This window comes from Mauremys reevesii, linkage group 2 (assembly GCF_016161935.1).
Source record: "Mauremys reevesii isolate NIE-2019 linkage group 2, ASM1616193v1, whole genome shotgun sequence".
NCBI lineage: Eukaryota > Metazoa > Chordata > Testudines > Geoemydidae > Mauremys > Mauremys reevesii.
In genome coordinates, this window is record NC_052624.1 from 250,583,549 (window position 1) to 250,644,496 (window position 60,948).

General features: G+C 51.9%; 33 non-coding genes across 33 annotated transcripts; all 33 read left to right on the top strand.

Annotated features, from left to right (window-relative positions):
* Positions 1-12,957: 12,957 nt before the first annotated feature.
* On the top strand, positions 12,958-13,030 carry TRNAA-AGC. The gene has a single exon. It is a non-coding gene; the product is annotated as a tRNA-Ala (tRNA).
* A 745-nt stretch (positions 13,031-13,775) lies between these two features.
* On the top strand, positions 13,776-13,869 carry TRNAY-GUA. The gene is made up of 2 exons: positions 13,776-13,812; positions 13,834-13,869. It is a non-coding gene; the product is annotated as a tRNA-Tyr (tRNA).
* Positions 13,870-14,996: 1,127 nt separating this feature from the next.
* Positions 14,997-15,069, top strand: TRNAA-AGC. Its single transcript has one exon. It is a non-coding gene; the product is annotated as a tRNA-Ala (tRNA).
* A 748-nt stretch (positions 15,070-15,817) lies between these two features.
* TRNAY-GUA lies at positions 15,818-15,911 on the top strand. Its single transcript has 2 exons — positions 15,818-15,854; positions 15,876-15,911. It is a non-coding gene; the product is annotated as a tRNA-Tyr (tRNA).
* A 1,935-nt stretch (positions 15,912-17,846) lies between these two features.
* TRNAY-GUA lies at positions 17,847-17,940 on the top strand. The gene is made up of 2 exons: positions 17,847-17,883; positions 17,905-17,940. It is a non-coding gene; the product is annotated as a tRNA-Tyr (tRNA).
* A 1,947-nt stretch (positions 17,941-19,887) lies between these two features.
* TRNAY-GUA lies at positions 19,888-19,981 on the top strand. The gene is made up of 2 exons: positions 19,888-19,924; positions 19,946-19,981. It is a non-coding gene; the product is annotated as a tRNA-Tyr (tRNA).
* Positions 19,982-21,107: 1,126 nt separating this feature from the next.
* On the top strand, positions 21,108-21,180 carry TRNAA-AGC. The gene has a single exon. It is a non-coding gene; the product is annotated as a tRNA-Ala (tRNA).
* Positions 21,181-21,928: 748 nt separating this feature from the next.
* TRNAY-GUA lies at positions 21,929-22,022 on the top strand. Its single transcript has 2 exons — positions 21,929-21,965; positions 21,987-22,022. It is a non-coding gene; the product is annotated as a tRNA-Tyr (tRNA).
* A 1,126-nt stretch (positions 22,023-23,148) lies between these two features.
* TRNAA-AGC lies at positions 23,149-23,221 on the top strand. Its single transcript has one exon. It is a non-coding gene; the product is annotated as a tRNA-Ala (tRNA).
* A 745-nt stretch (positions 23,222-23,966) lies between these two features.
* TRNAY-GUA lies at positions 23,967-24,060 on the top strand. Its single transcript has 2 exons — positions 23,967-24,003; positions 24,025-24,060. It is a non-coding gene; the product is annotated as a tRNA-Tyr (tRNA).
* A 1,127-nt stretch (positions 24,061-25,187) lies between these two features.
* On the top strand, positions 25,188-25,260 carry TRNAA-AGC. The gene has a single exon. It is a non-coding gene; the product is annotated as a tRNA-Ala (tRNA).
* A 744-nt stretch (positions 25,261-26,004) lies between these two features.
* Positions 26,005-26,098, top strand: TRNAY-GUA. The gene is made up of 2 exons: positions 26,005-26,041; positions 26,063-26,098. It is a non-coding gene; the product is annotated as a tRNA-Tyr (tRNA).
* A 1,125-nt stretch (positions 26,099-27,223) lies between these two features.
* TRNAA-AGC lies at positions 27,224-27,296 on the top strand. Its single transcript has one exon. It is a non-coding gene; the product is annotated as a tRNA-Ala (tRNA).
* Positions 27,297-28,050: 754 nt separating this feature from the next.
* On the top strand, positions 28,051-28,144 carry TRNAY-GUA. The gene is made up of 2 exons: positions 28,051-28,087; positions 28,109-28,144. It is a non-coding gene; the product is annotated as a tRNA-Tyr (tRNA).
* A 1,123-nt stretch (positions 28,145-29,267) lies between these two features.
* TRNAA-AGC lies at positions 29,268-29,340 on the top strand. Its single transcript has one exon. It is a non-coding gene; the product is annotated as a tRNA-Ala (tRNA).
* Positions 29,341-30,084: 744 nt separating this feature from the next.
* On the top strand, positions 30,085-30,178 carry TRNAY-GUA. Its single transcript has 2 exons — positions 30,085-30,121; positions 30,143-30,178. It is a non-coding gene; the product is annotated as a tRNA-Tyr (tRNA).
* Positions 30,179-32,107: 1,929 nt separating this feature from the next.
* TRNAY-GUA lies at positions 32,108-32,201 on the top strand. Its single transcript has 2 exons — positions 32,108-32,144; positions 32,166-32,201. It is a non-coding gene; the product is annotated as a tRNA-Tyr (tRNA).
* A 1,124-nt stretch (positions 32,202-33,325) lies between these two features.
* On the top strand, positions 33,326-33,398 carry TRNAA-AGC. Its single transcript has one exon. It is a non-coding gene; the product is annotated as a tRNA-Ala (tRNA).
* A 753-nt stretch (positions 33,399-34,151) lies between these two features.
* TRNAY-GUA lies at positions 34,152-34,245 on the top strand. Its single transcript has 2 exons — positions 34,152-34,188; positions 34,210-34,245. It is a non-coding gene; the product is annotated as a tRNA-Tyr (tRNA).
* Positions 34,246-35,373: 1,128 nt separating this feature from the next.
* On the top strand, positions 35,374-35,446 carry TRNAA-AGC. The gene has a single exon. It is a non-coding gene; the product is annotated as a tRNA-Ala (tRNA).
* A 752-nt stretch (positions 35,447-36,198) lies between these two features.
* On the top strand, positions 36,199-36,292 carry TRNAY-GUA. Its single transcript has 2 exons — positions 36,199-36,235; positions 36,257-36,292. It is a non-coding gene; the product is annotated as a tRNA-Tyr (tRNA).
* Positions 36,293-37,418: 1,126 nt separating this feature from the next.
* TRNAA-AGC lies at positions 37,419-37,491 on the top strand. The gene has a single exon. It is a non-coding gene; the product is annotated as a tRNA-Ala (tRNA).
* Positions 37,492-38,241: 750 nt separating this feature from the next.
* Positions 38,242-38,335, top strand: TRNAY-GUA. The gene is made up of 2 exons: positions 38,242-38,278; positions 38,300-38,335. It is a non-coding gene; the product is annotated as a tRNA-Tyr (tRNA).
* Positions 38,336-39,460: 1,125 nt separating this feature from the next.
* Positions 39,461-39,533, top strand: TRNAA-AGC. The gene has a single exon. It is a non-coding gene; the product is annotated as a tRNA-Ala (tRNA).
* A 753-nt stretch (positions 39,534-40,286) lies between these two features.
* TRNAY-GUA lies at positions 40,287-40,380 on the top strand. The gene is made up of 2 exons: positions 40,287-40,323; positions 40,345-40,380. It is a non-coding gene; the product is annotated as a tRNA-Tyr (tRNA).
* Positions 40,381-41,508: 1,128 nt separating this feature from the next.
* TRNAA-AGC lies at positions 41,509-41,581 on the top strand. The gene has a single exon. It is a non-coding gene; the product is annotated as a tRNA-Ala (tRNA).
* Positions 41,582-44,631: 3,050 nt separating this feature from the next.
* TRNAA-AGC lies at positions 44,632-44,704 on the top strand. Its single transcript has one exon. It is a non-coding gene; the product is annotated as a tRNA-Ala (tRNA).
* A 767-nt stretch (positions 44,705-45,471) lies between these two features.
* Positions 45,472-45,565, top strand: TRNAY-GUA. Its single transcript has 2 exons — positions 45,472-45,508; positions 45,530-45,565. It is a non-coding gene; the product is annotated as a tRNA-Tyr (tRNA).
* A 1,124-nt stretch (positions 45,566-46,689) lies between these two features.
* Positions 46,690-46,762, top strand: TRNAA-AGC. Its single transcript has one exon. It is a non-coding gene; the product is annotated as a tRNA-Ala (tRNA).
* A 771-nt stretch (positions 46,763-47,533) lies between these two features.
* TRNAY-GUA lies at positions 47,534-47,627 on the top strand. Its single transcript has 2 exons — positions 47,534-47,570; positions 47,592-47,627. It is a non-coding gene; the product is annotated as a tRNA-Tyr (tRNA).
* Positions 47,628-48,756: 1,129 nt separating this feature from the next.
* On the top strand, positions 48,757-48,829 carry TRNAA-AGC. The gene has a single exon. It is a non-coding gene; the product is annotated as a tRNA-Ala (tRNA).
* Positions 48,830-49,588: 759 nt separating this feature from the next.
* On the top strand, positions 49,589-49,682 carry TRNAY-GUA. The gene is made up of 2 exons: positions 49,589-49,625; positions 49,647-49,682. It is a non-coding gene; the product is annotated as a tRNA-Tyr (tRNA).
* Positions 49,683-56,984: 7,302 nt separating this feature from the next.
* Positions 56,985-57,078, top strand: TRNAY-GUA. The gene is made up of 2 exons: positions 56,985-57,021; positions 57,043-57,078. It is a non-coding gene; the product is annotated as a tRNA-Tyr (tRNA).
* The last annotated feature ends 3,870 nt before the right edge of the window (positions 57,079-60,948 follow it).

A 60,948-nucleotide genomic window follows, 5' to 3' on the forward strand; every position in this document is an offset into this window, starting at 1 on the left:
AGAATAGTTGAGCTGGGCAAAGTAATGTTAAGGGTATAAGACATTAGTCTCTGGTGTTTTATAGGGCTGTCGATTAATCAGTTAACTCACATGAGTCTTGCCTACATGCTCAGGGTTTAACTGATCGCCAGGGCAGATTGGCAGAGGCCATGGAGGTTTTTCGCCTTCCTCTGCAGCGTGGGACATGGGTCACTTGCTGGGGGATTCTCTGCAGCTTGAGGTCTTCAAACCAGAATCTGAGGACTTTAATAACTCAGACATAGGTTAGGGGTTTGTTACAGGAGTGGGTGGGTGAGATTCTGTGGCCTGCATTGTGCAGGAGGTCAGACTAGATGATCACAATGGTCCCTTCTGACCTTAAAGTCTATGAGTCTATGATTAACTCAAAAAAATTAATTGCAATTAATCGCAGTTTTAATCAGACTGTTAAACAATAGAAAACCAATTGAAATGTATTAAATATTTTGGATGTTTTTCTACATTTTCAAATATATTGATTTCAATTACAACACAGAATACAAACTGTGCAATGCTCACTTTATTATTTTTTTTACAAATATTTGCACTGTAAAAATGATAAAATAGTATTTTTCAATTCAGCTCATACAAGTACCATAATGCAACCTCTTTATCATGAAAGTGCAACTTACAAACATCGATTTTTTTGTTACATAACTGCACTCAAAACCAAAACAATGTAAAACTTGAGAGCCTACAAGTCCACTCAGTCCTATTTCTTGTACAGCCAATTGCTAAGAGAAACAAGTTTGTTTACATTTATGTGAGATAATGTTGTCCCTTCTTATTTACAGTGTCACCTGAAATAGACCAGACATTTGTATGGCACTTTTGTAGCTGGCATTGCAAGGTATTTATGTGCCAGATATGCTAAACATTCATATGCCCCTTCATAGTTGGCCACCATTGGTTACACAAGTCAAACTGTTGTGTTTATTTATTGATTTATAAAATAAAAATGTATCTGTCACAGTTATGGGGCTGCTTGCACCTCAGTTCCCTTCCTGGTGTCTCTGAGTGCCCCCCGCCCTTGGGTGTCAGGCCTTGTGCCTTTACCTGTTTGGTGAAATTTTGCAGTTCTCTCACTCTTAGACTGGGATGTGAGTACATCACCCCACCTATGTCAATAGCTTATTACCACACCAGTCCAACTGAACACTTCCCTTTGGGAGCCTGTGACCAATGCTGTAGTGAAACGCAGCCCACCTAAAACAAATATGTTTATTAGCAAATAGAACAAAGTATAAGGTGTTTTTTTTAAAACAACAGCCAGCCTATGTGCATGTTTAGACTCATCTAATTGGAAGCCTCGCTACAAGGTATGTTAGGTGGGCTTCCCTCGAGTTACAGGAATGGAACAGATTCAACTTATGTTCTTTTTGGAAGCCAAGGAGCTCTTGGGACCCAGTCTGGTCTCTATTTACCTTCTTTAGAGATATGTTCCCAGACTGCTCTCTCCTTTCAGGGAAACACCCTGTTCTCAAAATCCCCCCCTCCCTGGTTGTGCCTGAGCCCATTTACCCTATTGACCAACTATTTTTGTTTGAGGGGCTCTCTCTGAAGTCTCTCTTTTGCCTCAGCTGGATTTTTCCCAGTTGGTCAGCCAGGTCACCTAAGATGATAGTTCCATTGTTTGGCGGTTAGGACCCATTCAGCCTCTGGTCTTGTGATGGTGAGAGAAGTGCGCTGAAACTTTGCTGCCCCTGACATTCCACCCCTCCATCTCAGGAGACCTATATCCTAAAGCACAGTTTGCGCTCCAGATCAACATTCATTTCCATTCACTATGGCACCTCTCCTAAGTGCTCAACACCTTTACCAGGTATTTGAAATCAAGTTCTTATAAACAGTGGCCCTGGCTTTTCACTGTCCAGAGAATGTGTCCATTCTGTGTCCCTTGGGTGGCATAAAATAGATGGGTTCTGACTGTAGCTGGCCAGGGGAAACGTACCCTGATGAAAGGCAGCTCTCTGTTGATAAAGGGCCAGCAGAGGCAGCAGAACAGCTCCTGTGCAGTCACCCCTCTGATGTGCAAGGAGGGATCAGACATGGCAGGATTGTTTTAGGTGTGTGTGTGAAGGAGTGGAGTTCTGCTGTACCAATCCTTCGCTGGTTAAGTTAAGTTAGCTGGAGACCTACTCTAACATGCTCTATGACTGCAACACAGGTCCCTGCTTTGACGCTATACCCCAGGGGTAGGCAACCTATGGCACGTGTGCCAAAGGCAGCACACGAGTGGATTTTCAGCGGCACTCACACTGCCCGGGTCCTGGCCACCGGTCCGGGGGTCTCTGCATTTTAATTTAATTTTAAATGAAGCTTCTTAAACATTTAAAAAACCTTGTTTATTTTACATACAATAGTTCTGTTATATATTATAGACTTATAGAGAGACCTTCTAAAAACGTTAAAATGTATTACTGGCATGTGAAACCTTAAATTAGAATGAATAAATGAAGACTTGGCATGCCACTTCTGAAAGGTTGCTGACCCCTACTGTACCCCATAATGCTTTATGGGAATATGACATAACTGGAATATGTTTTGTGCTGCCTGTGCCATGTAACATATCTCTGTAAAGGTTGTCGTCTACTATATCTATTCATCCTATTTGTACACATATATCATTTTTGTACTTGACGTTAAAAATATTGGCTGTATACTTGCTTGATTTCTAAGTAAGCTTTGTAAGGCATTTGGTCAGCTTCTTTAGAAAGGAATTTGCAAGGTTAAGTACCCAATCAGGAAGCATTTGGGGAACAATACATCTTGGAATGCTCTAATCCACATACGAAGTCTTCCTGGAGACATACAAGATACCATGTGGACAATGGCTTCTGCCTGTAAAGACTGTGAGTTGTGCATGGACATGTGACTTGACCAGGTGACTCCAAAACTCCATCTTGGAGCTGGACTTTGCATAGGAGAGAGGAGGGGGTCTTCACCCACAAGGGAAAGTCTATTTAAACTTGTGGGAGACCCCTCCAAGGGTCTTCAGCTGGCTAAAGAGAGGGCCTCTCCACCCCCAAAGATACCTGAAAGAAACTGGAACAAAGGACAGTAACTGCAAGGGGTGTGAGTGATTGCAGGAGCCAGACTAAAAGGAGATTAGTCTGTTAAAGGAAGCATTCTGGAACTGGTGGGGATCTTATCTGTATTCAGTTTCTTACTGTATTAGACATAGATTTGCATGTTCTATTTTATTTTACTTGGTAGTCCACTTTGTTCTGTCTGTTACTACTTGGAACCACTTCTGTACTTAATACTTTCTGTATTTAATAAAATCACTTTTTACTTATTAATTAACCCAGAGTATGTATTAGTAACTGTGGAGGGGGGGGGGGGGGAAACAGCTGTGCATATCTCTCTATCAGTGTTATAGAGGGCGAACAATTTATGAGTTTACTTTGTATAAGCTTTATACAGGGTAAAATGGATTTATTTGAGTTTAGACCCCACCGAGAGTTGGGCAGCTGAGTGTTAAAGATAAGAACACTTCTGTAAGTTGCTTTCAGTTAAACCTGCAGCTGTATGGGGCAAGTAATTCAGACCCTGGGTCTGTGTTGGAGCAGATAGGAGGGTCTGGCTCAGCAAGACAGTCTGCTGGGGTCCTGAGCTGGCAGGGAAAGCAGGGGCAGAAGTAGTCTTGGCACATCAGTTGGCAGCTCCCAAGGGGGGTTCTTTGATCCAACCCATCACACCTGCTGTACCACTTTAACTTTCCTGCAGAGCTTGAATGTGATGGAGAATAGAGCCCCTGGTGAGTCATTTACACCAGTGCAAGTGAGTTGCACTTTGGGTGTAAAACTCCACCCATCTGATTTAGTAGCATTTGACACCCACTTTGCACAAGGCATAGAACATCTAGCCTCACTCACATTACTAGAAATAACCAACTGAAAGCTATGCCATCCTCCTTCAAAGATCCACCCTCACCACACACCTCCTTCCCCCAAAGATGAGGGAAATTGATTGGCTCTGCAATATTTATGCCTAATTTCAACATAAACAATGGCCAAAACACATTATACCAGTGTGGTGCATCTGCTAAACAGAGGACTACTATTCCCATCAACACTCCTCTCCCCACTACACACCTCTCTTTCTCCTGGCCAGGCAAGGGGAAAGGTCCTGACCCAGGAAAGGGTTAGTTCCTGTGATAGGGCCTTCAGTGGCCAAGTGGCCAGATGGTTGGTCAGAGATGGTAGTAGGGGGACCTGGGCCCTCCCTCTCCACCAGGTCCCAGCCCAGGGTCCTGTGTAGTTCAATCCCTAAGCAGGGGAGATGGGTCTTCCTGCTGGCAGGGGGGAGGAGTCAAGACCAGTTTCTCTGGGCTCCTTCCTACTTAAGTCTCTTTAGTTTGGGGTATGGCCCTGCAAGTCCAGTTGCCCCACAGTTAGGACTTATCTACAGACTCCCCTTGGCAGGGGAAGGCTTACTTGCCTGCATTGGCTGGCAGGTCACTGCCCCGTCCCTTCAGGTAGGCTAACAGAGAGCTCCTGCTTCCTCACCAGTCAGTCCCCAACTGAGCCAAGCTCCCTTCTTTTCTCCCCCCTCCAGGCCCGGCCTTGGCTGCAGGTATAGCGGGACAGGGCTAGCTGAACCCAAAGGTTTTCTTTAACTCCTGCTGTGCCAGGCAGCAGTTTCCTTGCTCCTTCACAGGCCCTTTTGGGAAGTAGCATCTGCGTGGTGAGCTAGGAGCGGCAGAGAAGCCAGATGCAGAGAGGAATTCCTGGAACTTTATGTAGAGCTGCTTGTAGAACGGTCTGTGAGTGCCAGACATCACAGCTAGGTGCAGATCAGTGTGGGACTTATAGGGGAGCAGCAGCAGCTGGGCAGGGAGCCAGTGCAGAGGGGCCCCAATAAGAGACCCTAACTGAGTCTGGCATGGAAACCCACAAGTTCCTATTTGCTCGAATAGAGAGACTGGACTGGAGCGACACCCCAAGCACTAGGCCTGAAGAGCCATGACTCTGGATTAGACTTCCCTAGGGGCCCAAACAAGAGCAACTATTGCCCACTTTGAATTGCAACCGTTGAAGCCTCTTTACCTCAGGTCTTTGCAACCTTTTCCTTTCCTGACAGCCCTAGTAAAATACCCTTTCCCTTAAGCCATATGTCTGAGTGGCTATTGGGACCCACCAGGGCTAACGTCTACAAGGCCTTGCAACCGAAACACCTACAGTGCTTGCCTCCGAATCATGGAACATGAGATATACTTCTGGCACTCTGCACATTTCAGGTACTCCAGCAGGAAGCAGCCCAGTAATTACATCAGGTTAAAGGAGGAAGAAATCATGCTGTAGCCCAGGAAGAAATCTAAGGCAAAGTCAACTACAAACCATGGTTTGGCCTCTCCATACTGTCTGGTCAAATCTTGTCATAGCTCCATTGAGCAACAGCCATATTTAAATTCTCCAGCAGAGGGATTAAACATGATTTGTTGTGTTACGACAACAGATCCCTTATTGGTATAAATTCTGTTCTTTAAATCAGCTGGAGCTGCAATTGGAACAGGGCCTTGGTCACCACCAAGCTTCTCCCAGCAAGATGAATTTTGTTGGGCCCCAGGCTTTCAGCTCATAAATTCTCCTTCCATTCCCCTGAAGGCAGGTACCTGAGGTGAAACTCCTGATATCTGCTGTGCACCAGCAAGGACCTGAGACAAACTGTACCCTCTGCAGAGCCTTTGACAGGCTGTGAAAGTCACCAGCCCCACAATTCCAGTGACTTTTGTATGCCCCACCACTTTTTGTTTTTTAAATTAAGCCATTTACCAAGTTAGTGACTTTTAAATATGGTCATTAATTGTTGATAAAAAAACAGTCATTTGATCTTCACTTGCGAGTCATTCACTACATAGCCACGGGGCTTTCCTGCAGTATATCATTTGTTATGTTCATTTAATATGCAGTGCCCCGAGCCTCTGAAGAAATTAGTGAATGATTTATGGAATAGTTTAAGTGATTGCAGGTTTTTCCCACTGACATGGCTGCAAACTTGGTCTGCCCAACTCACTTGTGCTGTGAGTGGGTAAGTGACAGAAACCTGGGCCATTATCAAATCATCACACTGTAAACTGTGGAAATCAAATTGGTGGGCCAAATTCTGCTCTGGGTTACATCATTGTAAATCAGGATTTACTCCACTGATTTCTACAGAATCACTCCAGATTTACATTGGTGTGATCCAGAGCTGAATTTGGCTCACTGTATATAAAGTGAGCTAAACTGCTCCAGTTTCCTCCCTCCTCCTCTCCCCTCCCCTCCAGTCCTAGTGAATGGTCTCCCTCTCCAGCTCTTAGGATGCTCATGCACAGACCTGGCAAGATTTTGATTGCTTACCTTACCAGTTACTAGTGCACAAAGGGATTTCTTGAAACATTGTGTATTAGACATTGAAGGGAGGTGTATGTCTTTTAGAGAAAAAATGCTAGTAGGGAGAAAGCATTTCTATGCTATTCACCTTTGAGGAATGTTGTATGAAAATAGCAAAGCAAAAGAACACTGAACTGTTCACTATCACACAGGCATCTACTCACACTGCCCTTCAGAGCCGATGGATTGTGGGGAAAATGAAAACCCTCCCTGGGGCTTCCATGTTCTTGCTTTCAAAGCCCTTTTCAGCTCTGCCCTAACCCTCATCTCAGATCTGATCTGTTGTGAATCCCCCCTCAATGCCTCCACTCTGCCTTTGATGCCAGTCTCATTGCCCCATGTGAGTGCGGGGAGTGACCCCATACACTGCTGGGGGAATAGCTGCTTATATACACTGTGTGCCAAGAAAAAAAATGCTTTTAATAAATTGGGCCAAACTCAGATTTGTTGGCAGCAGGTGCCACTTCAACACTGGGTCTGCATTGGGCCCTGTGTGTTTTCCTTTAGAAACAGAAAGGTTCCAATTTCGGATGCAGATAAAAAGCTAGGAAGTAACCATACCCGAAGCCCTTTGGTGCTGTTGTGTAGCATTATCTTTCATTTCTTCTGTCCACACCTTCACAATCACCAATAATTGGCAGCCCTGTCAGAAAGGCCAAGAAGTGAATGGGCATGAAGACTGAATTGCCGTCTCATCCACAGATGTGGCTAGTCCTTTCAAATCAGAATTTAGGTATATTGGCAGGGCAGAGGTGAACACATTACTCTGCATGTACTGTAGCTAAACAGAGGACTTCATTTTCTGGGGCTATCAATACAGCTGCTTGTATCAACATTACATTTATTTCTTATGGCTGGAATTTCCAAAGAAGCCTAAGAGAACTAAGTGCCTGACTCCTATTGACTTTTAATGAGGGAGGGTGCCTAACACCCAGAGATCCCTTCTTGAATCCCAGTGAAAAGCATTTGTGATTTTTTTATATTAAGCCTTTAACATTTAAGATGTGGCAGGGGAGTCCCACTCTCTGTAGCATGTGAGGATGAACATTTTCAGAGCAGTGCATGGAATTTTAGTTCCATGACTCCCAGTGACTTCTTTTAATGGGGAGTCATGTGGCTCAAATTCTGTCCACAGCTTGGGAAATTCAGGGGGGGGGGGGGGGGAGTTGTTACAGATTGCAGAGTCACATGTCAATGTACAGAAATGGAAATACTAATAGTTTAGCATCAGTAGGTGGCAAACCTGAATCACAGTGTTAGATTCCTTTCCAACCGCAATAATTTAGCAGTGATTTCTGAGAAGGAAATAACAAAAAGTACTTGCAAAACTGAAAAGCTTTTGTGGAGAATGAAAATGTTTATAATAATTTAGAAGGATTGTTATATAGATGAGGCTTAGAAAACTCATAGTATCAAAATTACATGCAGCAAGCTGAAATAGGCATAAAGATTGCAGAATAAAAGAAACAGAAGCAGTTCACTTGACAAATGTGAAATCTTTCTTGGTATTATAGAAAGGCTAAATGATCTTAATCATATCAACTACTGGCTTGCAGCCAGAATCTTTGTGAAAGGTATGAACAATGTACTAAATTATCCACAACTTTAAAAACCTCCATAAGACTAAATAGGGTTCAAGTATTCTTTTTATTTTTTAAGAGATGAAAGTTATCACCAGCATATTGTTGCCATGTTCAATTTAGTTTCAAATATGAAACACTCATTAGGTTGAAAATGCATCCAGGTTTGTAAAAATTACAAGTAGGTAATTGATTTATGGTTAATAATGATTTCAAATACATGGTATACTTCTTTTGCCTAGTCTTATCCATCCAAAGAAAAGTATTTCAGTTCTTCATATACGGTTAGTTTATGGGATCTATGACAAATCATGCCTATGAGGGGAAAAATGGTTGAGTGGGAGAAGGAGACACACAGGTATGGTGGGGGCCAAGGTTTTCAGAAGTGGCTATTGGTTGGGTGTGTGGCCGGAGACATATTGGGCTTGCATGTCTGAATTGCTGAGCACCTACCACTCTAGCTCAGGTCAATGGAAGCTGTGAGTGCTCAGCACTTCTGAAAATCTGGCCCATGCTGTTACCAACTGAGCTCCCAGAATTACAATCTGCTTTTTAAAATGTTACCCTAGGGTAGTAGGCAGTTCATACCAATATACAGCAAGACTTATTGGTGTATGTTAATATTGGTTGAAGATGAAGGTAGTGATATTATGTTGCTAGAGGGTGGGGCTGTTTAGTTTTTGGCTTGTAAAAAAATGTGTATTTTTTTCAAATAAAGGTACCAGGCCAGAAACTTATTTTTAAAACCAGATAAGTGTCAGATTACACTAGTGGGTTTGTATATATGAAAAACAAACACCCAACCCTATAAGGGATCAAATAAATTTAACAAAAAATTTCAGGCAGGAGTTTCCAGTTCTAAGCAGTAACAGTAATCACAAGCATATGTCACTTAATGTCTTCTTGTGTGTCCCTTGTTACAGACTCTGACCAGACTCTCTGCAGAGCTACAAGTCTGCATTGGCCGCTATAATGGCTAGTACTAGAAACTGGACCAGGACCTTCTGAACTAAAAGCATGAATTGCTACAGCTTGAGCTAATGAGGTAGGCAGTCAATCCGAGAGCTGGACCAGCCCCATATCCTGTGTGGATCAGGCACAGAGCTGGGGCTGGAGAGGAGCTGGGAGCATAGGGAAGGATCCTCCCGAAGCTGGGTCATGGGGTCAGGACCCTGTATGCAGTGATGAGCTGCTAAAAATCTTAACAACCGGTTCTCTATAAAAAGTTCTGATTTAAGAGATGTGCCAGAGCATGTATTTTTTGTACCAATAGGGTTACCATATGTCTGTCTTTTCCTGGGAGGAATTTTTAAATTTTAAAAATTCCGCCCAGACAGCAATTTAAGAACCAAAAAGCTGGACATGTCCAGGAAAATACAACTGTATGTTAACCCTACGTAAAGTTCTTTTTTAAAAAGATGGGCCTGAACTAGAAATGAGCTCCTTTTCACATGTGTGGGTCCCCGCCACTCCCTTGGGGTGTGCTAGGGTGACCAGATGTCCCTATTTTACAGGGACAGTCTCAATTTTTGGGTCTTTTTCTTATATAGGCTCCTATTACCCTCACCCTCTGTCCCGATTTTTCACACTTGCTGTTTGGTCACCCTAGGATGTGCACATGTGTGGGTCCCAGCTGCTCCCTGCCCCCCCTCATTGAAGCAGGCGTGCAGGGTTAGTGCCCTGAGAATTGCAGGGCACCAGTGGACATGGGGCTGGCTGCAGACAGGGGCGTGGGGCAGGGTTAGCTGGAGGCAGGGAGTGTGACACGGGCTGGCTGTAACAGGGGCTGGCTGTGGGTAGGTGATGCAGACAGGGGCTAGCAGGGGGCAGCTGCGGGCAGAGGGTGGCTGTGGGCAGAGAGTGGCTGCGGGTGGCTGTGGAAGGGGCGGCTGCGGGCGGCTGTGGCAGGGGCTAGCTGCAGGTGGCTGCGGCTGGGGGTGGCTGCGGCTGGGGGTGGCTGCGGGCAGCAGGGGCAGGAGCTGTGGCAGGGGCTGTGGCAGGGGGTGGCTGCAGCTGGCTGTGGGCAGAGAGTGGCTGCGGAAGGGGCTGTGGCAGGGGCTGGCTGTGGGTAGGTGATGCAGACAGGGGCTAGCAGGGGGCAGCTGCGGGCAGAGGGTGGCTGTGGGCAGAGGGTGGCTGCGGGTGGCTGTGGAAGGGGCTGTGGCAAGGGGTGGCTGCGGGCGGCTGTGGCAGGGGCTGTGGCAGGGGGCAGGGGCTAGCTGCAGGTGGCTGTGCCAGGGGATGGCTGCGGCTGGGGGTGGCTGCGGGTGGCTATGCCAGGGGGTGGCTGTGGGCAGCAGGGGCAGGAGCTGTGGCAGGGGCTGTGGCAGAGGGTGGCTGCGGAAGGGGCTGTGGCAGGGGCTGTGGCAGAGGGTGGCTGCGGAAGGGGCTGTGGCAGAGGGTGGCTGCGGAAGGGGCTGTGGGGGCAGGAGCTGCGGCTGTGGGCGGCGGGGGCAGGAGATGCAGGTACTCACATGCGGGGAGCGGCTGGGAGCAGCCCAAGCAGCCGGACGCAGCCGGGGACCCACCAGGCAGCAGCAGGAGCCCCAGGGCCAGAGGTCCGAGGAGCAGCAGCAACTGGGCCAGGAGGCAGCCCACATGGCTCCCGCAGCAAAGCGCAGCGCCCCCCTGTGGCCGGGAGGAGGAGTTACACCCTTCCAGCCAGAGCCTGTCAAAGCTTCCCTCGCAGGGAAGCCAGTTATCAAGCGGTTCTAAAACCACTTCTAAATTTAACAACCGGTTCGTGCGAACTGGCTCCAGCTCACCCCTGCCTGTATGACAGTAGTTCTCAAACATTAGTACTGGTGACCCCTTTCACATAGCAAGCCTCTGAGTGCAACCCCCCCACTTATAAATTGAAGGCACTTTTTTATATTTTGTGGCAGAGCTCTGATCTTGTCCCTGTGGGTCCCCACACTTCTAGGCAGTTTATGCTAGCCTCAGAGGCTCACTGTGACCCTCCACTTAGCCCTTCTCTCTCTAGGGCCAGGGTACAGTCTACTGAGCCCTTTTCATCATAAGCCAGCAAGGAGGTTGGTGAGAGAATTCCCACAGTCTCTGTTGTCCCTACAGGCTTATTCAAGAACAGTTGAACCTCCTGTCCTGATAGGGGCCTGTATTCCCTTCCCAGGAGATGTTTCTGTAGCAGCAGGTTGGGGGCAACCTAGGTCCACCAGGTTCCAGCCCAGGGACCCTAATGGCAGAAACTGTTGGCAGACAACCTTTCACTGCCAGAGTTGCTAAATTTCCCTGGGCCACTTCCCCACAGCTCCCCAACTTGTCTCTCTCAATGGCTTCTTCACCGTTACCTCAGGGCTCCCTTTCAAGTGGTTTCAGGATGTCTTCATTACCCAACCCTTCAGCCACTCTTCTTCTCCTCTGGCTCTTTTTGGCCTCAGTGGAGTGAGCCCTTTTATAGTATCAGAGGGGCCTTAATTAGAGTCAGGTGCTTAACAGCCTCACCTGACTCCTTGCAGGTTAATTGAAGTCAGGTGTTCTCAATAGCCTGGAGCAACCCCTGCTCTGGTCAGTCAGGGAACAGAACACTGCTTATCCAGTGGCCAGTATATCTGCCTTCAACTACTCTGCTGTTCCCAACTGGCCTGGGTCTATCACACTATGCTTATTTTCCAGCAAAATAATATGCTTGTACATTAAAAGTTTAGCATAATTAGTTAAATTAAAGTATAGCTTTGATTTAACTGCAAAAAAAAATTACTCTGCTGTTCCCAACTAGTCTGGGTCTATCATAATTTAACACCACTATAAATGTTAGAGGCAAAGCAGAGTTTGGGGTGGAGGCTGACAGCTCATAACCTCCCATATAATAACCTCATGAGCAACTGAAGGAACCCAACCCCGAGTTTGAGAACTACTGCTGTAAGACTTACTGGACTCTTTGCCCAGCAGTTTTAGCTCCCAGTACTTCCCCTTACCAATCTGAAAGAGATCACCAACTTCCAGTTCCCATTGGCAGCTTCCATGGGGTGCCATGGCTTTCATTCAGCCACCCATTGAAAGAGGAATGAGAGGGCTGGCAGAATCTGCTTGGAGGAGGAGAGAAAGACCCCCCGGATTGCAGTCACAGAATGCAGAGGCAGGACTTGGAGCCAGGCTGGAACACAAGGTGAGGGGGTGGGAAGGGGGCTTCTACTCAGGAGCAGAGAAGTAGGTGCTCCTGTCATGTCAGGTTGAACCCCGCAGGCAGAGAGGGGAAGCCGAAGACCCTGAACTCTGACCACGGTGCTCCTTGATAAAGAACCATGGATGGGTGCACAGATTGCCCTCTCCAAACACCAGACCTACAGGCTCAACCGCTTGTGTGCGCTGCTGACGGCGGGCTGTTATGCTCATCGTTGTAGCAATGTGTGCGTGTCAACGGTTTGCTCTCTCTTTGTCCATCTTTCCTCCGCGTCATAGAGCTCAGTTTATGGAGTAGTGTGAGGGCGCGGCTCCATTTCTTTCCTTTCCATCACATTTGTAGAGCTGGGATTTCTTCTTGGGCAACCGCGATCGCACAGAGTGTGTAAGAGGCTTCTGGCGGAGAATTGCTACAAACCCGATCTCGCGGGATTTCTGTCAAGTTGCTGCCGGGCTATCCGTACATAATCTGAAGCTTTGCTGTCCTTGGCCTGTGCACCGAAGAGGCGCCGTGAGGCAAGGAGGCGAGTGGACCCCTTTATTTTGCTGGTTTTGCTCTTCTTGTTGTCATGAACGGAGGCGTTAGGTACGTGTGGGTGTGCAAGGCATGGGCGTGTGTGAGTTTCTCTGCTGGTCTCTGGAAAGGTGTATTTTGTTGAAAGGCAAGAAAGGGGAGCAGCGTTGTTTGCTATGTCCCGTGTCCTTGTTGAGTGGAGGTCCTTTTACGCTTGCCCAGCACCTTGGAAAGGTAGTTTGTTTTGCGGTGTGAAGAGATCTCTGGAATGGGTTTGCGCTGAGTTGACAGTGGGTGGCGGAGGGGGTGAGGTACATTGTGGCTCTCTGGGGAATTAGCTCAAGTGGTAGAGCGCTCGCTTAGCATGTGAGAGGTAGCGGGATCGATGCCCGCATTCTCCAAGCTGCTGCTCTTTCTTTCCCACCCACATACACCCTTGATGTCTGCACAGAAAGGAGTGGTCTGTTCCACGCTTGGCTTTGCGGCGAGCCTTTCGTCCTGGGGCAGCTTCTCTTTCAGAAGCCTGTGTGTCTGAGTTCTTTTCTTTTGCGAGTCTCGTTCTTAGTGTTTGTTTTTCCTGAGGTAGGCGCGGGAGGCCGAGTCGGGTGTGAAAGGGTGGGAGTGGGAACGTGTCCATTATTGGCCAAGGGGACGGGAAATGGGCTGAGAAGACGTTGTGTTTGCAAAGGCCTCTTTGGAGCCAGGCAGGAGGCTTCGGCGTCGGACGGGTTTTCCGTTGCACCACCGTCCCTATTGTGGGTGGGAATCAGGGCTGGGGTCCCAGCGGTGTGCTGCGCGTGCTTGAGACAATCCGGGGTCCCTTGTGGGTCAGCGGGGGGAGGCGGCGTCCCGGGTAGAGGGCAGGGCTAGCGTCGCGCCCCCGGCGTTGCGTTCTTCCCTTGCGGCGTTGTCTTCGTGCCATGCCTGTTAGGGAGCCTTTGAGCGGTATATGTGTGCGGGCTTCCCGTTGGGTGAATTGAGGGTAGACTAGGCGGCCACCCGGGGCAGCCGTGAGGATGAAGGGATAGGTGCGTGTGACTTATTCCTTTCAAGGGCTGGGCACGGGCAAGCCTATAATTAGCAGTTAGTGCCAGTGGCACTTCTGCCTGACACCTTGAGTCACTCTGGGCCCTTTGTTCCTGTCTTCCTTCGATAGCTCAGTTGGTAGAGCGGAGGACTGTAGGCGTAATTAATTCTCCTGGGAATCCTTAGGTCGCTGGTTCAACTCCGGCTCGAAGGAAGTGGCTTTTGTTTCCTTCGTGACACGCTCTTCTTTGGAGCTCCCACTCTGGCCATTGCCGTGTTTTACTCCATTCGTGCGAGACTGGCCGTTGGAAATCTGCTGCATTTAAAGCACCACTTGCCGCTACTTTCATCTACCACACCTGCTTCCAAGGACCTAGGCCACAGTTTACGCCTTTAGAGGCAGAGCTCCTTTTTCTTCGCCCTCCCGCGCTCACAGCGTAGACATCTAGCTATGGATGTCAGGCTTCAGAAGTGCCATTTATCCCCCTGGTAGCCCGGGGCGCCTTTGTCATAAAATAGCCTGTCCGTAGCTATGTCCCCAAGCTGTCTTCGGTGTTTTTTGCATGGGGCAGAGGTGCCGGGGGGACTGAGTTTCTGGTGGCAGAGGGAGGAACGTAAGGGGAAACGAAAAGGCCCTTTAGTGGCTGAGAGTTCCTCGTCCTTCGGGCTCAACCGCTTGTGTGCGCTGCTGACGGCGGGCTGTTATGCTCATCGTTGTAGCAATGTGTGCGTGTCAACGGTTTGCTCTCTCTTTGTCCATCTTTCCTCCGCGTCATAGAGCTCAGTTTATGGAGTAGTGTGAGGGCGCGGCTCCATTTCTTTCCTTTCCATCACATTTGTAGAGCTGGGATTTCTTCTTGGGCAACCGCGATCGCACAGAGTGTGTAAGAGGCTTCTGGCGGAGAATTGCTACAAACCCGATCTCGCGGGATTTCTGTCAAGTTGCTGCCGGGCTATCCGTACATAATCTGAAGCTTTGCTGTCCTTGGCCGGTGCACAGAAGAGGCGCCGTGAGGCAAGGAGGCGAGTGGACCCCTTTATTTTGCTGGTTTTGCTCTTCTTGTTGTCATGAACGGAGGCGTTAGGTACGTGTGGGTGTGCAAGGCATGGGCGTGTGTGAGTTTCTCTGCTGGTCTCTGGAAAGGTGTATTTTGTTGAAAGGCAAGAAAGGGGAGCAGCGTTGTTTGCTATGTCCCGTGTCCTTGTTGAGTGGAGGTCCTTTTACGCTTGCCCAGCACCTTGGAAAGGTAGTTTGTTTTGCGGTGTGAAGAGATCTCTGGAATGGGTTTGCGCTGAGTTGACAGTGGGTGGCGGAGGGGGTGAGGTACATTGTGGCTCTCTGGGGAATTAGCTCAAGTGGTAGAGCGCTCGCTTAGCATGTGAGAGGTAGCGGGATCGATGCCCGCATTCTCCAAGCTGCTGCTCTTTCTCTCTCTCTTTCCCACCCACATACACCCTTGATGTCTGCACAGAAAGGAGTGGTCTGTTCCACGCTTGGCTTTGCGGCGAGCCTTTCGTCCTGGGGCAGCTTCTCTTTCAGAAGCCTGTGTGTCTGAGTTCTTTTCTTTTGCGAGTCTCTTTCTTAGTGTTTGTTTTTCCTGAGGTAGGCGCGGGAGGCCGAGTCGGGTGTGAAAGGGTGGGAGTGGGAACGTGTCCATTATTGGCCAAGGGACGGGAAATGGGCTGAGAAGGCGTTGTGTTTGCAAAGGCCTCTTTGGAGCCAGGCAGGAGGCTTGGCGTCGGACGGGTTTTCCGTTGCACCACCGTCCCTATTGTGGGTGGGAATCAGGGCTGGGGTCCCAGCGGTGTGCTGCGGCGTGCTTGAGACAATCCGGGGTCCCTTGTGGGTCAGCGGGGAGGCGGCGTCGGGTAGAGGGCAGGGCTAGCGTCGCGCCCCCGGCGTTGCGTTCTTCCCTTGCGGCGTTGTCTTCGTGCCATGCCTGTTAGGGAGCCTTTGAGCGGTATATGTGTGCGGGCTTCCCGTTGGGTGAATTGAGGGTAGACTAGGCGGCCACCCGGGGCAGCCGTGAGGATGAAGGGATAGGTGCGTGTGACTTATTCCTTTCAAGGGCTGGGCACGGGCAAGCCTATAATTAGCAGTTAGTGCCAGTGGCACTTCTGCCTGACACCTTGAGTCACTCTGGGCCCTTTGTTCCTGTCTTCCTTCGATAGCTCAGTTGGTAGAGCGGAGGACTGTAGGCGTAATTAATTCTCCTGGGAATCCTTAGGTCGCTGGTTCAACTCCGGCTCGAAGGAAGTGGCTTTTGTTTCCTTCGTGACACGCTCTTCTTTGGAGCTCCCACTCTGGCCATTGCCGTGTTTTACTCCATTCGTGCGAGACTGGCCGTTGGAAATCTGCTGCATTTAAAGCACCACTTGCCGCTACTTTCATCTACCACACCTGCTTCCAAGGACCTAGGCCACAGTTTACGCCTTTAGAGGCAGAGCTCCTTTTCTTCGCCCTCCCGCTCACAGCGTAGACATCTAGCTATGGATGTCAGGCTTCAGAAGTGCCATTTATCCCCCTGGTAGCCCGGGGCGCCTTTGTCATAAAATAGCCTGTCCGTAGCTATGTCCCCAAGCTGTCTTCGGTGTTTTTTGCATGGGGCAGAGGTGCCGGGGGGACTGAGTTTCTGGTGGCAGAGGGAGGAACGTGGGGAAACGAAAAGGCCCTTTAGTGGCTGAGAGTTCCTCGTCCTTCGGGCTCAACCGCTTGTGTGCGCTGCTGACGGCGGGCTGTTATGCTCATCGTTGTAGCAATGTGTGCGTGTCAACGGTTTGCTCTCTCTTTGTCCATCTTTCCTCCGCGTCATAGAGCTCAGTTTATGGAGTAGTGTGAGGCGCGGCTCCATTTCTTTCCTTTCCATCACATTTGTAGAGCTGGGATTTCTTCTTGGGCAACGCGATCGCACAGAGTGTGTAAGAGGCTTCTGGCGGAGAATTGCTACAAACCCGATCTCGCGGGATTTCTGTCAAGTTGCTGCCGGGCTATCCGTACATAATCTGAAGCTTTGCTGTCCTTGGCCTGTGCACCGAAGAGGCGCCGTGAGGCAAGGAGGCGAGTGGACCCCTTTATTTTGCTGGTTTTGCTCTTCTTGTTGTCATGAACGGAGGCGTTAGGTACGTGTGGGTGTGCAAGGCATGGGCGTGTGTGAGTTTCTCTGCTGGTCTCTGGAAAGGTGTATTTTGTTGAAAGGCAAGAAAGGGAGCAGCGTTGTTTGCTATGTCCCGTGTCGTTGTTGAATGGTGGTCCTGTTACGCTTGCCCAGCACCTTGGAAAGGTAGTTTGTTTGCGGTGTGAAGAGATCTCTGGAATGGGTTTGCGCTGAGTTGACAGTGGGTGGCGGAGGGTGAGGTACATTGTGGCTCTCTGGGAATTAGCTCAAGTGGTAGGCGCTCGCTTAGCATGTGAGAGGTAGCGGGATCGATGCCCGCATTCTCCAAGCTGCTGCTCTTTCTCTCTCTCTTTCCCACCCACATACACCCTTGATGTCTGCACAGAAAGGAGTGGTCTGTTCCACGCTTGGCTTTGCGGCGAGCCTTTCGTCCTGGGGCAGCTTCTCTTTCAGAAGCCTGTGTGTCTGAGTTCTTTTCTTTTGCGAGTCTCTTTCTTAGTGTTTGTTTTTCCTGAGGTAGGCGCGGGAGGCCGAGTCGGGTGTGAAAGGGTGGGAGTGGGAACGTGTCCATTCTTGGCCAAGGGACGGGAAATGGGCTGAGAAGACGTTGTGTTTGCAAAGGCCTCTTTGGAGCCAGGCAGGAGGCTTCGGCGTCGGACGGGTTTTCCGTTGCACCACCGTCCCTATTGTGGGTGGGAATCAGGGCTGGGGTCCCAGCGGTGTGCTGCGGCGTGCTTGAGACAATCCGGGGTCCCTTGTGGGTCAGCGGGAGGCGGCGTCGGGTAGAGGGCAGGGCTAGCGTCGCGCCCCCGGCGTTGCGTTCTTCCCTTGCGGCGTTGTCTTCGTGCCATGCCTGTTAGGGAGCCTTTGAGCGGTATATGTGTGCGGGCTTCCCGTTGGGTGAATTGAGGGTAGACTAGGCGGCCACCCGGGGCAGCCGTGAGGATGAAGGGATAGGTGCGTGTGACTTATTCCTTTCAAGGGCTGGGCACGGGCAAGCCTATAATTAGCAGTTAGTGCCAGTGGCACTTCTGCCTGACACCTTGAGTCACTCTGGGCCCTTTGTTCCTGTCTTCCTTCGATAGCTCAGTTGGTAGAGCGGAGGACTGTAGGCGTAATTAATTCTCCTGGGAATCCTTAGGTCGCTGGTTCAACTCCGGCTCGAAGGAAGTGGCTTTTGTTTCCTTCGTGACACGCTCTTCTTTGGAGCTCCCACTCTGGCCATTGCCGTGTTTTACTCCATTCGTGCGAGACTGGCCGTTGGAAATCTGCTGCATTTAAAGCACCACTTGCCGCTACTTTCATCTACCACACCTGCTTCCAAGGACCTAGGCCACAGTTTACGCCTTTAGAGGCAGAGCTCCTTTTTCTTCGCCCTCCCGCTCACAGCGTAGACATCTAGCTATGGATGTCAGGCTTCAGAAGTGCCATTTATCCCCCTGGTAGCCCGGGGCGCCTTTGTCATAAAATAGCCTGTCCGTAGCTATGTCCCCAAGCTGTCTTCGGTGTTTTTTGCATGGGGCAGAGGTGCCGGGGGGACTGAGTTTCTGGTGGCAGAGGAGAGGGAACGTAAGGGGAAACGAAAAGGCCCTTTAGTGGCTGAGAGTTCCTCGTCCTTCGGGCTCAACCGCTTGTGTGCGCTGCTGACGGCGGGCTGTTATGCTCATCGTTGTAGCAATGTGTGCGTGTCAACGGTTTGCTCTCTCTTTGTCCATCTTTCCTCCGCGTCATAGAGCTCAGTTTATGGAGTAGTGTGAGGGCGCGGCTCCATTTCTTTCCTTTCCATCACATTTGTAGAGCTGGGATTTCTTCTTGGGCAACCGCGATCGCACAGAGTGTGTAAGAGGCTTCTGGCGGAGAATTGCTACAAACCCGATCTCGCGGGATTTCTGTCAAGTTGCTGCCGGGCTATCCGTACATAATCTGAAGCTTTGCTGTCCTTGGCCTGTGCACGAAGAGGCGCCGTGAGGCAAGGAGGCGAGTGGACCCCTTTATTTTGCTGGTTTTGCTCTTCTTGTTGTCATGAACGGAGGCGTTAGGTACGTGTGGGTGTGCAAGGCATGGGCGTGTGTGAGTTTCTCTGCTGGTCTCTGGAAAGGTGTATTTTGTTGAAAGGCAAGAAAGGGGAGCAGCGTTGTTTGCTATGTCCCGTGTCCTTGTTGAGTGGAGGTCCTTTTACGCTTGCCCAGCACCTTGGAAAGGTAGTTTGTTTGCGGTGTGAAGAGATCTCTGGAATGGGTTTGCGCTGAGTTGACAGTGGGTGGCGGAGGGTGAGGTACATTGTGGCTCTCTGGGAATTAGCTCAAGTGGTAGAGCGCTCGCTTAGCATGTGAGAGGTAGCGGGATCGATGCCCGCATTCTCCAAGCTGCTGCTCTTTCTCTCTCTCTTTCCCACCCACATACACCCTTGATGTCTGCACAGAAAGGAGTGGTCTGTTCCACGCTTGGCTTTGCGGCGAGCCTTTCGTCCTGGGGCAGCTTCTCTTTCAGAAGCCTGTGTGTCTGAGTTCTTTTCTTTTGCGAGTCTCTTTCTTAGTGTTTGTTTTTCCTGAGGTAGGCGCGGGAGGCCGAGTCGGGTGTGAAAGGGTGGGAGTGGGAACGTGTCCATTATTGGCCAAGGGGACGGGAAATGGGCTGAGAAGACGTTGTGTTTGCAAAGGCCTCTTTGGAGCCAGGCAGGAGGCTTCGGCGTCGGACGGGTTTCCGTTGCACCACCGTCCCTATTGTGGGTGGGAATCAGGGCTGGGGTCCCAGCGGTGTGCTGCGCGTGCTTGAGACAATCCGGGGTCCCTTGTGGGTCAGCGGGGGGAGGCGGCGTCCCGGGTAGAGGGCAGGGCTAGCGTCGCGCCCCCGGCGTTGCGTTCTTCCCTTGCGGCGTTGTCTTCGTGCCATGCCTGTTAGGGAGCCTTTGAGCGGTATATGTGTGCGGGCTTCCCGTTGGGTGAATTGAGGGTAGACTAGGCGGCCACCCGGGGCAGCCGTGAGGATGAAGGGATAGGTGCGTGTGACTTATTCCTTTCAAGGGCTGGGCACGGGCAAGCCTATAATTAGCAGTTAGTGCCAGTGGCACTTCTGCCTGACACCTTGAGTCACTCTGGGCCCTTTGTTCCTGTCTTCCTTCGATAGCTCAGTTGGTAGAGCGGAGGACTGTAGGCGTAATTAATTCTCCTGGGAATCCTTAGGTCGCTGGTTCAACTCCGGCTCGAAGGAAGTGGCTTTTGTTTCCTTCGTGACACGCTCTTCTTTGGAGCTCCCACTCTGGCCATTGCCGTGTTTTACTCCATTCGTGCGAGACTGGCCGTTGGAAATCTGCTGCATTTAAAGCACCACTTGCCGCTACTTTCATCTACCACACCTGCTTCCAAGGACCTAGGCCACAGTTTACGCCTTTAGAGGCAGAGCTCCTTTTCTTCGCCCTCCCGCGCTCACAGCGTAGACATCTAGCTATGGATGTCAGGCTTCAGAAGTGCCATTTATCCCCCTGGTAGCCCGGGGCGCCTTTGTCATAAAATAGCCTGTCCGTAGCTATGTCCCCAAGCTGTCTTCGGTGTTTTTTGCATGGGGCAGAGGTGCCGGGGGGACTGAGTTTCTGGTGGCAGAGGGGAGGGAACGTAAGGGAAACGAAAAGGCCCTTTAGTGGCTGAGAGTTCCTCGTCCTTCGGGCTCAACCGCTTGTGTGCGCTGCTGACGGCGGGCTGTTATGCTCATCGTTGTAGCAATGTGTGCGTGTCAACGGTTTGCTCTCTCTTTGTCCATCTTTCCTCCGCGTCATAGAGCTCAGTTTATGGAGTAGTGTGAGGGCGCGGCTCCATTTCTTTCCTTTCCATCACATTTGTAGAGCTGGGATTTCTTCTTGGGCAACCGCGATCGCACAGAGTGTGTAAGAGGCTTCTGGCGGAGAATTGCTACAAACCCGATCTCGCGGGATTTCTGTCAAGTTGCTGCCGGGCTATCCGTACATAATCTGAAGCTTTGCTGTCCTTGGCCTGTGCACCGAAGAGGCGCCGTGAGGCAAGGAGGCGAGTGGACCCCTTTATTTTGCTGGTTTTGCTCTTCTTGTTGTCATGAACGGAGGCGTTAGGTACGTGTGGGTGTGCAAGGCATGGGCGTGTGTGAGTTTCTCTGCTGGTCTCTGGAAAGGTGTATTTTGTTGAAAGGCAAGAAAGGGGAGCAGCGTTGTTTGCTATGTCCCGTGTCCTTGTTGAGTGGAGGTCCTTTACGCTTGCCCAGCACCTGGGACAGGTAGTTTGTTTTACGGTGTGAAGAGATCTCTGGAATGGGTTTGCGCTGAGTTGACAGTGGGTGGCGGAGGGGGTGAGGTACATTGTGGCTCTCTGGGGAATTAGCTCAAGTGGTAGAGCGCTCGCTTAGCATGTGAGAGGTAGCGGGATCGATGCCCGCATTCTCCAAGCTGCTGCTCTTTCTCTCTCTCTTTCCCACCCACATACACCCTTGATGTCTGCACAGAAAGGAGTGGTCTGTTCCACGCTTGGCTTTGCGGCGAGCCTTTCGTCCTGGGGCAGCTTCTCTTTCAGAAGCCTGTGTGTCTGAGTTCTTTTCTTTTCGAGTCTCTTTCTTAGTGTTTGTTTTTCCTGAGGTAGGCGCGGGAGGCCGAGTCGGGTGTGAAAGGGTGGGAGTGGGAACGTGTCCATTATTGGCCAAGGGGACGGGAAATGGGCTGAGAAGACGTTGTGTTTGCAAAGGCCTCTTTGGAGCCAGGCAGGAGGCTTCGGCGTCGGACGGGTTTTCCGTTGCACCACCGTCCCTATTGTGGGTGGGAATCAGGGCTGGGGTCCCAGCGGTGTGCTGCGCGTGCTTGAGACAATCCGGGGTCCCTTGTGGGTCAGCGGGGGGCGGCGTCCCGGGTAGAGGGCAGGGCTAGCGTCGCGCCCCCGGCGTTGCGTTCTTCCCTTGCGGCGTTGTCTTCGTGCCATGCCTGTTAGGGAGCCTTTGAGCGGTATATGTGTGCGGGCTTCCGTTGGGTGAATTGAGGGTAGACTAGGCGGCCACCCGGGGCAGCCGTGAGGATGAAGGGATAGGTGCGTGTGACTTATTCCTTTCAAGGGCTGGGCACGGGCAAGCCTATAATTAGCAGTTAGTGCCAGTGGCACTTCTGCCTGACACCTTGAGTCACTCTGGGCCCTTTGTTCCTGTCTTCCTTCGATAGCTCAGTTGGTAGAGCGGAGGACTGTAGGCGTAATTAATTCTCCTGGGAATCCTTAGGTCGCTGGTTCAACTCCGGCTCGAAGGAAGTGGCTTTTGTTTCCTTCGTGACACGCTCTTCTTTGGAGCTCCCACTCTGGCCATTGCCGTGTTTTACTCCATTCGTGCGAGACTGGCCGTTGGAAATCTGCTGCATTTAAAGCACCACTTGCCGCTACTTTCATCTACCACACCTGCTTCCAAGGACCTAGGCCACAGTTTACGCCTTTAGAGGCAGAGCTCCTTTTCTTCGCCCTCCGCGCTCACAGCGTAGACATCTAGCTATGGATGTCAGGCTTCAGAAGTGCCATTTATCCCCCTGGTAGCCCGGGGCGCCTTTGTCATAAAATAGCCTGTCCGTAGCTATGTCCCCAAGCTGTCTTCGGTGTTTTTTGCATGGGGCAGAGGTGCCGGGGGGACTGAGTTTCTGGTGGCAGAGGGAGGGGAACGTAAGGGGAAACGAAAAGGCCCTTTAGTGGCTGAGAGTTCCTCGTCCTTGGGCTCAACCGCTTGTGTGCGCTGCTGACGGCGGGCTGTTATGCTCATCGTTGTAGCAATGTGTGCGTGTCAACGGTTTGCTCTCTCTTTGTCCATCTTTCCTCCGCGTCATAGAGCTCAGTTTATGGAGTAGTGTGAGGGCGCGGCTCCATTTCTTTCCTTTCCATCACATTTGTAGAGCTGGGATTTCTTCTTGGGCAACCGCGATCGCACAGAGTGTGTAAGAGGCTTCTGGCGGAGAATTGCTACAAACCCGATCTCGCGGGATTTCTGTCAAGTTGCTGCCGGGCTATCCGTACATAATCTGAAGCTTTGCTGTCCTTGGCCTGTGCACCGAAGAGGCGCCGTGAGGCAAGGAGGCGAGTGGACCCCTTTATTTTGCTGGTTTTGCTCTTCTTGTTGTCATGAACGGAGGCGTTAGGTACGTGTGGGTGTGCAAGGCATGGGCGTGTGTGAGTTTCTCTGCTGGTCTCTGGAAAGGTGTATTTTGTTGAAAGGCAAGAAAGGGGAGCAGCGTTGTTTGCTATGTCCCGTGTCCTTGTTGAGTGGAGGTCCTTTTACGCTTGCCCAGCACCTTGGAAAGGTAGTTTGTTTTGCGGTGTGAAGAGATCTCTGGAATGGGTTTGCGCTGAGTTGACAGTGGGTGGCGGAGGGGGTGAGGTACATTGTGGCTCTCTGGGGAATTAGCTCAAGTGGTAGAGCGCTCGCTTAGCATGTGAGAGGTAGCGGGATCGATGCCCGCATTCTCCAAGCTGCTGCTCTTTCTCTCTCTCTTTCCCACCCACATACACCCTTGATGTCTGCGCAGAAAGGAGTGGTCTGTTCCACGCTTGGCTTTGCGGCGAGCCTTTCGTCCTGGGGCAGCTTCTCTTTCAGAAGCCTGTGTGTCTGAGTTCTTTTCTTTTGCGAGTCTCTTTCTTAGTGTTTGTTTTTCCTGAGGTAGGCGCGGGAGGCCGAGTCGGGTGTGAAAGGGTGGGAGTGGGAACGTGTCCATTATTGGCCAAGGGGACGGGAAATGGGCTGAGAAGACGTTGTGTTTGCAAAGGCCTCTTTGGAGCCAGGCAGGAGGCTTCGGCGTCGGACGGGTTTTCCGTTGCACCACCGTCCCTATTGTGGGTGGGAATCAGGGCTGGGGTCCCAGCGGTGTGCTGCGCGTGCTTGAGACAATCCGGGGTCCCTTGTGGGTCAGCGTGAGGCGGCGTCGGGTAGAGGGCAGGGCTAGCGTCGCGCCCCCGGCGTTGCGTTCTTCCCTTGCGGCGTTGTCTTCGTGCCATGCCTGTTAGGGAGCCTTTGAGCGGTATATGTGTGCGGGCTTCCGTTGGGTGAATTGAGGGTAGACTAGGCGGCCACCGGGCAGCCGTGAGGATGAAGGGATAGGTGCGTGTGACTTATTCCTTTCAAGGGCTGGGCACGGGCAAGCCTATAATTAGCAGTTAGTGCCAGTGGCACTTCTGCCTGACACCTTGAGTCACTCTGGGCCCTTTGTTCCTGTCTTCCTTCGATAGCTCAGTTGGTAGAGCGGAGGACTGTAGGCGTAATTAATTCTCCTGGGAATCCTTAGGTCGCTGGTTCAACTCCGGCTCGAAGGAAGTGGCTTTTGTTTCCTTCGTGACACGCTCTTCTTTGGAGCTCCCACTCTGGCCATTGCCGTGTTTTACTCCATTCGTGCGAGACTGGCCGTTGGAAATCTGCTGCATTTAAAGCACCACTTGCCGCTACTTTCATCTACCACACCTGCTTCCAAGGACCTAGGCCACAGTTTACGCCTTTAGAGGCAGAGCTCCTTTTCTTCGCCCTCCCGCGCTCACAGCGTAGACATCTAGCTATGGATGTCAGGCTTCAGAAGTGCCATTTATCCCCCTGGTAGCCCGGGGCGCCTTTGTCATAAAATAGCCTGTCCGTAGCTATGTCCCCAAGCTGTCTTCGGTGTTTTTTGCATGGGGCAGAGGTGCCGGGGGGACTGAGTTTCTGGTGGCAGAGGGGAGGGGAACGTAAGGGGAAACGAAAAGGCCCTTTAGTGGCTGAGAGTTCCTCGTCCTTCGGGCTCAACCGCTTGTGTGCGCTGCTGACGGCGGGCTGTTATGCTCATCGTTGTAGCAATGTGTGCGTGTCAACGGTTTGCTCTCTCTTTGTCCATCTTTCCTCCGCGTCATAGAGCTCAGTTTATGGAGTAGTGTGAGCGCGGCTCCATTTCTTTCCTTTCCATCACATTTGTAGAGCTGGGATTTCTTCTTGGGCAACCGCGATCGCACAGAGTGTGTAAGAGGCTTCTGGCGGAGAATTGCTACAAACCCGATCTCGCGGGATTTCTGTCAAGTTGCTGCCGGGCTATCCGTACATAATCTGAAGCTTTGCTGTCCTTGGCCTGTGCACCGAAGAGGCGCCGTGAGGCAAGGAGGCGAGTGGACCCCTTTATTTTGCTGGTTTTGCTCTTCTTGTTGTCATGAACGGAGGCGTTAGGTACGTGTGGGTGTGCAAGGCATGGGCGTGTGTGAGTTTCTCTGCTGGTCTCTGGAAAGGTGTATTTTGTTGAAAGGCAAGAAAGGGGAGCAGCGTTGTTTGCTATGTCCCGTGTCCTTGTTGAGTGGAGGTCCTTTTACGCTTGCCCAGCACCTTGGAAAGGTAGTTTGTTTTGCGGTGTGAAGAGATCTCTGGAATGGGTTTGCGCTGAGTTGACAGTGGGTGGCGGAGGGGGTGAGGTACATTGTGGCTCTCTGGGGAATTAGCTCAAGTGGTAGAGCGCTCGCTTAGCATGTGAGAGGTAGCGGGATCGATGCCCGCATTCTCCAAGCTGCTGCTCTTTCTCTCTCTCTTTCCCACCCACATACACCCTTGATGTCTGCACAGAAAGGAGTGGTCTGTTCCACGCTTGGCTGCGGCGAGCCTTTCGTCCTGGGGCAGCTTCTCTTTCAGAAGCCTGTGTGTCTGAGTTCTTTTCTTTTGCGAGTCTCTTTCTTAGTGTTTGTTTTTCCTGAGGTAGGCGCGGGAGGCCGAGTCGGGTGTGAAAGGGTGGGAGTGGGAACGTGTCCATTATTGGCCAAGGGACGGAAATGGGCTGAGAAGACATTGTGTTTGCAAAGGCCTCTTTGGAGCCAGGCAGGAGGCTTCGGCGTCGGACGGGTTTTCCGTTGCACCACCGTCCCTATTGTGGGTGGGAATCAGGGCTGGGGTCCCAGCGGTGTGCTGCGCGTGCTTGAGACAATCCGGGGTCCCTTGTGGGTCAGCGGGGAGGCGGCGCCCGGTAGAGGGCAGGGCTAGCGTCGCGCCCCGGCGTTGCGTTCTTCCCTTGCGGCGTTGTCTTCGGGCCATGAGTGTTAGGGAGCCGTTGAGCGGTATATGTTGGCGGGCTTCCGGTGTGTGGTATTGAGGGTAGACTAGGCGGCCACCCGGGGCAGCCGTGAGGATGAAGGGATAGGTGCGTGTGACTTATTCCTTTCAAGGGCTGGGCACGGGCAAGCCTATAATTAGCAGTTAGTGCCAGTGGCACTTCTGCCTGACACCTTGAGTCACTCTGGGCCCTTTGTTCCTGTCTTCCTTCGATAGCTCAGTTGGTAGAGCGGAGGACTGTAGGCGTAATTAATTCTCCTGGGAATCCTTAGGTCGCTGGTTCAACTCCGGCTCGAAGGAAGTGGCTTTTGTTTCCTTCGTGACACGCTCTTCTTTGGAGCTCCCACTCTGGCCATTGCCGTGTTTTACTCCATTCGTGCGAGACTGGCCGTTGGAAATCTGCTGCATTTAAAGCACCACTTGCCGCTACTTTCATCTACCACACCTGCTTCCAAGGACCTAGGCCACAGTTTACGCCTTTAGAGGCAGAGCTCCTTTTCTTCGCCCTCCCGCTCACAGCGTAGACATCTAGCTATGGATGTCAGGCTTCAGAAGTGCCATTTATCCCCCTGGTAGCCCGGGGCGCCTTTGTCATAAAATAGCCTGTCCGTAGCTATGTCCCCAAGCTGTCTTCGGTGTTTTTTGCATGGGGCAGAGGTGCCGGGGGGACTGAGTTTCTGGTGGCAGAGGGGAGGGGAACGTAAGGGAAACGAAAAGGCCCTTTAGTGGCTGAGAGTTCCTCGTCCTTCGGGCTCAACCGCTTGTGTGCGCTGCTGACGGCGGGCTGTTATGCTCATCGTTGTAGCAATGTGTGCGTGTCAACGGTTTGCTCTCTCTTTGTCCATCTTTCCTCCGCGTCATAGAGCTCAGTTTATGGAGTAGTGTGAGGGCGCGGCTCCATTTCTTTCCTTTCCATCACATTTGTAGAGCTGGGATTTCTTCTTGGGCAACGCGATCGCACAGAGTGTGTAAGAGGCTTCTGGCGGAGAATTGCTACAAACCCGATCTCGCGGGATTTCTGTCAAGTTGCTGCCGGGCTATCCGTACATAATCTGAAGCTTTGCTGTCCTTGGCCTGTGCACCGAAGAGGCGCCGTGAGGCAAGGAGGCGAGTGGACCCCTTTATTTTGCTGGTTTTGCTCTTCTTGTTGTCATGAACGGAGGCGTTAGGTACGTGTGGGTGTGCAAGGCATGGGCGTGTGTGAGTTTCTCTGCTGGTCTCTGGAAAGGTGTATTTTGTTGAAAGGCAAGAAAGGGGAGCAGCGTTGTTTGCTATGTCCCGTGTCCTTGTTGAGTGGAGGTCCTTTTACGCTTGCCCAGCACCTTGGAAAGGTAGTTTGTTTTGCGGTGTGAAGAGATCTCTGGAATGGGTTTGCGCTGAGTTGACAGTGGGTGGCGGAGGGGGTGAGGTACATTGTGGCTCTCTGGGGAATTAGCTCAAGTGGTAGAGCGCTCGCTTAGCATGTGAGAGGTAGCGGGATCGATGCCCGCATTCTCCAAGCTGCTGCTCTTTCTCTCTCTCTTTCCCACCCACATACACCCTTGATGTCTGCACAGAAAGGAGTGGTCTGTTCCACGCTTGGCTTTGCGGCGAGCCTTTCGTCCTGGGGCAGCTTCTCTTTCAGAAGCCTGTGTGTCTGAGTTCTTTTCTTTTGCGAGTCTCTTTCTTAGTGTTTGTTTTTCCTGAGGTAGGCGCGGGAGGCCGAGTCGGGTGTGAAAGGGTGGGAGTGGGAACGTGTCCATTATTGGCCAAGGGGACGGGAAATGGGCTGAGAAGACGTTGTGTTTGCAAAGGCCTCTTTGGAGCCAGGCAGGAGGCTTCGGCGTCGGACGGGTTTTCCGTTGCACCACCGTCCCTATTGTGGGTGGGAATCAGGGCTGGGGTCCCAGCGGTGTGCTGCGGCGTGCTTGAGACAATCCGGGGTCCCTTGTGGGTCAGCGGGGGGAGGCGGCGTCCCGGGTAGAGGGCAGGGCTAGCGTCGCGCCCCCGGCGTTGCGTTCTTCCCTTGCGGCGTTGTCTTCGTGCCATGCCTGTTAGGGAGCCTTTGAGCGGTATATGTGTGCGGGCTTCCCGTTGGGTGAATTGAGGGTAGACTAGGCGGCCACCCGGGGCAGCCGTGAGGATGAAGGGATAGGTGCGTGTGACTTATTCCTTTCAAGGGCTGGGCACGGGCAAGCCTATAATTAGCAGTTAGTGCCAGTGGCACTTCTGCCTGACACCTTGAGTCACTCTGGGCCCTTTGTTCCTGTCTTCCTTCGATAGCTCAGTTGGTAGAGCGGAGGACTGTAGGCGTAATTAATTCTCCTGGGAATCCTTAGGTCGCTGGTTCAACTCCGGCTCGAAGGAAGTGGCTTTTGTTTCCTTCGTGACACGCTCTTCTTTGGAGCTCCCACTCTGGCCATTGCCGTGTTTTACTCCATTCGTGCGAGACTGGCCGTTGGAAATCTGCTGCATTTAAAGCACCACTTGCCGCTACTTTCATCTACCACACCTGCTTCCAAGGACCTAGGCCACAGTTTACGCCTTTAGAGGCAGAGCTCCTTTTCTTCGCCCTCCCGCTCACAGCGTAGACATCTAGCTATGGATGTCAGGCTTCAGAAGTGCCATTTATCCCCCTGGTAGCCCGGGGCGCCTTTGTCATAAAATAGCCTGTCCGTAGCTATGTCCCCAAGCTGTCTTCGGTGTTTTTTGCATGGGGCAGAGGTGCCGGGGGGACTGAGTTTCTGGTGGCAGAGGGAGGGGAACGTAGGGGAAACGAAAAGGCCCTTTAGTGGCTGAGAGTTCCTCGTCCTTCGGGCTCAACCGCTTGTGTGCGCTGCTGACGGCGGGCTGTTATGCTCATCGTTGTAGCAATGTGTGCGTGTCAACGGTTTGCTCTCTCTTTGTCCATCTTTCCTCCGCGTCATAGAGCTCAGTTTATGGAGTAGTGTGAGGCGCGGCTCCATTTCTTTCCTTTCCATCACATTTGTAGAGCTGGGATTTCTTCTTGGGCAACGCGATCGCACAGAGTGTGTAAGAGGCTTCTGGCGGAGAATTGCTACAAACCCGATCTCGCGGGATTTCTGTCAAGTTGCTGCCGGGCTATCCGTACATAATCTGAAGCTTTGCTGTCCTTGGCCTGTGCACCGAAGAGGCGCCGTGAGGCAAGGAGGCGAGTGGACCCCTTTATTTTGCTGGTTTTGCTCTTCTTGTTGTCATGAACGGAGGCGTTAGGTACGTGTGGGTGTGCAAGGCATGGGCGTGTGTGAGTTTCTCTGCTGGTCTCTGGAAAGGTGTATTTTGTTGAAAGGCAAGAAAGGGGAGCAGCGTTGTTTGCTATGTCCCGTGTCCTTGTTGAGTGGAGGTCCTTTTACGCTTGCCCAGCACCTTGGAAAGGTAGTTTGTTTTGCGGTGTGAAGAGATCTCTGGAATGGGTTTGCGCTGAGTTGACAGTGGGTGGCGGAGGGGGTGAGGTACATTGTGGCTCTCTGGGGAATTAGCTCAAGTGGTAGAGCGCTCGCTTAGCATGTGAGAGGTAGCGGGATCGATGCCCGCATTCTCCAAGCTGCTGCTCTTTCTCTCTCTCTTTCCCACCCACATACACCCTTGATGTCTGCACAGAAAGGAGTGGTCTGTTCCACGCTTGGCTTTGCGGCGAGCCTTTCGTCCTGGGGCAGCTTCTCTTTCAGAAGCCTGTGTGTCTGAGTTCTTTTCTTTTGCGAGTCTCTTTCTTAGTGTTTGTTTTTCCTGAGGTAGGCGCGGGAGGCCGAGTCGGGTGTGAAAGGGTGGGAGTTGGAACGTGTCCATTATTGGCCAAGGGGACGGGAAATGGGCTGAGAAGACGTTGTGTTTGCAAAGGCCTCTTTGGAGCCAGGCAGGAGGCTTCGGCGTCGGACGGGTTTTCCGTTGCACCACCGTCCCTATTGTGGGTGGGAATCAGGGCTGGGGTCCCAGCGGTGTGCTGCGCGTGCTTGAGACAATCCGGGGTCCCTTGTGGGTCAGCGGGGCGGCGTCGGGTAGAGGGCAGGGCTAGCGTCGCGCCCCGGCGTTGCGTTCTTCCCTTGCGGCGTTGTCTTCGTGCCATGCCTGTTAGGGAGCCTTTGAGCGGTATATGTGTGCGGGCTTCCGTTGGGTGAATTGAGGGTAGACTAGGCGGCCACCCGGGGCAGCCGTGAGGATGAAGGGATAGGTGCGTGTGACTTATTCCTTTCAAGGGCTGGGCACGGGCAAGCCTATAATTAGCAGTTAGTGCCAGTGGCACTTCTGCCTGACACCTTGAGTCACTCTGGGCCCTTTGTTCCTGTCTTCCTTCGATAGCTCAGTTGGTAGAGCGGAGGACTGTAGGCGTAATTAATTCTCCTGGGAATCCTTAGGTCGCTGGTTCAACTCCGGCTCGAAGGAAGTGGCTTTTGTTTCCTTCGTGACACGCTCTTCTTTGGAGCTCCCACTCTGGCCATTGCCGTGTTTTACTCCATTCGTGCGAGACTGGCCGTTGGAAATCTGCTGCATTTAAAGCACCACTTGCCGCTACTTTCATCTACCACACCTGCTTCCAAGGACCTAGGCCACAGTTTACGCCTTTAGAGGCAGAGCTCCTTTTCTTCGCCCTCCCGCTCACAGCGTAGACATCTAGCTATGGATGTCAGGCTTCAGAAGTGCCATTTATCCCCCTGGTAGCCCGGGGCGCCTTTGTCATAAAATAGCCTGTCCGTAGCTATGTCCCCAAGCTGTCTTCGGTGTTTTTTGCATGGGGCAGAGGTGCCGGGGGGACTGAGTTTCTGGTGGCAGAGGGGAGGGGGAAACGAAAAGGCCCTTTAGTGGCTGAGAGTTCCTCGTCCTTCGGGCTCAACCGCTTGTGTGCGCTGCTGACGGCGGGCTGTTATGCTCATCGTTGTAGCAATGTGTGCGTGTCAACGGTTTGCTCTCTCTTTGTCCATCTTTCCTCCGCGTCATAGAGCTCAGTTTATGGAGTAGTGTGAGGCGCGGCTCCATTTCTTTCCTTTCCATCACATTTGTAGAGCTGGGATTTCTTCTTGGGCAACGCGATCGCACAGAGTGTGTAAGAGGCTTCTGGCGGAGAATTGCTACAAACCCGATCTCGCGGGATTTCTGTCAAGTTGCTGCCGGGCTATCCGTACATAATCTGAAGCTTTGCTGTCCTTGGCCTGTGCACCGAAGAGGCGCCGTGAGGCAAGGAGGCGAGTGGACCCCTTTATTTTGCTGGTTTTGCTCTTCTTGTTGTCATGAACGGAGGCGTTAGGTACGTGTGGGTGTGCAAGGCATGGGCGTGTGTGAGTTTCTCTGCTGGTCTCTGGAAAGGTGTATTTTGTTGAAAGGCAAGAAAGGGGAGCAGCGTTGTTTGCTATGTCCCGTGTCCTTGTTGAGTGGAGGTCCTTTACGCTTGCCCAGCACCTTGGAAAGGTAGTTTGTTTTATGGTGTGAAGAGATCTCTGGAATGGGTTTGCGCTGAGTTGACAGTGGGTGGCGGAGGGTGAGGTACATTGTGGCTCTCTGGGAATTAGCTCAAGTGGTAGGCGCTCGCTTAGCATGTGAGAGGTAGCGGGATCGATGCCCGCATTCTCCAAGCTGCTGCTCTTTCTCTCTCTCTTTCCCACCCACATACACCCTTGATGTCTGCACAGAAAGGAGTGGTCTGTTCCACGCTTGGCTTTGCGGCGAGCCTTTCGTCCTGGGGCAGCTTCTCTTTCAGAAGCCTGTGTGTCTGAGTTCTTTTCTTTTGCGAGTCTCTTTCTTAGTGTTTGTTTTTCCTGAGGTAGGCGCGGGAGGCCGAGTCGGGTGTGAAAGGGTGGGAGTGGGAACGTGTCCATTATTGGCCAAGGGACGGAAATGGGCTGAGAAGACGTTGTGTTTGCAAAGGCCTCTTTGGAGCCAGGCAGGAGGCTTCGGCGTCGGACGGGTTTTCCGTTGCACCACCGTCCCTATTGTGGGTGGGAATCAGGGCTGGGGTCCCAGCGGTGTGCTGCGCGTGCTTGAGACAATCCGGGGTCCCTTGTGGGTCAGCGGGGCGGCGTCCCGGGTAGAGGGCAGGGCTAGCGTCGCGCCCCCGGCGTTGCGTTCTTCCCTTGCGGCGTTGTCTTCGTGCCATGCCTGTTAGGGAGCCTTTGAGCGGTATATGTGTGCGGGCTTCCCGTTGGGTGAATTGAGGGTAGACTAGGCGGCCACCCGGGGCAGCCGTGAGGATGAAGGGATAGGTGCGTGTGACTTATTCCTTTCAAGGGCTGGGCACGGGCAAGCCTATAATTAGCAGTTAGTGCCAGTGGCACTTCTGCCTGACACCTTGAGTCACTCTGGGCCCTTTGTTCCTGTCTTCCTTCGATAGCTCAGTTGGTAGAGCGGAGGACTGTAGGCGTAATTAATTCTCCTGGGAATCCTTAGGTCGCTGGTTCAACTCCGGCTCGAAGGAAGTGGCTTTTGTTTCCTTCGTGACACGCTCTTCTTTGGAGCTCCCACTCTGGCCATTGCCGTGTTTTACTCCATTCGTGCGAGACTGGCCGTTGGAAATCTGCTGCATTTAAAGCACCACTTGCCGCTACTTTCATCTACCACACCTGCTTCCAAGGACCTAGGCCACAGTTTACGCCTTTAGAGGCAGAGCTCCTTTTCTTCGCCCTCCCGCTCACAGCGTAGACATCTAGCTATGGATGTCAGGCTTCAGAAGTGCCATTTATCCCCCTGGTAGCCCGGGGCGCCTTTGTCATAAAATAGCCTGTCCGTAGCTATGTCCCCAAGCTGTCTTCGGTGTTTTTTGCATGGGGCAGAGGTGCCGGGGGGACTGAGTTTCTGGTGGCAGAGGGGAGGAACGTAAGGGGAAACGAAAAGGCCCTTTAGTGGCTGAGAGTTCCTCGTCCTTCGGGCTCAACCGCTTGTGTGCGCTGCTGACGGCGGGCTGTTATGCTCATCGTTGTAGCAATGTGTGCGTGTCAACGGTTTGCTCTCTCTTTGTCCATCTTTCCTCCGCGTCATAGAGCTCAGTTTATGGAGTAGTGTGAGGGCGCGGCTCCATTTCTTTCCTTTCCATCACATTTGTAGAGCTGGGATTTCTTCTTGGGCAACGCGATCGCACAGAGTGTGTAAGAGGCTTCTGGCGGAGAATTGCTACAAACCCGATCTCGCGGGATTTCTGTCAAGTTGCTGCCGGGCTATCCGTACATAATCTGAAGCTTTGCTGTCCTTGGCCTGTGCACCGAAGAGGCGCCGTGAGGCAAGGAGGCGAGTGGACCCCTTTATTTTGCTGGTTTTGCTCTTCTTGTTGTCATGAACGGAGGCGTTAGGTACGTGTGGGTGTGCAAGGCATGGGCGTGTGTGAGTTTCTCTGCTGGTCTCTGGAAAGGTGTATTTTGTTGAAAGGCAAGAAAGGGGAGCAGCGTTGTTTGCTATGTCCCGTGTCCTTGTTGAGTGGAGGTCCTTTTACGCTTGCCCAGCACCTTGGAAAGGTAGTTTGTTTTGCGGTGTGAAGAGATCTCTGGAATGGGTTTGCGCTGAGTTGACAGTGGGTGGCGGAGGGGGTGAGGTACATTGTGGCTCTCTGGGGAATTAGCTCAAGTGGTAGAGCGCTCGCTTAGCATGTGAGAGGTAGCGGGATCGATGCCCGCATTCTCCAAGCTGCTGCTCTTTCTCTCTCTCTTTCCCACCCACATACACCCTTGATGTCTGCACAGAAAGGAGTGGTCTGTTCCACGCTTGGCTTTGCGGCGAGCCTTTCGTCCTGGGGCAGCTTCTCTTTCAGAAGCCTGTGTGTCTGAGTTCTTTTCTTTTGCGAGTCTCTTTCTTAGTGTTTGTTTTTCCTGAGGTAGGCGCGGGAGGCCGAGTCGGGTGTGAAAGGGTGGGAGTGGGAACGTGTCCATTATTGGCCAAGGGGACGGGAAATGGGCTGAGAAGACGTTGTGTTTGCAAAGGCCTCTTTGGAGCCAGGCAGGAGGCTTCGGCGTCGGACGGGTTTTCCGTTGCACCACCGTCCCTATTGTGGGTGGGAATCAGGGCTGGGGTCCCAGCGGTGTGCTGCGCGTGCTTGAGACAATCCGGGGTCCCTTGTGGGTCAGCGGGGGGAGGCGGCGTCCCGGGTAGAGGGCAGGGCTAGCGTCGCGCCCCCGGCGTTGCGTTCTTCCCTTGCGGCGTTGTCTTCGTGCCATGCCTGTTAGGGAGCCTTTGAGCGGTATATGTGTGCGGGCTTCCCGTTGGGTGAATTGAGGGTAGACTAGGCGGCCACCCGGGGCAGCCGTGAGGATGAAGGGATAGGTGCGTGTGACTTATTCCTTTCAAGGGCTGGGCACGGGCAAGCCTATAATTAGCAGTTAGTGCCAGTGGCACTTCTGCCTGACACCTTGAGTCACTCTGGGCCCTTTGTTCCTGTCTTCCTTCGATAGCTCAGTTGGTAGAGCGGAGGACTGTAGGCGTAATTAATTCTCCTGGGAATCCTTAGGTCGCTGGTTCAACTCCGGCTCGAAGGAAGTGGCTTTTGTTTCCTTCGTGACACGCTCTTCTTTGGAGCTCCCACTCTGGCCATTGCCGTGTTTTACTCCATTCGTGCGAGACTGGCCGTTGGAAATCTGCTGCATTTAAAGCACCACTTGCCGCTACTTTCATCTACCACACCTGCTTCCAAGGACCTAGGCCACAGTTTACGCCTTTAGAGGCAGAGCTCCTTTTTCTTCGCCCTCCCGCGCTCACAGCGTAGACATCTAGCTATGGATGTCAGGCTTCAGAAGTGCCATTTATCCCCCTGGTAGCCCGGGGCGCCTTTGTCATAAAATAGCCTGTCCGTAGCTATGTCCCCAAGCTGTCTTCGGTGTTTTTTGCATGGGGCAGAGGTGCCGGGGGGACTGAGTTTCTGGTGGCAGAGGGAGGGGAACGTAAGGGAAACGAAAAGGCCCTTTAGTGGCTGAGAGTTCCTCGTCCTTCGGGCTCAACCGCTTGTGTGCGCTGCTGACGGCGGGCTGTTATGCTCATCGTTGTAGCAATGTGTGCGTGTCAACGGTTTGCTCTCTCTTTGTCCATCTTTCCTCCGCGTCATAGAGCTCAGTTTATGGAGTAGTGTGAGGGCGCGGCTCCATTTCTTTCCTTTCCATCACATTTGTAGAGCTGGGATTTCTTCTTGGGCAACCGCGATCGCACAGAGTGTGTAAGAGGCTTCTGGCGGAGAATTGCTACAAACCCGATCTCGCGGGATTTCTGTCAAGTTGCTGCCGGGCTATCCGTACATAATCTGAAGCTTTGCTGTCCTTGGCCTGTGCACCGAAGAGGCGCCGTGAGGCAAGGAGGCGAGTGGACCCCTTTATTTTGCTGGTTTTGCTCTTCTTGTTGTCATGAACGGAGGCGTTAGGTACGTGTGGGTGTGCAAGGCATGGGCGTGTGTGAGTTTCTCTGCTGGTCTCTGGAAAGGTGTATTTTGTTGAAAGGCAAGAAAGGGGAGCAGCGTTGTTTGCTATGTCCCGTGTCCTTGTTGAGTGGAGGTCCTTTTACGCTTGCCCAGCACCTTGGAAAGGTAGTTTGTTTTGCGGTGTGAAGAGATCTCTGGAATGGGTTTGCGCTGAGTTGACAGTGGGTGGCGGAGGGGGTGAGGTACATTGTGGCTCTCTGGGGAATTAGCTCAAGTGGTAGAGCGCTCGCTTAGCATGTGAGAGGTAGCGGGATCGATGCCCGCATTCTCCAAGCTGCTGCTCTTTCTCTCTCTCTTTCCCACCCACATACACCCTTGATGTCTGCACAGAAAGGAGTGGTCTGTTCCACGCTTGGCTTTGCGGCGAGCCTTTCGTCCTGGGGCAGCTTCTCTTTCAGAAGCCTGTGTGTCTGAGTTCTTTTCTTTTGCGAGTCTCTTTCTTAGTGTTTGTTTTTCCTGAGGTAGGCGCGGGAGGCCGAGTCGGGTGTGAAAGGGTGGGAGTGGGAACGTGTCCATTATTGGCCAAGGGGACGGGAAATGGGCTGAGAAGACGTTGTGTTTGCAAAGGCCTCTTTGGAGCCAGGCAGGAGGCTTCGGCGTCGGACGGGTTTTCCGTTGCACCACCGTCCCTATTGTGGGTGGGAATCAGGGCTGGGGTCCCAGCGGTGTGCTGCGCGTGCTTGAGACAATCCGGGGTCCCTTGTGGGTCAGCGGGGGGAGGCGGCGTCCCGGGTAGAGGGCAGGGCTAGCGTCGCGCCCCCGGCGTTGCGTTCTTCCCTTGCGGCGTTGTCTTCGTGCCATGCCTGTTAGGGAGCCTTTGAGCGGTATATGTGTGCGGGCTTCCCGTTGGGTGAATTGAGGGTAGACTAGGCGGCCACCCGGGCAGCCGTGAGGATGAAGGGATAGGTGCGTGTGACTTATTCCTTTCAAGGGCTGGGCACGGGCAAGCCTATAATTAGCAGTTAGTGCCAGTGGCACTTCTGCCTGACACCTTGAGTCACTCTGGGCCCTTTGTTCCTGTCTTCCTTCGATAGCTCAGTTGGTAGAGCGGAGGACTGTAGGCGTAATTAATTCTCCTGGGAATCCTTAGGTCGCTGGTTCAACTCCGGCTCGAAGGAAGTGGCTTTTGTTTCCTTCGTGACACGCTCTTCTTTGGAGCTCCCACTCTGGCCATTGCCGTGTTTTACTCCATTCGTGCGAGACTGGCCGTTGGAAATCTGCTGCATTTAAAGCACCACTTGCCGCTACTTTCATCTACCACACCTGCTTCCAAGGACCTAGGCCACAGTTTACGCCTTTAGAGGCAGAGCTCCTTTTTCTTCGCCCTCCCGCTCACAGCGTAGACATCTAGCTATGGATGTCAGGCTTCAGAAGTGCCATTTATCCCCCTGGTAGCCCGGGGCGCCTTTGTCATAAAATAGCCTGTCCGTAGCTATGTCCCCAAGCTGTCTTCGGTGTTTTTTGCATGGGGCAGAGGTGCCGGGGGGACTGAGTTTCTGGTGGCAGAGGGGAGGGGAACGTAAGGGAAACGAAAAGGCCCTTTAGTGGCTGAGAGTTCCTCGTCCTTGGGCTCAACCGCTTGTGTGCGCTGCTGACGGCGGGCTGTTATGCTCATCGTTGTAGCAATGTGTGCGTGTCAACGGTTTGCTCTCTCTTTGTCCATCTTTCCTCCGCGTCATAGAGCTCAGTTTATGGAGTAGTGTGAGGGCGCGGCTCCATTTCTTTCCTTTCCATCACATTTGTAGAGCTGGGATTTCTTCTTGGGCAACCGCGATCGCACAGAGTGTGTAAGAGGCTTCTGGCGGAGAATTGCTACAAACCCGATCTCGCGGGATTTCTGTCAAGTTGCTGCCGGGCTATCCGTACATAATCTGAAGCTTTGCTGTCCTTGGCCTGTGCACCGAAGAGGCGCCGTGAGGCAAGGAGGCGAGTGGACCCCTTTATTTTGCTGGTTTTGCTCTTCTTGTTGTCATGAACGGAGGCGTTAGGTACGTGTGGGTGTGCAAGGCATGGGCGTGTGTGAGTTTCTCTGCTGGTCTCTGGAAAGGTGTATTTTGTTGAAAGGCAAGAAAGGGGAGCAGCGTTGTTTGCTATGTCCCGTGTCCTTGTTGAGTGGAGGTCCTTTTACGCTTGCCCAGCACCTTGGAAAGGTAGTTTGTTTTGCGGTGTGAAGAGATCTCTGGAATGGGTTTGCGCTGAGTTGACAGTGGGTGGCGGAGGGGGTGAGGTACATTGTGGCTCTCTGGGGAATTAGCTCAAGTGGTAGAGCGCTCGCTTAGCATGTGAGAGGTAGCGGGATCGATGCCCGCATTCTCCAAGCTGCTGCTCTTTCTCTCTCTCTTTCCCACCCACATACACCCTTGATGTCTGCACAGAAAGGAGTGGTCTGTTCCACGCTTGGCTTTGCGGCGAGCCTTTCGTCCTGGGGCAGCTTCTCTTTCAGAAGCCTGTGTGTCTGAGTTCTTTTCTTTTGCGAGTCTCTTTCTTAGTGTTTGTTTTTCCTGAGGTCGGCGGGGAGGCCGAGTCGGGTGTGAAAGGGTGGGAGTGGGAACGTGTCCATTATTGGCCAAGGGGACGGGAAATGGGCTGAGAAGACGTTGTGTTTGCAAAGGCCTCTTTGGAGCCAGGCAGGAGGCTTCGGCGTCGGACGGGTTTTCCGTTGCACCACCGTCCCTATTGTGGGTGGGAATCAGGGCTGGGGTCCCAGCGGTGTGCTGCGCGTGCTTGAGACAATCCGGGGTCCCTTGTGGGTCAGCGGGGGGAGGCGGCGTCCCGGGTAGAGGGCAGGGCTAGCGTCGCGCCCGGCGTTGCGTTCTTCCCTTGCGGCGTTGTCTTCGTGCCATGCCTGTTAGGGAGCCTTTGAGCGGTATATGTGTGCGGGCTTCCCGTTGGGTGAATTGAGGGTAGACTAGGCGGCCACCCGGGGCAGCCGTGAGGATGAAGGGATAGGTGCGTGTGACTTATTCCTTTCAAGGGCTGGGCACGGGCAAGCCTATAATTAGCAGTTAGTGCCAGTGGCACTTCTGCCTGACACCTTGAGTCACTCTGGGCCCTTTGTTCCTGTCTTCCTTCGATAGCTCAGTTGGTAGAGCGGAGGACTGTAGGCGTAATTAATTCTCCTGGGAATCCTTAGGTCGCTGGTTCAACTCCGGCTCGAAGGAAGTGGCTTTGTTTCCTTCGTGACACGCTCTTCTTTGGAGCTCCCACTCTGGCCATTGCCGTGTTTTACTCCATTCGTGCGAGACTGGCCGTTGGAAATCTGCTGCATTTAAAGCACCACTTGCCGCTACTTTCATCTACCACACCTGCTTCCAGGACCTAGGCCACAGTTTACGCCTTTAGAGGCAGAGCTCCTTTTTCTTCGCCCTCCCGCGCTCACAGCGTAGACATCTAGCTATGGATGTCAGGCTTCAGAAGTGCCATTTATCCCCCTGGTAGCCCGGGGCGCCTTTGTCATAAAATAGCCTGTCCGTAGCTATGTCCCCAAGCTGTCTTCGGTGTTTTTTGCATGGGGCAGAGGTGCCGGGGGGACTGAGTTTCTGGTGGCAGAGGGGAGGAACGTAAGGGGAAACGAAAAGGCCCTTTAGTGGCTGAGAGTTCCTCGTCCTTCGGGCTCAACCGCTTGTGTGCGCTGCTGACGGCGGGCTGTTATGCTCATCGTTGTAGCAATGTGTGCGTGTCAACGGTTTGCTCTCTCTTTGTCCATCTTTCCTCCGCGTCATAGAGCTCAGTTTATGGAGTAGTGTGAGGCGCGGCTCCATTTCTTTCCTTTCCATCACATTTGTAGAGCTGGGATTTCTTCTTGGGCAACCGCGATCGCACAGAGTGTGTAAGAGGCTTCTGGCGGAGAATTGCTACAAACCCGATCTCGCGGGATTTCTGTCAAGTTGCTGCCGGGCTATCCGTACATAATCTGAAGCTTTGCTGTCCTTGGCCTGTGCACCGAAGAGGCGCCGTGAGGCAAGGAGGCGAGTGGACCCCTTTATTTTGCTGGTTTTGCTCTTCTTGTTGTCATGAACGGAGGCGTTAGGTACGTGTGGGTGTGCAAGGCATGGGCGTGTGTGAGTTTCTCTGCTGGTCTCTGGAAAGGTGTATTTTGTTGAAAGGCAAGAAAGGGGAGCAGCGTTGTTTGCTATGTCCCGTGTCCTTGTTGAGTGGAGGTCCGTTTACGCTTGCCCAGCACCTTGGAAAGGTAGTTTGTTTTGCGGTGTGAAGAGATCTCTGGAATGGGTTTGCGCTGAGTTGACAGTGGGTGGCGGAGGGGGTGAGGTACATTGTGGCTCTCTGGGGAATTAGCTCAAGTGGTAGAGCGCTCGCTTAGCATGTGAGAGGTAGCGGGATCGATGCCCGCATTCTCCAAGCTGCTGCTCTTTCTCTCTCTCTTTCCCACCCACATACACCCTTGATGTCTGCACAGAAAGGAGTGGTCTGTTCCACGCTTGGCTTTGCGGCGAGCCTTTCGTCCTGGGGCAGCTTCTCTTTCAGAAGCCTGTGTGTCTGAGTTCTTTTCTTTTGCGAGTCTCTTTCTTAGTGTTTGTTTTTCCTGAGGTAGGCGCGGGAGGCCGAGTCGGGTGTGAAAGGGTGGGAGTGGGAACGTGTCCATTATTGGCCAAGGGGACGGGAAATGGGCTGAGAAGACGTTGTGTTTGCAAAGGCCTCTTTGGAGCCAGGCAGGAGGCTTCGGCGTCGGACGGGTTTTCCGTTGCACCACCGTCCCTATTGTGGGTGGGAATCAGGGCTGGGGTCCCAGCGGTGTGCTGCGCGTGCTTGAGACAATCCGGGGTCCCTTGTGGGTCAGCGGGGGGAGGCGGCGTCCCGGGTAGAGGGCAGGGCTAGCGTCGCGCCCCCGGCGTTGCGTTCTTCCCTTGCGGCGTTGTCTTCGTGCCATGCCTGTTAGGGAGCCTTTGAGCGGTATATGTGTGCGGGCTTCCCGTTGGGTGAATTGAGGGTAGACTAGGCGGCCACCCGGGGCAGCCGTGAGGATGAAGGGATAGGTGCGTGTGACTTATTCCTTTCAAGGGCTGGGCACGGGCAAGCCTATAATTAGCAGTTAGTGCCAGTGGCACTTCTGCCTGACACCTTGAGTCACTCTGGGCCCTTTGTTCCTGTCTTCCTTCGATAGCTCAGTTGGTAGAGCGGAGGACTGTAGGCGTAATTAATTCTCCTGGGAATCCTTAGGTCGCTGGTTCAACTCCGGCTCGAAGGAAGTGGCTTTTGTTTCCTTCGTGACACGCTCTTCTTTGGAGCTCCCACTCTGGCCATTGCCGTGTTTTACTCCATTCGTGCGAGACTGGCCGTTGGAAATCTGCTGCATTTAAAGCACCACTTGCCGCTACTTTCATCTACCACACCTGCTTCCAAGGACCTAGGCCACAGTTTACGCCTTTAGAGGCAGAGCTCCTTTTTCTTCGCCCTCCCGCGCTCACAGCGTAGACATCTAGCTATGGATGTCAGGCTTCAGAAGTGCCATTTATCCCCCTGGTAGCCCGGGGCGCCTTTGTCATAAAATAGCCTGTCCGTAGCTATGTCCCCAAGCTGTCTTCGGTGTTTTTTGCATGGGGCAGAGGTGCCGGGGGGACTGAGTTTCTGGTGGCAGAGGGGAGGGGAACGTAAGGGGAAACGAAAAGGCCCTTTAGTGGCTGAGAGTTCCTCGTCCTTCGGGCTCAACCGCTTGTGTGCGCTGCTGACGGCGGGCTGTTATGCTCATCGTTGTAGCAATGTGTGCGTGTCAACGGTTTGCTCTCTCTTTGTCCATCTTTCCTCCGCGTCATAGAGCTCAGTTTATGGAGTAGTGTGAGGGCGCGGCTCCATTTCTTTCCTTTCCATCACATTTGTAGAGCTGGGATTTCTTCTTGGGCAACCGCGATCGCACAGAGTGTGTAAGAGGCTTCTGGCGGAGAATTGCTACAAACCCGATCTCGCGGGATTTCTGTCAAGTTGCTGCCGGGCTATCCGTACATAATCTGAAGCTTTGCTGTCCTTGGCCTGTGCACCGAAGAGGCGCCGTGAGGCAAGGAGGCGAGTGGACCCCTTTATTTTGCTGGTTTTGCTCTTCTTGTTGTCATGAACGGAGGCGTTAGGTACGTGTGGGTGTGCAAGGCATGGGCGTGTGTGAGTTTCTCTGCTGGTCTCTGGAAAGGTGTATTTTGTTGAAAGGCAAGAAAGGGGAGCAGCGTTGTTTGCTATGTCCCGTGTCCTTGTTGAGTGGAGGTCCTTTACGCTTGCCCAGCACCTTGGAAAGGTAGTTTGTTTTATGTGTGAAGAGATCTCTGGAATGGGTTTGCGCTGAGTTGACAGTGGGTGGCGGAGGGGGTGAGGTACATTGTGGCTCTCTGGGGAATTAGCTCAAGTGGTAGAGCGCTCGCTTAGCATGTGAGAGGTAGCGGGATCGATGCCCGCATTCTCCAAGCTGCTGCTCTTTCTCTCTCTTTCCCACCCACATACACCCTTGATGTCTGCGCAGAAAGGAGTGGTCTGTTCCACGCTTGGCTTTGCGGCGAGCCTTTCGTCCTGGGGCAGCTTCTCTTTCAGAAGCCTGTGTGTCTGAGTTCTTTTCTTTTGCGAGTCTCTTTCTTAGTGTTTGTTTTTCCTGAGGTAGGCGCGGGAGGCCGAGTCGGGTGTGAAAGGGTGGGAGTGGGAACGTGTCCATTATTGGCCAAGGGGACGGGAAATGGGCTGAGAAGACGTTGTGTTTGCAAAGGCCTCTTTGGAGCCAGGCAGGAGGCTTAAGGCCGGACGGGTTTTCCGTTGCACCACCGTCCCTATTGTGGGTGGGAATCAGGGCTGGGGTCCCAGCGGTGTGCTGCGTGTGCTTGAGACAATCCGGGGTCCCTTGTGGGTCAGCGGGGGGAGGCGGCGTCCCGGGTAGAGGGCAGGGCTAGCGTCGCGCCCCCGGCGTTGCGTTCTTCCCTTGCGGCGTTGTCTTCGTGCCATGCCTGTTAGGGAGCCTTTGAGCGGTATATGTGTGCGGGCTTCCCGTTGGGTGAATTGAGGGTAGACTAGGCGGCCACCCGGGGCAGCCGTGAGGATGAAGGGATAGGTGCGTGTGACTTATTCCTTTCAAGGGCTGGGCACGGGCAAGCCTATAATTAGCAGTTAGTGCCAGTGGCACTTCTGCCTGACACCTTGAGTCACTCTGGGCCCTTTGTTCCTGTCTTCCTTCGATAGCTCAGTTGGTAGAGCGGAGGACTGTAGGCGTGTGACGGAGCGATTCTGGCGGGACCCAACTGAGAGTGCCAAATCAGGACCAATTGCTCAAACAGGGCAGTTACAGCCCTAGGCTGGGGTTTTTCCACCTCTAAGGCAAACCAAACCAGCCAGACAAAAAGGACTTTGGTCTCACCCCACTGGCTTACCACAAGTCACACAAGCAATTTCCTTAGACACTCCAGTCTCCCAGTATCACCACCAGTGCACTCGTCCTGGGGATAAATGGTTATGAAAACCAACACCCCAATAAAAGAAAAAGGTTCTCTCAATCCCAAAGGACCAAGCCCCAGACCCAGGTCAATATGCACATCAGATCTTACCCACAAATCACGCTGTTGCCAATCCTTTAGAATCTAAAATCTAAAGGTTTATTTACAAAGGGAAAAAGGTAGAGATGAGAGGTAGAATTGGTTAAATGCAATCAATTTCATACAGTAATGGCAAAGTTCTTAGTTCAGGCTTGCAGCAATGCTGGAGTAAACTGCAGGTTTAGATTAAGTCTCTGGAACATCCCCCGCTGGGATGGGTCCTCAGTCCCTGGTGTAGAGCTTCAGTTTGTGGCAAAGTCCCTCCAGAGGTCAGAAGCAGGATTGAAGACAAGATGGAGACGAAGCATCAGCCTTATATAGACTTTTCCAGGTGTAAGAATCTCTTTGTCTTCACTGTGGAAATTTACAGCAAGATGTAGCCTGGAGTCACATGGGCCAGTCCCTGCATACTTTGCTGAGTCACAAGGCGTGTCTGCCTTCTCTCCATGGGTCCATTGTGTCCTTAATGGTCCTTAATGGGCCATCAAACAGGCTAGGCAGAGCTAACACCAGCTTGTCTGGGAGGCTTCCCCCAGAAGCAGAGCAGAATACAAACTATAGACATTACAGAGCCAATACTTATAACTTTAACTACAAATGATACAGACATATAGACAGCATAATCATAACCAGCAACCCAGAACCTGGTCTTAGACACCTTAGATGACCCCCTTTATCTAAGATTTGGTGCCACTGCAGGACCCTGGTTGCAACCCATGTTCTATATGGTCCCAATTTATATTAATAACGTCACAAGGCGTAATTAATTCTCCTGGGAATCCTTAGGTCGCTGGTTCAACTCCGGCTCGAAGGAAGTGGCTTTTGTTTCCTTCGTGACACGCTCTTCTTTGGAGCTCCCACTCTGGCCATTGCCGTGTTTTACTCCATTCGTGCGAGACTGGCCATTGGAAATCTGCTGCATTTAAAGCACCACTTGCCGCTACTTTCATCTACCACACCTGCTTCCAAGGACCTAGGCCACAGTTTACGCCTTTAGAGGCAGAGCTCCTTTTTCTTCGCCCTCCCGCGCTCACAGCGTAGACATCTAGCTATGGATGTCAGGCTTCAGAAGTGCCATTTATCCCCCTGGTAGCCCGGGGCGCCTTTGTCATAAAATAGCCTGTCCGTAGCTATGTCCCCAAGCTGTCTTCGGTGTTTTTTGCATGGGGCAGAGGTGCCGGGGGGACTGAGTTTCTGGTGGCAGAGGGGAGGGGAACGTAAGGGGGAAACGAAAAGGCCCTTTAGTGGCTGAGAGTTCCTCGTCCTTCGGGCTCAACCGCTTGTGTGCGCTGCTGACGGCGGGCTGTTATGCTCATCGTTGTAGCAATGTGTGCGTGTCAACGGTTTGCTCTCTCTTTGTCCATCTTTCCTCCGCCATAGAGCTCAGTTTATGGAGTAGTGTGAGGGCGGCTCCATTTCTTTCCTTTCCATCACATTTGTAGAGCTGGGATTTCTTCTTGGGCAACCGGGATCGCACAGAGTGTGTAAGAGGCTTCTGGCGGAGAATTGCTACAAACCCGATCTCGCGGGATTTCTGTCAAGTTGCTGCCGGGCTATCCGTACATAATCTGAAGCTTTGCTGTCCTTGGCCTGTGCACCAAGAGGCGCCGTGAGGCAAGGAGGCGAGTGGACCCCTTTATTTTGCTGGTTTTGCTCTTCTTGTTGTCATGAACGGAGGCGTTAGGTACGTGTGGGTGTGCAAGGCATGGGCGTGTGTGAGTTTCTCTGCTGGTCTCTGGAAAGGTGTATTTTGTTGAAAGGCAAGAAAGGGGAGCAGCGTTGTTTGCTATGTCCCGTGTCCTTGTTGAGTGGAGGTCCTTTTACGCTTGCCCAGCACCTTGGAAAGGTAGTTTGTTTTGCGGTGTGAAGAGATCTCTGGAATGGGTTTGCGCTGAGTTGACAGTGGGTGGCGGAGGGGGTGAGATACATTGTGGCTCTCTGGGGAATTAGCTCAAGTGGTAGAGCGCTCGCTTAGCATGTGAGAGGTAGCGGGATCGATGCCCGCATTCTCCAAGCTGCTGCTCTTTCTCTCTCTCTTTCCCATCCCCACCCACATACACCCTTGATGTCTGCGCAGAAAGGAGTGGTCTGTTCCACGCTTGGCTTTGCGGCGAGCCTTTCGTCCTCAGGCAGCCAAAGGGGCAGCTTCTCTTTCAGAAGCCTGTGTGTCTGAGTTCTTTTCTTTTGCGAGTCTCTTAGTGTTTGTTTTTCCTGAGGTAGACGCGGGAGGCCGAGTCGGGTGTGAAAGGGTGGGAGTGGGAACGTGTCCATTATTGGCCAAGGGGACGGGAAATGGGCTGAGAAGACGTTGTGTTTGCAAAGGCCTCTTTGGAGCCAGGCAGGAGGCTTCGGCGTCGGACGGGTTTTCCGTTGCACCACCGTCCCTATTGTGGGTGGGAATCAGGGCTGGGGTCCCAGCGGTGTGCTGCGCGTGCTTGAGACAATCCGGGGTCCCTTGTGGGTCAGCGGGGGGAGGCGGCGTCCCGGGTAGAGGGCAGGGCTAGCGTCGCGCCCCCGGCGTTGCGTTCTTCCCTTGCGGCGTTGTCTTCGTGCCATGCCTGTTAGGGAGCCTTTGAGCGGTATATGTGTGCGGGCTTCCCGTTGGGTGAATTGAGGGTAGACTAGGCGGCCACCCGGGGCAGCCGTGAGGATGAAGGGATAGGTGCGTGTGACTTATTCCTTTCAAGGGCTGGGCACGGGCAAGCCTATAATTAGCAGTTAGTGCCAGTGGCACTTCTGCCTGACACCTTGAGTCACTCTGGGCCCTTTGTTCCTGTCTTCCTTCGATAGCTCAGTTGGTAGAGCGGAGGACTGTAGGCGTAATTAATTCTCCTGGGAATCCTTAGGTCGCTGGTTCAACTCCGGCTCGAAAGAAGTGGCTTTTGTTTCCTTCGTGACACGCTCTTCTTTAGAACTCCCACTCTGGCCATTGCCGTGTTTTACTCCATTCGTGCGAGACTGGCCGTTGGAAATCTGCTGCATTTAAAGCACCACTTGCCGCTACTTTCATCTACCACACCTGCTTCCAAGGACCTAGGCCACAGTTTACGCCTTTAGAGGCAGAGCTCCTTTTTCTTCGCCCTCCCGCGCTCACAGCGTAGACATCTAGCTATGGATGTCAGGCTTCAGAAGTGCCATTTATCCCCCTGGTAGCCCGGGGCGCCTTTGTCATAAAATAGCCTGTCCGTAGCTATGTCCCCAAGCTGTCTTCGGTGTTTTTTGCATGGGGCAGAGGTGCCGGGGGGACTGAGTTTCTGGTGGCAGAGGAGGAACGTAAGGGAAACGAAAAGGCCCTTTAGTGGCTGAGAGTTCCTCGTCCTTCGGCTCAACCGCTTGTGTGCGCTGCTGACGGCGGGCTGTTATGCTCATCGTTGTAGCAATGTGTGCGTGTCAACGGTTTGCTCTCTCTTTGTCCATCTTTCCTCCGCGTCATAGAGCTCAGTTTATGGAGTAGTGTGAGGGCGCGGCTCCATTTCTTTCCTTTCCATCACATTTGTAGAGCTGGGATTTCTTCTTGGGCAACCGCGATCGCACAGAGTGTGTAAGAGGCTTCTGGCGGAGAATTGCTACAAACCCGATCTCGCGGGATTTCTGTCAAGTTGCTGCCGGGCTATCCGTACATAATCTGAAGCTTTGCTGTCCTTGGCCTGTGCACCGAAGAGGCGCCGTGAGGCAAGGAGGCGAGTGGACCCCTTTATTTTGCTGGTTTTGCTCTTCTTGTTGTCATGAATGGAGGCGTTAGGTACGTGTGGGTGTGCAAGGCATGGGCGTGTGTGAGTTTCTCTGCTGGTCTCTGGAAAGGTGTATTTTGTTGAAAGGCAAGAAAGGGGAGCAGCGTTGTTTGCTATGTCCCGTGTCCTTGTTGAGTGGAGGTCCTTTTACGCTTGCCCAGCACCTTGGAAAGGTAGTTTGTTTTGCGGTGTGAAGAGATCTCTGGAATGGGTTTGCGCTGAGTTGACAGTGGGTGGCGGAGGGGGTGAGGTACATTGTGGCTCTCTGGGGAATTAGCTCAAGTGGTAGAGCGCTCGCTTAGCATGTGAGAGGTAGCGGGATCGATGCCCGCATTCTCCAAGCTGCTGCTCTTTCTCTCTTTCTTTCCCATCCCCACCCACATACACCCTTGATGTCTGCGCAGAAAGGAGTGTTCTGTTCCACGCTTGGCTTTGCGGCGAGCCTTTCGTCCTCAGGCAGCCAAAGGGGCAGCTTCTCTTTCAGAAGCCTGTGTGTCTGAGTTCTTTTCTTTTGCGAGTCTCTTTCTTAGTGTTTGTTTTTCCTGAGGTAGGCGCGGGAGGCCGAGTCGGGTGTGAAAGGGTGGGAGTGGGAACGTGTCCATTATTGGCCAAGGGGACGGGAAATGGGCTGAGAAGACGTTGTGTTTGCAAAGGCCTCTTTGGAGCCAGGCAGGAGGCTTCGGCGTCGGACGGGTTTTCCGTTGCACCACCGTCCCTATTGTGGGTGGGAATCAGGGCTGGGGTCCCAGCGGTGTGCTGCGCGTGCTTGAGACAATCCGGGGTCCCTTGTGGGTCAGCGGGGGGAGGCGGCGTCCCGGGTAGAGGGCAGGGCTAGCGTCGTGCCCCCGGCGTTGCGTTCTTCCCTTGCGGCGTTGTCTTCGTGCCATGCCTGTTAGGGAGCCTTTGAGCGGTATATGTGTGCGCGCTTCCCGTTGGGTGAATTGAGGGTAGACTAGGCGGCCACCCGGGGCAGCCGTGAGGATGAAGGGATAGGTGCGTGTGACTTATTCCTTTCAAGGGCTGGGCACGGGCAAGCCTATAATTAGCAGTTAGTGCCAGTGGCACTTCTGCCTGACACCTTGAGTCACTCTGGGCCCTTTGTTCCTGTCTTCCTTCGATAGCTCAGTAGGTAGAACGAAGGACTGTAGGCGTAATTAATTCTCCTGGGAATCCTTAGGTCGCTGGTTCAACTCCGGCTCGAAGGAAGTGGCTTTTGTTTCCTTCGTGACACGCTCTTCTTTAGAACTCCCACTCTGGCCATTGCCGTGTTTTACTCCATTCGTGCGAGACTGGCCGTTGGAAATCTGCTGCATTTAAAGCACCACTTGCCGCTACTTTCATCTACCACACCTGCTTCCAAGGACCTAGGCCACAGTTTACGCCTTTAGAGGCAGAGCTCCTTTTTCTTCGCCCTCCCGCACTCACAGCGTAGACATCTAGCTATGGATGTCAGGCTTCAGAAGTGCCATTTATCCCCCTGGTAGCCCGGGGCGCCTTTGTCATAAAATAGCCTGTCCGTAGCTATGTCCCCAAGCTGTCTTCGGTGTTTTTTGCATGGGGCAGAGGTGCCGGGGGGACTGAGTTTCTGGTGGCAGAGGGGAGGGGAACGTAAGGGGAAACGAAAAGGCCCTTTAGTGGCTGAGAGTTCCTCGTCCTTTGGGCTCAACCGATTGTGTGCGCTGCTGACGGCGGGCTGTTATGCTCATCGTTGTAGCAATGTGTGCGTGTCAACGGTTTGCTCTCTCTTTGTCCATCTTTCCTCCGCGTCATAGAGCTCAGTTTATGGAGTAGTGTGAGGGCGCGGCTCCATTTTTTTCCTTTCCATCACATTTGTAGAGCTGGGATTTCTTCTTGGGCAACCGCGATCGCACAGAGTGTGTAAGAGGCTTCTGGCGGAGAATTGCTACAAACCCGATCTCGCGGGATTTCTGTCAAGTTGCTGCCGGGCTATCCGTACATAATCTGAAGCTTTGCTGTCCTTGGCCTGTGCACCGAAGAGGCGCCGTGAGGCAAGGAGGCGAGTGGACCCCTTTATTTTGCTGGTTTTGCTCTTCTTGTTGTCATGAACGGAGGCGTTAGGTACGTGTGGGTGTGCAAGCATGGGCGTGTGTGAGTTTCTCTGCTGGTCTCTGGAAAGGTGTATTTTGTTGAAAGGCAAGAAAGGGGAGCAGCGTTGTTTGCTATGTCCCGTGTCCTTGTTGAGTGGAGGTCCTTTTACGCTTGCCCAGCACCTTGGAAAGGTAGTTTGTTTTGCGGTGTGAAGAGATCTCTGGAATGGGTTTGCGCTGAGTTGACAGTGGGTGGCGGAGGGGGTGAGGTACATTGTGGCTCTCTGGGGAATTAGCTCAAGTGGTAGAGCGCTCGCTTAGCATGTGAGAGGTAGCGGGATCGATGCCCGCATTCTCCAAGCTGCTGCTCTTTCTCTCTCTCTTTCCCATCCCCACCCACATACACCCTTGATGTCTGCGCAGAAAGGAGTGGTCTGTTCCACGCTTGGCTTTGCGGCGAGCCTTTCGTCCTCGGGCAGCTTCTCTTTCAGAAGCCTGTGTGTCTGAGTTCTTTTCTTTTGCGAGTCTCTTTCTTAGTGTTTGTTTTTCCTGAGGTAGGCGCGGGAGGCCGAGTTGGGTGTGAAAGGGTGGGAGTGGGAACGTGTCCATTATTGGCCAAGGGGACGGGAAATGGGCTGAGAAGACGTTGTGTTTGCAAAGGCCTCTTTGGAGCCAGGCAGGAGGCTTCGGCGTCGGACGGGTTTTCCGTTGCACCACCGTCCCTATTGTGGGTGGGAATCAGGGCTGGGGTCCCAGCGGTGTGCTGCGCGTGCTTGAGACAATCCGGGGTCCCTTGTGGGTCAGCGGGGGGAGGCGGCGTCCCGGGTAGAGGGCAGGGCTAGCGTCACGCCCCCGCCGTTGCGTTCTTCCCTTGCGGCGTTGTCTTCGTGCCATGCCTGTTAGGGAGCCTTTGAGCGGTATATGTGTGCGGGCTTCCCGTTGGGTGAATTGAGGGTAGACTAGGCGGCCACCCGGGGCAGCCGTGAGGATGAAGGGATAGGTGCGTGTGACTTATTCCTTTCAAGGGCTGGGCACGGGCAAGCCTATAATTAGCAGTTAGTGCCAGTGGCACTTCTGCCTGACACCTTGAGTCACTCTGGGCCCTTTGTTCCTGTCTTCCTTCGATAGCTCAGTTGGTAGAGCGGAGGACTGTAGGCGTAATTAATTCTCCTAGGAATCCTTAGGTCGCTGGTTGAACTCCGGCTCGAAGGAAGTGGCTTTTGTTTCCTTCGTGACACGCTCTTCTTTGGAGCTCCCACTCTGGCCATTGCCGTGTTTTACTCCATTCGTGCGAGACTGGCCGTTGGAAATCTGCTGCATTTAAAGCACCACTTGCCGCTACTTTCATCTACCACACCTGCTTCCAAGGACCTAGGCCACAGTTTACGCCTTTAGAGGCAGAGCTCCTTTTTCTTCGCCCTCCCGCGCTCACAGCGTAGACATCTAGCTATGGATGTCAGGCTTCAGAAGTGCCATTTATCCCCCTGGTAGCCCGGGGCGCCTTTGTCATAAAATAGCCTGTCCGTAGCTATGTCCCCAAGCTGTCTTCGGTGTTTTTTGCATGGGGCAGAGGTGCCGGGGGGACTGAGTTTCTGGTGGCAGAGGGGAGGGGAACGTAAGGGGAAACGAAAAGGCCCTTTAGTGGCTGAGAGTTCCTCGTCCTTCGGGCTCAACCGCTTGTGTGCGCTGCTGACGGCGGGCTGTTATGCTCATCGTTGTAGCAATGTGTGCGTGTCAACGGTTTGCTCTCTCTTTGTCCATCTTTCCTCCGCGTCATAGAGCTCAGTTTATGGAGTAGTGTGAGGGCGCGGCTCCATTTCTTTCCTTTCCATCACATTTGTAGAGCTGGGATTTCTTCTTGGGCAACCGCGATCGCACAGAGTGTGTAAGAGGCTTCTGGCGGAGAATTGCTACAAACCCGATCTCGCGGGATTTCTGTCAAGGAGCTGCCGGGCTATCCGTACATAATCTGAAGCTTTGCTGTCCTTGGCCTGTGCACCGAAGAGGCGCCGTGAGGCAAGGAGGCGAGTGGACCCCTTTATTTTGCTGGTTTTGCTCTTCTTGTTGTCATGAACGGAGGCGTTAGGTACGTGTGGGTGTGCAAGGCATGGGCGTGTGTGAGTTTCTCTGCTGGTCTCTGGAAAGGTGTATTTTGTTGAAAGGCAAGAAAGGGGAGCAGCGTTGTTTGCTATGTCCCGTGTCCTTGTTGAGTGGAGGTCCTTTTACGCTTGCCCAGCACCTTGGAAAGGTAGTTTGTTTTGCGGCGTGAAGAGATCTCTGGTATGGGTTTGCGCTAAGTTGACAGTGGGTGGCGGAGGGGGTGAGGTACATTGTAGCTCTCTGGGGAATTAGCTCAAGTGGTAGAGCGCTCGCTTAGCATATGAGAGGTAGCGGGATCGATGCCCGCATTCTCCAAGCTGCTGCTCTTTTTCTCTCTTTCCCATCCCCACCCACATACACCCTTGATGTCTGCGCAGAAAGGAGTGGTCTGTTCCACGCTTGGCTTTGCGGCGAGCCTTTCGTCCTCAGGCAGCCAAAGGGGCAGCTTCTCTTTCAGAAGCCTGTGTGTCTGAGTTCTTTTCTTTTGCGAGTCTCTTTCTTAGTGTTTGTTTTTCCTGAGGTAGGCGCGGGAGGCCGAGTCGGGTGTGAAAGGGTGGGAGTGGGAACGTGTCCATTATTGGCCAAGGGGAAGGGAAATGGGCTGAGAAGACGTTGTGTTTGCAAAGGCCTCTTTGGAGCCAGTGTGACGGAGCGATTCTGGCGGGATCCAACTGAGCGTGCCAAATCAGGACCAATTGCTCAAACAGGGCAGTTACAGCCCTAGGCTGGGGTTTTTCCACCTCTAAGGCAAACCAAACCAGCCAGACAAAAAGGACTTTGGTCTCACCCCACTGGCTAACCACAAGTCACACAAGCAATTTCCTTAGACACTCCAGTCTCCCAGTATCACCACCAGTGCACTCGTCCTGGGGATGAATGGTTATGAAAACCAACACCCCAATAAAAGAAAAAGGTTCTCTCGATCCCAAAAGACCAAGCCCCAGACCCAGGTCAATATACACATCAGATCTTACCCACAAATCACGCTGTTGCCAATCCTTTAGAATCTAAAATCTAAAGGTTTATTTACAAAGGGAAAAAGGTAGAGATGAGAGGTAGAATTGGTTAAATGGAATCAATTACATACAGTAATGGCAAAGTTCTTAGTTCAGGCTTGCAGTAGTGCTGGAGTAAACTGCAGGTTCAGATTAAGTCTCTGGAACATCCCCCGCTGGGATGGGTCAACAGTCCTTCGTGCAGAGCTTCAGCTTGTAGCAAAGTCCTTCCAGAGGTCAGAAGCAGGATTGAAGACAAGATGGAGATGATGCATCAGCCTTATATAGACTTTTCCAGGTGTAAGAATCCCTTTGTCCTCATGGTGGAAACTTACAGCCAAAAATGGAGTTTGCAGTCACATGGACAAGTTTCTGCATACTTTGCTGAGTCACAAGGCGTGTCTGCCTTCTCTTCATGGGTCAATTTTGTAGCCGATGGCCCTTAATGGGCCATCAAGCCAGCTATGCAGGGCTGACATCAGCTGGTCTGGGACACTTCCCAGAGGCAGAGCATAATACAAAATACAGACATTACAGAGCCAATACTTATAACTTCAACTACAAAATGATACACAGACATACAGACAGCATAATCATAACCAGCAACCCAGAACCTGGTCTTAGACGCCTTATATGACCCCCTTTACTTAGGATTTAGTGCCACTACAGGACCTTGGTTGCAACCCATGTTCTATATGGTTCCCATTTATATCAATAACGTCACACCCCCAACGCAAAATTGATGCAGGAAGGGATGACAAAACATCGCTGACTGCATCCCAAGAGCCCCCTTTCCTTGGGTCTGTCTCACTACAGCTGGTGTTGGGCTAGAGGCCGTACCAGTGTATAACCGAAATGGTTTATCAAAGTCATGTTCAATAACATGAATGAATCTCTCTACAAACTTAAGGTACAACTTGGTTAGCTTTTGCAGCATGGTTCCTGTATGTTTCATGTGATCTTGCCAAGAGCTAAAGAAAACAGCTACTTTATCCATACCAGCTCTGGCCAATGTTTTGAACCCAATTAACATTAAACCAATGTAGATATTGAGGATGTTCATAGTACAGGAATCTTGGCATTTAGCCATGAAAGCAATATGGTAGTGTGCCTCAGTTTCCCCTTTCATACAGCACATCAGGTCTGGAATGTATTTTCCTCTGTGAAAAATTCCAATACTGTTTACAGGCATTAACTGTGAAACATCAGTATAGCAAGGCCCTTTAACATAAAGTGTGTTTTCATGTATTCCTTCCAACATGTTCAAGGGATTTTCCAAAAGATTAGGCACATTGTACATTGTTACAGTTCTTGGCAATAGCAACACATTAGTTACAGAAATTTGCATTAGCAATAACAACAAATTCATTGCAAGTGTCCATTTACCATTATGTTTGTCATGCCACACCCTTGGCTCAATACCACTGGAGTTTGTGCATTTTAGGGTTAACCTGTGGCTTCCCTTTGCAAAATTCAGTCCTCTCTTTCCTTCTTGTCCTGCAGGATTAAACCCTGACTTCTCTTGCTTAACAGAATTCACTGGCTGATGGGGTGGGCCCTCTGTGCTAACAGCTATTAGCAATTCTTTCTTCTCCCTGCCAGCCAAGTAATTCGCATTAACACAGACACTAGCTTTTAACTCTTCAGCTGCTATGGATTTCAAGGCTGGACTTCGTCTTACAGAGACATCACACCAATTCAAAGGGTCTGAGGGTGAGAGCTGGCTTGCTCTCCCCTGCCTCCTCAAGCATTCAGCCATAAAACTGTTCTGCTTTGAAACACCAGTAACTGAATCTGTCCTCAGATCCTGAAGCACAGACTGCTCACTTACAGATTCAGCATGGAGACCTTCCTGTCCCAACACCATTGTCTCCCCAACAAGCTGGCCACACACAGTCTCGTGGTTATAGGGCTGCTCAACTTCCTTAACAGCTTCTGCTTCACCTGAGACCTTTTTAAAGCTGCCCACACTGGATCTCTCAAAAGGAAAGTCAGTGGATCCATTCACAACAGAAAATTTCTGGCTGTTAGGAACTGAAACTTTCTTGATTAAATCACTTTTACACCCTTCAGTTGCAGTAAACTGCTTGCACAGGCTACCATGAGGATTCCTTTCCCTAGGAGCTTCTCTAAGCAGCAATTCACCCCTCACAGAAATTCTGCCCTTCCCCTCTTCACCTAGGGCTTGCTCTAAAGGAACACTTCCCTGAGCAACCACAGATGCTTTCTGGGTCTCACTTACATTCAGAATCACCTTAGGCCCAACAGGCGGATTTCTACACAATCCCCTTTTAGGCACACCTACAGACTTTCTAGATAACAGGTCAGAAGCAGTCTCCTTCCCTTGGCCATGAACAAGTTCAGGAATCTTTTCCTTCTTGCTACAAGTTGTCAAACTGTCAGTCGGTAACACAATTAAATCACCTTCATGCTCTCCTTGTGCCCTGGCTAGGGTATCACCCCGATCAGACAGAGTTGCAACACCCTTTTCCAACCACACATTAGCAACTGGCAAACTACAAGCACCAGAATTGTCTGTTCTCTGGGATTTTGCTAAGACACTAACTGGATGCAACCTAGTCACAGTGCCATTCTCCCCAGCAGACACAAACTCAGGACCATTCCCTTCCTGGGCTTTAGCTGTATTTACAACCAACTTCGAGACAACTGAATCACCCTCAACCATCACAGGCTGACAGGCACCTTCTGTCTGCTCCACAGACACAGAAGAGCCGGAGACACATTCTCCTTCACCAGACACACAGCTTGGGATTTCACTTCCCTTGTCCCAGCACACAGGGCTGTTCACAGACAACTGCTTGGAGACTGGGGTAGCTTTCTTCATAGGCAAGTCAATACTCCTGATAGACACAGGCACATTCCCTCCACTGTCACATTTCTCCACACAGGAAACAGGTAAGGGATATGGACACTCATTTTCCACTATCCCTCCCTTCCCAAACTGCTGATTAGACAAAGCCATCAGCTCACAAGGCTGCCTAGGCTCCTCCAAACTTTCCCTACCAGGCACATTGCCTCTCCCAACAGATAAGCTGCTGCTCTTTTCACTACACTGAGCGACTTTTAGCAAATCACAGTTACCCATTTCAGGTTTACTTCTACAAGCTGCACTAGCCACCAATCCATTACCCATTACAAATTTACCCTCTCCTTCCTTAGTTAGGGATTTAACCTGAGAAACATTTTCCTCCCCAATGAGATCTTTCTGCTCTTGATTTAACTCCAGATTCACTTCTGAGACATTAGACAGACATTCAGAAACTTCATTTACAGACACACTGCTTTCTTGCACAGACAAACAGATATTTCCCCCCAGGTTAGAACTCCCATCTCCCCAGCCATAGCAAAACTGGTTAAACATAGAAAACTGCCCAGAGTAACCCCATATATCAACACAGTTATAAACTGGATTTTCAAGAGGATACAGTTTCTGCCGTTCTTCCCTTGCTTTTTTGACTTGGAGCTGGAGTCTAGCAGTTTCTTGTTGCATCTTGTGAGTCTCCTGCTCAGCAGCCAGCAGCTCCAGACGTCCCTTACGAGCTTTTTCTTCTCTCTTAGCAGCCTCTCTCTTTCTCTCAGCTGCCTCTCTCTTTCTCTCAGCCGCCTCTCTCTTTCTCTCAGCCGCCTCTTTCTCCAGCTGGGCCAAGACTTGCTTCTCTTCCATTCGAATTTTTGCCAGTTCTTGCTCATAATCAAACTGCAGGCTGTCTCTCAAGGCTTGCAGTTTCCTTCCATTTGCTGATGCTTTCTGTCTCATGGTCACTGACCTTTAACCAACCAAACTCTCAATCCCACATTTAAATTTTGAATAGCGTGGGGTTCTGACCCAAAGCTTAATTGACCTGGTTCTGTGGATCCTGCCGACTACGCCACTGTGACGGAGCGATTCTGGCGGGATCCAACTGAGAGTGCCAAATCAGGACCAATTGCTCAAACAGGGCAGTTACAGCCCTAGGCTGGGGTTTTTCCACCTCTAAGGCAAACCAAACCAGCCAGACAAAAAGGACTTTGGTCTCACCCCACTAGCTAACCACAAGTCACACAAGCAATTTCCTTAGACTCTCCAGTCTCCCAGTATCACCACCAGTGCACTCGTCCTGGAGATGAATGGTTATGAAAACCAACACCCCAATAAAAGAAAAAGGTTCTCTCGATCCCAAAAGACCAAGCCCCAGACCCAGGTCAATATACACATCAGATCTTACCCACAAATCACGCTGTTGCCAATCCTTTAGAATCTAAAATCTAAAGGTTTATTTACAAAGGGAAAAAGGTAGAGATGAGAGGTAGAATTGGTTAAATGGAATCAATTACATACAGTAATGGCAAAGTTCTTAGTTCAGGCTTGCAGCAGTGCTGGAGTAAACTGCAGGTTCAGATTAAGTCTCTGGAACATCCCCCGCTGGGATGGGTCAACAGTCCTTCGTGCAGAGCTTCAGCTTGTAGCAAAGTCCTTCCAGAGGTCAGAAGCAGGATTGAAGACAAGATGGAGATGATGCATCAGCCTTATATAGACTTTTCCAGGTGTAAGAATCCCTTTGTCCTCACGGTGGAAACTTACAGCCAAAAATGGAGTTTGCAGTCACATGGACAAGTTTCTGCATACTTTGCTGAGTCACAAGGCGTGTCTGCCTTCTCTCCATGGGTCAATTGTGTAGCCAATGGCCCTTAATGGGCCATCAAGCCAGCTATGCAGGGCTGACATCAGCTGGTCTGGGACACTTCCCAGAGGCAGAGCATAATACAAAATACAGACATTACAGAGCCAATACTTATAACTTCAACTACAAAATGATACACAGACATACAGACAGCATAATCATAACCAGCAACCCAGAACCTGGTCTTAGACACCTTATATGACCCCCTTTACTTAGGATTTGGTGCCACTACAGGACCTTGATTGCAACCCATGTTCTATATGGTTCCCATTTATATCAATAACATCACAGCCAGGCAGGAGGCTTCGGCGTCGGACGGGTTTTCCGTTGCACCACCGTCCCTATTGTGGGTGGGAATCAGGGCTGGGGTCCCAGCGGTGTGCTGCGCGTGCTTGAGACAATCCGGGGTCCCTTGTGGGTCAGCGGGGGGAGGCGGCGTCCCGGGTAGAGGGCAGGGCTAGCGTCGCGCCCCCGGCGTTGCGTTCTTCCCTTGCGGCGTTGTCTTCGTGCCATGCCTGTTAGGGAGCCTTTGAGTGGTATATGTGTGCGGGCTTCCCGTTGGGTGAATTGAGGGTAGACTAGGCGGCCACCCGGGGCAGCCGTGAGGATGAAGGGATAGGTGCGTGTGACTTATTCCTTTCAAGGGCTGGGCACGGGCAAGCCTATAATTAGCAGTTAGTGCCAGTGGCACTTCGGCCTGACACCTTGAGTCACTCTGGACCCTTTGTTCCTGTCTTCCTTCGATAGCTCAGTTGGTAGAGCGGAGGACTGTAGGCGTAATTAATTCTCCTGGGAATCCTTAGGTCGCTGGTTCAACTCCGGCTCGAAGGCAGTGGCTTTTGTTTCCTTCGTGACACGCTCTTCTTTGGAGCTCCCACTCTGGCCATTGCCGTGTTTTACTCCATTCGTGCGAGACTGGCCGTTGGAAATCTGCTGCATTTAAAGCACCACTTGCCGCTACTTTCATCTACCACACCTGCTTCCAAGGACCTAGGCCACAGTTTACGCCTTTAGAGGCAGAGCTCCTTTTTCTTCGCCCTCCCGCGCTCACAGCGTAGACATCTAGCTATGGATGTCAGGCTTCAGAAGTGCCATTTATCCCCCTGGTAGCCCGGGGCGCCTTTGTCATAAAATAGCCTGTCCGTAGCTATGTCCCCAAGCTGTCTTCGGTGTTTTTTGCATGGGGCAGAGGTGCCGGGGGGACTGAGTTTCTGGTGGCAGAGGGGAGGGGAACGTAAGGGGAAACGAAAAGGCCCTTTAGTGGCTGAGAGTTCCTCGTCCTTCGGGCTCAACCGATTGTGTGCGCTGCTGACGGCGGGCTGTTATGCTCATCGTTGTAGCAATGTGTGCGTGTCAACGGTTTGCTCTCTCTTTGTCCATCTTTCCTCCGCGTCATAGAGCTCAGTTTATGGAGTAGTGTGAGGGCGCGACTCCATTTCTTTCCTTTCCATCACATTTGTCTTCGGTGTTTTTTGTATGGGGCAAGGGTGCCGGGGTGGTAGTGATGTGGGGGATGTAGGGGATAAAGAAGGGCCCTTTAGTCCCTTAAAGTCCTTTGTCCGTCTGTCTTAACCAGAGCTAGCCTTTGGGAAAATAGCATCCTGTCTGGTACTCTACACTTCATAATCTTCATAGAGATATGTGTTTAATTTGAATATGGGATTACTTAGAGAATTTTTTGCGAGGTCAGTTGTCTGATGTGTCAGTGGAAAGGTTTTTATTTACTGAATGTGATCATCCACTTCGTATGCATTTTTCATTTCTGTACCTCTAGTTCCGGATATTGACCTTTTAACAATTACTGCTCTGCTTTCACCTGGGGAATGCCCACCATACAGATGCAATCAGTCTGGAATAGGCCTTTATGGAGAACAGTAGGTCTTTGAAGATACTAATCTCTCTTCTTCCTTAGTAGTTTTCTAGGGCTACTTCTGAGGGCCAGTCTCCAGAGCCGGCAGTTACAGCGCCCCTCACAGAGCACCGAAGGAAAACCACTGTTGTGTGTTCACACTGAGAGCTGTTCACTCTTGTGGGACTTGCGACACCATTCAGAGTGGTGCAGTCTTGGCAGCTATCCTACAGAGCACCTCTTTTTCTTTTGCTGTTAAGACATTTGAGTATGTGGAATGGGTCACGGGTCATCCTAGGTCCTGTCCCAATGCCCCGTGATGCATTGCTTTGCATCCCAGCAATCTCTATGCTTCCATCTGCATGTGGCACCATCTTTTAACGCTTTGTGTACTGCGTGCTCTTCCCTGCCTCTTTTGGGCTTCAGGAATGGATCCCGAGCTGTTGCCTGGTATACTGCTCGCACTGACTAACACATCACGAGTGGCAGTGGAGTTACTCCTGAAACTGCAAAGGCAAGAGGAGTGCGACATTGATCTCACCACGCATACTAGCTACGACATGAGATTGCTTGTGGCATTCATGGAGGTGCTGACCACAGTGGAGCACCGCTTTTGGGCTCGGGAAACAAGCACTGATTGGTGGGATCACATTGTGCTGTACATCTGGGATGATGAGCAGTGGCTGCAAAACTTTCGTATGAGAAAAGCCACATTCATGGAACTGTGTGATGAGCTTCCTCCAGCCCTGTGGCGCAAAGACATGAAAATGAGACCTGCATGACAACGTAAATGACGTTGTGGATGGACATATGCACAAATGAGCTTCCCTAACTGCAGAGGGGCAATAGATGGCATGCATATTCCAATTCTGGCACCAGACCATTTAGCCACCAAGTACATTAATCGCAAGAAGTATTTCTCAATGGTTATCCAGGTGCTTGTGGATTACCGTGGGCTTTTCACAGACATTAACGCAGACTGGTCCGGAAAGCTGCTTGAAGCACTCAACTTTCTGAACACTGGCCTGTTTAAGAAGCTGCAAGCAGGGACTTTCTTCCCTGACCAGAAAATCACCATAAGGGTAGTCAAAATGCCCATTGTGATCCTGGGAGACCCTGCCTACCCCTTAATGCTGTGGCTCATGAAGCCATACACGGAGCATCTTGACAGCAGCAAGGAGCAGTTCAACAACAGGCTGAGTACGTGCAGAATGACTGTGGAGTGTGCATTTGGCTGTTTAAAAGCCCTCTGACAATGCCTGTATGGGACTCTGGAAATGGCCGATGACAATATTCCGATACTTATAGCCGCGTGCTGTATGCTCCATAATATTTGTGAAGGAAGGGTGAAAGCTTCACTCAGGGCTGGACCGCAGAGGGTCAGTGCCTGGAGGCTGAGTTTGAACAGCCAAAGACCAGGGCTCTTAGAGGGGCACAGCACGGGGTGATTGGTGCACATGATGCAAGAAGGGGCCTTAACATAATTGTATGTTGCTTTGCAGGGCTCTTTTTGCTTTCACTTAATAAAATAAAGATTGCTTTCAAACAAACACAATTATTTAATTGAAAGACAACAACCAGAGAGAGAGTCAAATGAAAAAATCATCAGCAGGGAAGGGGATGGGGGAAGGGAAGGTCTCAAGAGGAGGAGGGGTCCCGGGATGGCTACAGATTTGTATGTCCAAGATCATATCCAACCTTCTCCTTTGGAGTGCAATGCAGCGGGTGCTGTACTTCAGCAGGGCCAAACTGTAGAGGGATGGGTGTTGAGTGCAGTGGGTAGTGGGAGTCCACACTGCTGGACTATGAGGAGGGAGGAGTGGAATGCTGCGGGTAGAGAGTGGAGCCAGGAGGTTGATAAGAGTGTGATGGGCAGGGGGGAGGGCACATGGGAAAGAGTTTTGCGACAGCGGCTGCAGGGGAGGGTGGGTGTGGACCTGCTCAGTTTGAAGAGCTAGTATCGCCTGGAGCGTGTCTGCTTGGTGCTCCATAACTGTTAAGAGCCACTCCGTGGCTTCTTTCTGGTGTTCCGGGTTCTCCTTTTGGTCCGTCTTCTCGCTGTCCCACCACTCCTTCAATTCTTTTTTCTCGGTGGCGGAGTGTGTGACGTGCAGTCTATATGGTTTTATAAAATATGGTAATAAGTGAATATAATGTAGCTGGAATATGCTTCATGCAAAAGGTCTTTTGTAAGGTATCATACAAAGCTTATAATCTACTGAGTGTGGTCAATCTATTTTGTATAAATGTACCACTCTTGTATCTGGGACTAGAAATATGAAATATAACTGAGGGCCTACTGTAATTATGCAAAGTGCAGGCTATTAATGGTGGTTTGGAATCTTAATGGCTCCCATCAACCAGGACAATTGACTGGGGCTCTGTTTGCAAGCAAGCCTTCCTGTGAGTCAGGCTGGGCAGAATGAAGGCTTGGGGTCTTACAGTGACATGTGATCATGTCACATGAACCGGAATCCCTCTTTAACCTGGTGCTTTTCCAATGGGGAGGGGGGGAGGGAGGGGTGGAAAGCCAGAGAGAGACAAAAGATTCCCGCCTTATGCAAAAGCTATATAAAGGGGTGGAACAGAACAAAGAAGGAGCCATCATGAAGAATCCCCTCACTACCACCTGAGCTGGAACAAGAGCTGTACCAGGGGAAAGAATTGTGCCCAGGCTTGGAAGGTGTCCAGTCTGAGGAAAAAAAAACTTACTGAAGCATCTCTGAGGGTGAGATTATCTGTATTTAGTTTGATTAGACATAGATTTGCACATTTTATTTTATTTTGCTTGGTGACTTATTTTGTTCTGTCTGTTACTACTTGGAACCACTTAAATCCTACTTTCTGTATTT